Source organism: Schistocerca americana, chromosome 7, assembly GCF_021461395.2.
Source record: "Schistocerca americana isolate TAMUIC-IGC-003095 chromosome 7, iqSchAmer2.1, whole genome shotgun sequence".
NCBI lineage: Eukaryota > Metazoa > Arthropoda > Insecta > Orthoptera > Acrididae > Schistocerca > Schistocerca americana.
In genome coordinates this window covers 53,852,262-53,924,350 of record NC_060125.1, presented here as the reverse complement: position 1 = coordinate 53,924,350, position 72,089 = coordinate 53,852,262, and the positions used below count along the sequence as shown (strand labels likewise).

Below are 72,089 nucleotides of genomic sequence, written 5' to 3'. Positions count from 1 at the left end.
AAAGTTCGACAAAACGGGAGCGGTATACCGAACCGGGGGTAACCTCCTTTGGGAGCGAGCTGAGGTCAAGGTGAACGCGAACCTGAGCCTGGAGCCAAGGTGGCGTTTGGCTCTCGCCCACTCGAAACGTTGCAGGGAGCGAAAAATCAAGGTGCTGAAGGAGGCGACGAAAGCGAACTCCAGGGGGTAGCAGGGCAGAGACATACAACTCGTATTGACGGTCGAGAGAGTCGTCAAAAAAGGAATGATAAGACGGGTGGTCGGGCATTGACAACAGCCGACAGGCATACCGACAAAGCAGTATATCGCGCCGGTAGGTTAGTGGCAATTCGCCGGCTTCGGCATGAAGACTCTCGACGGGACTAGTACAAAACGCTCCGATCGCAAGACGTAAACCCCGATGTCGAATGGAGTTAAGGAGGCGTAAGATGGACGGCCGTGCAGAGGAGTATACGAAGCTCCCATAATCCAGCTTGGAGCGGACGATTGATCGATATAGGCGAAGTAGGACGGTTCGATCCGCTCCCCACGACATACCACTGAGAACACGGAGGACATTTAGAGAACGGGTACAATGTGTGGTGTCACCGCCAGACACCACACTTGCTAGGTGGTAGCCTTTAAATCGGTCGCGGTCCGGTAGTATACGTCGGACCCGCGTGTCGCCACTATCAGTGATTGCAGACCGAGCGCCGCCACACGGCAGGTCTAGAGAGACTTCCTAGCACTCGCCCCAGTTGTACAGCCGACTTTGCTAGCGATGGTTCACTGACAAATTACGCTCTCATTTGCCGAGACGATAGTTAGCATAGCCTTCAGCTACGTCATTTGCTACGACCTAGCAAGGCGCCATTATCATTTGCTATTTATCTTGTGATGCATGTACCGTCAGACCGATGTTCACCAATTATGGATTCACCAATTGCTAGTCTGTATTCCTTTAACTGTTCCAGACCTCACGCTAGCCTGCGTGAGCTTATACGCGTGCCTTTCGGCTTCCTCTCATAGTGGCTTGGCTGTCTTGCCAAGTCACAACACAACAGGCAGCCAAATATGACACATGTGGAGACCAGCTAAGTTTCCTGTCAAATGTAAGACCTAAAAATTTCGTTGTCTCCACGAATGGGAGAGCAACGGGACCGAGTCGTAAGGATGGTGGGAGAAACTCTTTGTAGCGCCAGAAGTTAATACAGACCATCTTCTCGGCAGAAAAACGGAAGCCATTGGCGACACTCCAGGAGTAAAGACGGTCAAGAGAACGCTGAAGACAGCGCTCCAGGAAACATGTACGCTGCGCGCTGCAATAGATGGTAAAATCGTCCACGAAAAGGGAGCCTGATACATCAGCTAGCAGGCAATCCATTACTGGATTGATCGCTATGCCGAAGAGAGCGACGCTCAAAACTGAGCCCTGTGGCACCCCATTCTCCTGGCGAAAGGCGTCGGACAGGACAGAACCCACATGTACCCTGAACTGTCGATCCATTAAAAAGGCACGAATAAAAAGAGGGAGGCGACCGCGAAAGCCCCATGTATGCATGGTGCGGAGAATGCCCGCCCTCCAACAGGTGTCGTCAGCATTCTCCAAGTCAAAGAACACAGCCGCGGTCGAGCGCTTCCGCAAGAAGTTATTCATAATGAAGGTCGACAATGTAACCAGATGGTCAACAGCAGAGCGGCGCCTACGAAATTCACATTGTACATTGGTAAGTAGGCGTCGAGACTCGAGCAGCCAAACCAAACGAGAGTTAACCATTCGCTCCATCACTTTACAGACACAGCTGGAAAGCGAGATGGGTCGATAACTGGAAGGCAAGTGCTTGTCCTTCCCCGGCTTAGGAATCGGGACAACAATAGACTCGCGCCAGCATGTGGGAACATGACCCTCAATCCAGATGCGATTGTAAGTACGAAGAAGAAAACCTTTACCCGCGGGAGAAAGGTTCTTCAGCATCTGAATATGAATAGAATCAGGCCCTGGAGCGGAGGACCGTGACCGGGCAAGTGCATTTTCGAGTTCCCGCATGGTGAATGGGGCATTATAACTTTCACGAGCCGAGGAGCGGAAGTTAGGTGGCCTAGCCTCCTCTGCCTGTTTTCTTTGGAGGAAGGCAGGGTGGTAATGAGCGGAGCTCGAAACCTCTGCGAAAAAGCGACCGAAGGCATTGGAGACATCCTCAAGGGCCACAAGAACGTCATTCGCAACCCGAAAACCAGAAACTGGTGAGTGGACCTTAGTGCCCGATAGCCGGCGCAGGCTACCCCAGACAACAGAAGAAGAAGTAAAACTGTTGAAGGTGCTTGTGAAAGCAACCCAGCTGGCTTTCTTGCTTTCTTTAATAATACGACGACACTGTGCACGTAATCGTTTATAATTGATACAATTCGCCACTGTAGGGTGGCGTTTAAAGGTGCGTAAAGCACGTCGACGAGCACGTAAAGTGTCTCTACATGTTGCGGTCCACCAGGGGACTGGTACGCGACGTGGAGAAGAAGTAGGGTGAGGGATGCAATATTCAGCAGCAGTGAGAATGACTTCCGTGAGGTGTGCGACCTGACGATCGCAGCTTGTGAAGGTTTGATCCTGAAAGGTCGCCCTGGAAGAGAAGAGCCCCCAGTCTGCTCTGGAGACGTTCCAACTAGTTGAGCAGGGAGAGGGGGTATGATGGAGGAGATGGATAACACAAGGGAAATGGTCGCTCGAATATGTATCAGAAAGTGCATACCACTCAAACCGGCGTGCAAGTTGGGTAGTACATATAGAGAAGTCTAAATGGGAATAAGTGTGAGATGTGTCCGAAAGAAAAGTGGGGGCGCCAGTATTTAGACAGACAAGATGGAGTTGGTTGAAAAGGTCTGCTAACAGGGAGCCCCTCGGGCAGGATGCTGGAGAGCCCCAAAGGGGATGGTGGGCATTGAAGTCTCCAGTTAACAAAAATGGTGCAGGTAGTTGAGCAATAAGTTGCATCATGTCTGCCCTGGTAACGGCAGACGACGATGGAGTGTAAACGGTACAAATGGAAAATGTAAAAGTGGGGAGAGGAATTCGGAAGGCAATTGCCTGCAGGCCGGTGTGAAATGTGATGGGATCGTAGTAAATATCATCCCAGACCAGCAACATAACCCCTCCATGAGCCGGAATACCCGCCACAGGGGGTAGGTCAAAACGCACAGAGGCATAGTGTGCCAAGTCAATTTGATCGCATGGGCGTAGCTTCGTTTCCTGGAGGGCTACGACGAGTGGACAGTGCAAGCGTAGCAGCAACTTTAAGTCCTCTCGGTTGGAGCGAATGCCGCGAATATTCCAATGAAGAAGTGCCATCGGGAGAAGAAAAAGAAAAAGGAGAAGCAAGAAGGGGTCACCTCGAAGGCCACTGATGGCCTGGCTTCGAGCGAGCACTGCCGCCGCTATCAGTAGGCGGACAGTCATCGTCCATTGGTTCTATAGGTTCATCGGCCATCTTGTTAAGATGGCCGGGAGGGGGAGCTTTCTCCGCCGGTGAACGGCCAGATGTTCGGCTACCAGCGGTGCGGCCAGGCGAAACGGATGACGGCCTGGGGCGGGAACCGCTGGGTGACGCAGGAGAAGAAACGTGCCGTGGCGGAGAAGGAGAACTTTGCTTCCTATGAGCCTTCTTTGAAGGTCGTTTAGTGGAAGTACTGGTCGATGGCTGGGAGTTCGAGGTACGTAGGAAGTCTGCACGGGACGGTTCCTTCTTGAAGGCCCATGCATCTGACTTCTGGGTCTTCGTCTTGGCAGAAGCTGATGAAGGTGCCTGTGTCGTAGGGGTGGCGGGAGGAAGAGGAGACGTTGACCGGGCGATCTTAGCACTGGCCGAACGGACGACCGTAGTACTGAAGGTCAGATCGCATGTCTGCGTCGCCACCTCCCGGGTAGTCCGAGGAGAGGCGAGGACAGTACTGTATTTCCCCGCTGGGAGCAGCGTGGGCTTCCTACTAGCAAATAGCTTGCGAGCAGCCGAGGTGGACACTTTCTCTTTGACCCGAATTTCCTATATACAGCGTTCTTTCTTGTAGATGGGACAGTCGCGGGAGGACGCTGCATGGTCACCCTGACAGTTCACACAACGAGGAGACGGAGTTGGACAGTCACCCTCATGGGCGTCCCTGCCACAAGTGACGCATTTAGCTGCATTAGAACAAGACTGGCGAGTGTGATTAAAACGCTGACACTGGTAGCAGCGCGTAGGTGTCGGGACATAGGGGCGAACAGAAATAACCTCGCAGCCCGCTTTGATGCGCGACGGCAGCTGAACACTATTAAAGGTCAAGAAAAGTGTCCGGGTCGGTACAAGGTCATTGTTGACCTTTTTCATGACCCTATGGACAGCCGTCACGCCCTGCTCAGCGAGGAAAGACTGAATCTCCTCGTCAGTCAATCCGTCGAGTGTTCTAGTATATACCACACCACGCGACGAATTCAAAGTGCGGTGCGCCTCCACCTGGACAGGGAAAGTGTACAGGAGTGTGGCCCGAAGCAGTTTTTGTGCCTGAAAGGCGCTCTCAGTTTTTAGTAACAAGGTACCGTTACGCATCCTGGTACAAGACTTGACAGATCCGGCTATGGCATCTACGCCCTTCTGGATAACGAAAGGGATGACACATGAAAAATCCTTTCTGTCCTCAGATCGAGAAACTACGAGGAACTTTGGGCCAGGCGGTAGTACTTTTGTCACTGGTGTCTGGTCAAGTTTCCGTTTTTGGGCAGAAGTCGAGAGAGAAGAAGAAGAGAAATCCATTGCGGAGGAATCCCCCATGATTGCCAGCATCTCCGATGGCGCGCTCCTTCCCTGTGGGGGCCCTGTCAGAGGGCACTCCCGCCTTAGGTGAATGTTTACACCTCAGGTCACACCTCCCGAGAAACGGACGGAGGGACCAATCGGCATGGTCGGAAGGTGTCAGCTCAGGCAATCACCCCTCCCCAGGCCTGGCCTTTACCAGGAGGTACGTGCGTGCCTTACTTGTCTACCCAGGGCGGGGAATTACGCGTTACCCCGTCACCGGCTACGCGTGGGAACGCGTGGGTCGGCCTTCAGGCACGCACAGGGAGGAAAGAAGAAGAGGAAAAAAGAAGGGAGATAGGGAGAGAGACTGTCTCAAACGCCGAGGCGGAGACCAGAGGGTGGACAAGAAGGCAAGGACAAGAAGGCAAGGAAAAAAGTAAGGAATACAGTGCGAGGGAGAAGGACAAAGAAAGGAATCAAACAAAGAAAGGAAGAAACAAGAATAAGTGAAAAACCAAAATGACCACAAATAGAAGTCGTGGAACCGTCCGTCTCCGGACGCAGGCGCAAACTACCCCCTTGAGGGGGAGGGATTCCTTTTAGTCGCCTCTTACGACAGGCAGGAGTACCTCGGGCCTATTCTAACCCCCGGACCCGCAGGGGGAGTTTACGTTGGGAAATGACATAGCAGAAGTCATGGTAAACAGAAATACAGTCGCCAGTAAACTTACTTACATTAGAAAATTTCATTTTGTTTGATGAACCGATAGCCAATTAAAGGAACAGGGCTCTTACTTTACTTGTACTTGAATGAAATAGAGACGTTGAAAAATTTGGTGCTGGACTGTGATTCGAATTCGTATCTCCTCTTTCGAGGATCTGAATCTCTCGGAACAGTATAGTTCAATCATTATGTTCCTTTTCTGAAGACTGCAATCTTCTCTAGGTCTCCTCCAAAGGCAAGTATGTGAGTTCGAATCCTGATACAGTACAAAAATATTCATAATTTCATTTCAAGCCCTATCACCTGCACACCGGCCTGTTAGTGAAAATTGCCGTGCATTTTAAATCTCTGTTCATGTGCTGCCAACATACACAATAGGTGCCGTTATTTCTGGTCAAACACGCACACATCTTACTATTGGTCAGTAAACAACTGATACTTAAGCTATATTCGTAGATGCACGATAGGTGTGCAGTTCGATTGTCACTTAGGCACAAAAGTTTGTATCCTTATTTTAGATTCAAACACCTAGCAACTGGTACGAAAAACCGATACGTAACATTTGATTTTACTTAGTTAACAATCCGATTACGTGTTGGGTTCCTATCTCCGTCACAATTTGACAATTTTGACTCCCAGTGAGACACAGAACTATTTGCGAGATCACTGTAAGTTCAAGATGATATTCCGAGCTGCTGGTGGAGAAAAATTCGGTAGCTGACGTCTCTTTGTGCGTAGTCAACAACGATATGTGTGGAGCTCTATTCCCAGTCAGCACTGAACTCTTCGTCATATTATTTCTAGTTCAAACATGCTCACATGTCGCTGCTGGTGCAACAAACCCATATTTAACGTTCGTTTTCTCTAGAATATAACAGCGGTAGGTACCGGGTTGGAGTCCTGGGAAGGAAAAAAAATAATGTTACGTCTCGTCATTTCAGTTAAAACATCTAGCTACAGCCGAGAAAATCCGATATGTCACAGTTGATTGTGCTTCGATAGCTATTCGATTAGGTTCTGGGTTCGAATCCCTGTCCAACACAAAGCTTTACTTCACGACATTTCAAGTAAGTTACTTGTTAAGAAGCAATATTTAACATCTCTCGTAGTTCGTTAACAGGGACAATAGGTACTGCGTAGGAATTTGCGTCCGTTAAAAATGTTTGCGTTATGTAATTTAAAGTTGGTATTTGCTAACTAATACCGTCTAAAATCGAGGTATATCACTCTCTGTATGCCTAATCAGGAATGACTGTTAGTTTCCGTCAGTCACGAAATCTTTGCTTAGTCTGCATGACCTGGGTTTGAATCCATATGCGGAACGAGATGGTTCGTCGTGTCATTTGAAGTTCATACATATTCTCAACTAGCTGCTCGTGAATAACTTAAATTTTTAATGTCATTTTGTGTTAAATAATAAGTCAGGTATGTTACTTTGAAGAGGAAATCATGAATACGACGAACTTACTACGTGCATTACCTATCTGACCTAATAATGAGAGTGGTAACATTTCAGGTATGTCTTTTACTGTAATAAATGTGAGCTTACAAGCGTTAAGAACAGTCTTACCTGTGATAAGGTATTCCCTGATATTTGTAGTATCGTAGTATTGCTATATATCTTGAGTTATTGCGATACAGAGCAGTGTTTTCTAGTGGTGACTTGTTGGAACCATTTTCAATAGTCAAACGACTGTACCAAGGAACGATTAGAGGACCTGCTAGACAGCTGCGTTATGTGGGTTGCATGCGAATCAGGCGAAATGCAATTCAGGTCGTTCGGATACTTTTGAGCATGACTGTACATCTCATTTCCCAGTTTCCGTCCCATTTGGGCAACTCCTCCGTGACACGTGGTTTTTTTTTGTCTTGGAGTATATACATAACGTAAAATATGTACAACGCCTAGTTAAATGGAAGAAACGTCCTGATGGCCATAATTTGTCCATATTAAGTAAATAAATCCATACATATTATGAAACTGGATGTATCATTTATGATCCACAACTCCTCCTAAACCACTGAACAGATGTCTAGCACACTTCATACACATACCACTTGCTGTCTGGGAGGAGTCATTGTAGTGTTAAGAACCACATACCTCTCAAAGCGGTGGGTGTGGGAACGAAAAAGGATCATAGTTCATGATGTGCAAATAGCTAGAATGAGAGCACATGGTTAGTTTCAGCCAACTTTACACACAGTTTCAAACCTTTATGAGACATGTTCTCGGTCGCAGCCACCACAAAATAATAAAATAAGTTCATCATTTTCGGAGTTCACACACTAAAACTACCACATCAGGCATGTTTATTTCTTACTAATAAGTCTATTCACAACATATTTTGCAGACAGCATTCACATAAATCACCACAGTCTAACATAACAGCGCCGACACTTCGCCTCGAATTTGTTGCCTACTGCGCGCCAAGCGGTCAGCAAGTGAATCTGTTGGGTTCGGCGCGATCGTGAAAGCGAAAGCGAGTAGTAGTTATTTATTTTGGTTTTTTGCAAATGGTTTTTTACAAATAGGAGCGTCTGTAACGCAATAAATTGCAGCAACAACAACAAGAAGGTACCACATCTGCCTTTTTTTAGGTTTCCTAAGGACCGTGAGAGGTATACACCGTCATTTTACTAAAGTGTATCGTCAGGATTCGCTTTCAAACTACATGTGTAGTTACGATTAACGTTTCCCTTTAGGAGTAGAAAATGACTAGTGAATATCAGACAAGAAGGTCTTATGAAAAAAAGACCCTGTTTACCTTTATAATAATGTCATGTTTTGTTCACTACACTTCGACCAAAACCACTTCACGAATGCAGACAGTAATAAAAGCTCGTATGGGATGCAGTAGTCACACTCTTTGACATCATCACTAATAAGCCACCTCAACTGACGATGAAGAGGAAACTGCCACAAAGGTTCAGCAATCCATTTAAAGCTGTAAAACACTTCTGTGGCACAGAAGCAGCCTGTTCAACTCTCCATATATTAGTTCTAGGTTTATCTGAATCGTCAACAGAGACCTGCTTTGACAATGAAGTGGTTGGATTAAGTGCAATTATTTATGTCTTGGAAAGCGTATTATGTGTCAGAATGAGCAGGTTGCTAGACTGCATGCAAAACTATAACGGGACAAGAAAACTGCCTATGATTTTAAGTAGCGAAAACAACAGAAACTGTATCAGAAGGATCAAGTGAAGAACGACAACAAATTTTGAAGACTATAGGATCCCGATGTTTTTTTAAAAAAAAATGTCCTTGCCACAGAAGGAGAACCGTGCTGCAAGATGGAAAGACGAAAATAAGCTGTTTGCTCCTAATTTATTATATTACACCACTCAGACATACAGGTTTTGTCAAAATGTTTTGTGTTTCCATCAGTGTGTGCATTACACAGGTATGTGGTAGGCATATAAATAAAATATGGGATAAGTGACAACATATTTCACCTTTTAAAGCAGACTGATAAGCTACAGAATATGTCAATGGATAAAAAACACTAATAGCACATTTAACATATGACAGCACTTCTAACATTGCTATTGGCTTTGAAGACTTGCACAGCATATTTCTCCCACTATCTGGTAGTTGATTGTTCCACTCAGAATAATATAAAGATGAGGGTCGTACTTGAGGAAACAGGCGACAATGAGCTACGGAACGACAAATGAGGCATTGATCCCTTTTGCGCGTAGAGGTACATATCTGTGCTTCTTATACGCGAATCTGTGTGTTTGTATTCCTTTGATACCAACGTGGTAAGCTGCAGTTCCATCCAACGTCACAAGTGTTTCTTCACGAATGTGTTGTAGTTTGCCATTGGATTCGTGATTTTTATATCTACTTGTGCTTATTGTAGAATCAATTTTAGAAACATTTATGTCTTCTGATATTACAAAAAACTTGGAGGCAAAAAGAGTAATTCAAATATTTCGTAAATCACGTAGAGAAGGGGTGCGAAACAAACATTATGCTTAAGACTCATCTGACGTTCTTTTTTCTCGCCGCTTGGAGCGCTAGTGTCGACCCAGCTGTCAAGCAGTAACAAATTTTGTATCAGTGAGTGTCTCGACTGTTGTGTTAGACTGAGTAGATCACTGAATGTACCTGCAAAATATATTTTACGACATGTAGCTCAGCAAATGTGACGTCATAAACACTGAGATACGTGAGAAGCTGCCGCATTAGGCACGAAGTTTTAATTCACTACTACACTACTTGCAACTCTATTCACAACACGTTTCGCAGGCAGTATCCACATATACCACCTGACAGACCTGCAAAATTATATCCTTAGATGACATATTGTAAAGGACATATGTTATAAACATTAAGCTGCGTGAAAACGAAACTGGAGGGCGAAATTCACTAGAAATACAGGCGAAATGTGTTTTCAGATATGTGTGAAATGCGTTAACTATATGTGAATTACATGTAACATGTACGTATGTAGGCAAAGCTGCAGGCAGAAAGCTTCTCCTAAACCCCTGGCTCGATTTTATCCAAATTTGGTCACATATTACTTACTACATGGACAGAAAATCTGTTGGAGTAAGAAGCCGCAACGTCCTGTTGGGGTCGCCGGGATAACGTGAAGAGAGATGCGGTGAGTGAGAAAGATTTACCATTTATTAGAAAATTGACGTGAAGACAACATCGTGGTTCATAGTATCATTTCCCAGTACACATACACCGACGCAACTCAGCCCTTTTGCAGCATGCAGAATCACCAATATATAGATGTTAAGTCCCATAGTGCTTTGTGCCATCTGAACCAATATATATGAACAACCAATCAAGGATTTCTGCTTCAATGAGCACAAAGTTAATTACTCAACACTGACGTCAACTTGCTCGTAACTTTGTAATTATGCAGATGGACGCATCTGCATAAGGCATACATGCCTAATTTTACTAATTTTGTTGGTTCTTCGATCATTGAGGCCAAAAGAGCAAGGAAATGAGGTTAAATACACCTTACAATGGTACTGTTGATAGTAAAAATTACTGTGGCAACGAGTGAAACTATTTCGGAAATTCAAGAAATACTGCATCTAATTGATTGCCTTGATCCATCGCCTTCTTCTGTTATCTGCAAAAAAACCATGGTCTAGGTTTCACATGAACGAAGTTTTCAAAATCAGTGCTGGCTGGCATGAAGAAAATTATTTAATATTCGAGATACTATAATTATATCAAAGCATGTGAAATTCATATTTTCTGCCCTGGTTTGCCTGTGTGGGCTTTAGTACTCACACTGCCAGAGGTACTGCTGAAAGAAAAACTGTGAGGTTGGTTAGTGAGTTGTGCTTGGATAGCTCAGTCAGTAGAGCATTTGTCTACGAACTTCAAAGGTCCTAGGTTTGAGTCAAGGCCTGGTACGAAGCTTTAATCTGTCAGGGAGGAGGCATTTGTTCCGAGAATTCTGAATTTGTTGATTTCTTGTGAATTTCTTGCATTTAACCTAAGTCCCAGGTTCTGTGCCCGTATTACCACTGAAGACAGATATTCATTTGGACGATGCAGTACTGATATCTTCAGGTCAGACACTTAACTTAATGCTGAAGTTCGTCACCATAGAATTAGTGTTTACAGAAGTACGGAACAAACAATATATCATTGACGTAACGCCCAGAGCTGTCCTAGAGATTTCCACTGCATATACAAAATATTGGTAATCTGCACCAAAAAAGTTATAAATTAGTTTGCAATGAAAACATGTCATCAAGTTTTGAAAATGGCTGATGAGATACAAGAACATTTTTAACTCTGAAAGGCTCACTTCTGCAGCTTCTCCTTGTAACGTCGATGCGAAATAGCTTACATTTTACAAAAAATTAAAAACGAAACTTATTTAACTTTGAACACTCAATAAAAATAAGAGAAAACGTATAGTTTTCACTGATAAAGATATCTACACGGGATAGGCAAAATAATGTGAACACTTGTACTTACTTGGGAATGGTTTATTAATAAGCAGTTGGACCCCATTCGCCCGTAATACAGCTGTGATTCTTCTTGGAATACTGGCATATAATGAGTGTATAGTTTCCAGTGGAACGTTATGCCACTCTTCGATCAGAACTTCTGGCTCCTGTAGTGACGAGGGAGGTGGAAATCTGCTCCGGCGTTTGCACTCCAATACCGCCCACAAGGGTTCGATAATGTTCAAGTCCGGGGACTGTGCTAGCCAGGGTAGACGCTGCAGTTCAGTTGCATGCTTCTCATGCCACGATTGTACTGTCCTGGCTGTGTGAATGGGTGCATTATCGTCCGGAATTATGGCATCGTTGTTGGGGAACAACATTTGAATCAAGGGATGCTGATCAGCTAAAGTGTTCACATAATCGTTGGCTGCAACACGGATTTTGAGAGTAATGACAGGACCTGCAGAATACCATGATACGGCTGCCCACACAATCACACTTCCACCTCCTTGCTTCACCGTTGGAATAAAGGAAATCAGGATTGTAGCCTTCTTTTCGCGTTCTCTAGATGTAAACCCTGTCCGATGTTGGAAATAACGAAAACATTGACTTGTCGGACCATTTGACGTGTTCCCAGTAATCGGCCATCCAGGATGTATGCTCCTGACACCATGATTTACGCTTCTTTGCGTTGGTTGTTGTCACTAAGGGTTTCGGTATAGCAACTCATCCATGAATATTCGCTTTATGAAGTTCTTGGCGGACAGTGTCGATGCATATGGGGTCTTGAAGATGACTATTGAGCTCTGCAGTCACTTTAGCCGCAGTAGTTTTGTGCTGTTTTTATACAAAGCGTGTTCACGTACAATGATCTCTGTTACTTAATTCTGACTTGGGCCCACTATTATGTTTACCCCATGATGTTTTCCGTGATTTGTGTAGGCTGTCATGACTTGAAACAGTTGTTTTTGAAACATTCAATTAGTCGGCTGTCTTGGTTACTGATGCTGCAGCTAATCAGGCCCCCACGATCTGCCGTCTTTGGAACTCTGGTAGGTCTTTCATTGCACGTCGACTTCTGCTTCTGAATGCAAATGCAAATGGAAATGAGCGTACGGCATTGTGGGCCGGGAGTCCCCCATTTGGGGAAGTTCGGCCACCGAGGGATGCAAATACAAAGTGTGCACTACTCTTAAACAACCTGCACTGTTACCTAGTCCATACTGAACACACAGAGTCCAGCATGATGCATGCCTTACCTGCATTGTTGGCTGTCAAACACAACTATCCCATTACTACCACTGTTCACATTATTTTGCCTGTCCCCTGTAAATTTCTATTAATTAATCTACCATAAATCAATTATTAGACTTACAATGTTAACTAGAATTAGTTGATATATGGGGCAAAGTAGAGATTCTAGTTCTTGCACTCTCGCGATTTCAATCACCACCCTACCATTTTGTGTGCAATGTTGGGAAATGTGTGTTTTTCTCTCGCTGCATTCACAGTTAACGATATCTGTCCTACCTGAAGTACAACTTATAATCTTTGGAAGGTTGTAGACGGTGACAACAAGTTTACACAGGAATATTATGAACACAGGAATTTTATTTTTTCCATGTGCTACGTTTCATTTCTGACATTTACTGCTTCTGGTCACTTCAACTAGTTTCGGTGAAAGAAATTGATTATTGGAACAAATTCCACTGAAGACAACTTGAATACTCCAAAATTCTGCAGGTAGGTTTTCAAAGTTCTGAGAAGGGTTATGTCACATTGTCATTATGTCACAGCTTGCAATATCACAGGTGCTACTGTTTATATTATATATGGTTGTAGTACAGCAGCGCTAGCAAACAATTAGACCCCACACAGGCAACATCTGCCTTAAGCAGTGGCACTGTCTGGTACACTAACTCACAAATGTAAACTAATTGGATACATTTAACTAATCCATACAGTCTACTAATAACATTCTGAAATAAAGACCTACAAAATTGTTCATACTAACACACAATGACTAAAACTCATCTCCAGAATTGTAAACATTAGTGACTCTTTGGCCACTTAACTTTCACCCAAACTGAGGACGACACAATTTCTTCAAGTGTCTACTGCTTTCTTCCTCCACAATTTTTGTCATCTGACCGCTATTTTAGTCAAGCAAAGTAGACCATGATTATAAATTTACGATTTTTAAAGTATTTCGTATTAAAGAAATAGGATACATCTGTATGATGCATTTTCATCACATTATTATACAGATTAATTTTATACATAGTGGAACCATGTCTTTTGTACTTCATTTCTATGTTACAAGTCATGAATGCTGGTAGCTAGTAAATTTCACAACTTCATTCTTCATGCATGTGCATTACTGATTTAGTCAAATGACACTCTTTACAACATTAACAGAATTTTTTACCACCACATGTAAACAATGAAATAACAATATAAACTGCATATGTAGAGACTAATCTTTTCAAGTAATTGTGGTGGGCTCTCTTGCCATAGCACCACTGTACTACAATGTTTTTGTTTATAACAAATTTCCACTTTGTTTAACATTATGTCTTGAGCGAAACATGTAGGTAACTTTGTGTGTCAGATGGCATATCATTTGTTTATAAATGGTGCCTGTAACTGTGAATATATATATATATATATATATATATATATATATATATATATATACTAAATCTTACAGGTGTGGTGATAACTTTACTTTGATCATCATTCTATTGCTATTTTTTGTGAATACATAATCTAGTTTTACATACACTCAGAACCTCACCATGTCAGTGTGCTGCCATTGAGTGCTTGCCTGTGTGCCATACTTGATGATGTGCTGTTTCCTGGAAGTGGTCACGTAACCAGCTCTGGCACAGCAGTCCCAATCCTCCTCATGGCATGCATCTCACCTGTCTTATACAGTCATCTCACGGCAGCTTGCCAGCTATATGTCGCTGAACCTTCACTTTCCATGATTATACACAAATAAAAACCACAGCTTGTAGCGTTACAACATTGTAAGAGATGCAACAGTTATTACATAGTAGTCATTAATTTTAGCCATTTGCAAAGTTCTTTCTATCTGCACAGTAATTCTGTAAAATGTTACATCCAACAATGGTTTTTATTCTTTAGAATTGGAGTATCATTCATGTCTCATGTGATGTATTTAGTTTTGTATGCAATATTTGTAACCTTACCCCATGGACTGATTGTCTGAGAAGTTTTTGTTTGTTTGTTTTGGTTTTAGGGCGCAAAACTGCTATGGTCACTTGCGCCCGGTCTGTGGCTTAGGAAACAGTAAAAAACAGAAATTGAAAACCAGCAGCAATGGGAACGAAAGTCATAAAATTGGAGAAACTAAAAGCAGAAGGAAGGCTTAAAAATCCACTACAGAAAGGGGTTATTGTCTGAGAAGTAGCTGACAGCTGGGGCAGTGAGGGTGCTTTCAGTAGTGGTGCCTGATTGGCCAGAGTTGCTGCACAATGACCCACACAGACTCTGTGCTGACCTGACTTCAGGCTGAGGGAAATGGTGGGAAATTTGGAAAGAGGGAAAACTTGTTGCAGTCCCTTGTAATGTGAGATCAAAAGTCCCTTGTTACTTGATAGAAGTTAGTATGTTTTATAATAGCAATATTACAGGTATATGGATGAGGAATGATTCTTTCATTCCCTTTAATTAAACGTAAACAAACAATATTATTGCGGATGATTGGCCCATAATGTGGCGTAAATACGTGAACTATTGCAACAGCTGCATTGCAGACACAGAAGTGAATTTGGCCTGATATCAGAATTGAAGATGCATTCTCATCACACAGCATATATAGTATTTACCTGGGTATGGTGTAGTTTACACTAGTTTAACATACATGGCTCTAACCAAATACTTTTCAGAAATCAAATGAGGTTGACGACTGATTTAAACAACTTACAGAAATGCAGCTCGATGTCACCTTTTACAACCCTTCATATTTCGCCATTTATGCCTTGAAAATGACTGGGTGATGACCTGTTGAAATATTGGTGGTTCTCGAAGACATCACATGGCTGTACTCCTCTACATTGTTTAAACACTTTTTATGCAGTAGAAACTCTCGTTTGAAACAGAAAACTGGTGTTTATTAGTAGTGAAAGAGTATTTTTCTATTGTTGAGTTTCCTAATGGTGTTCTAAGGATTTTTTCAGTCTGTTTTATCAAAACAAAAGTTAATAATATTAAATTATGTGCATATCCCACTGTTACAATTGTTTAGGTGTCATTATAGCGGTTCCATGTACTGTGTAATGATGGGTACAAATGAATAACAATAGGAGTAATTTTTTGTCTTTACTTAAGAAACAATGTCATGTAGAAAACTTCGTATTATCCACCTATGTTCATGTGTCTAGCAGCTTCATGTTAGCATCTCTACAAGTTTCTGGTGGTTTTTACGCTCAGCAAAGTATTTGGGAGTGTTCCCATCCTTATCACTCGCCAACCTGTCGGCTCCCGCTTCCAGCAGTGCAGCTGTGGTCTCCGTGTGGCCATGATCTGCTGCAAAGTGCAGTGGCATACATCCACAACAATTGCTGGCATTGGGGTCAGCACTGGACGCCACGAGCAACTGCACCACAGCTGTATGGCCGTTGTATGCAGCCTTGTGCAGAGGTGTCTCCTGCCAGGTGTCTCTGGAATCCACCTCTGCTCCACCCTCCAACAGGCACTTCACCACCTCCACGTTTCCTTTGGCAGCTGCATAGTGCAGAGCGGTCTGCCTCAACACATTCTCGTCCCTCGCCCCCACATTTGCCCCCACAGCCAGCAGTTCCTGCAGCTCCTCCACTGTCCCCTCCTGAGCTGCTCGAATCAACCTCTTGGCTTTCTCTTCTGCAGACAAGTTCCTGCACAAAACATCATGGCTCTTACCCTTTATAATCTCTCAGTCTCTCTCACTCACTCTCTCACTCACCCACCACAGTTTATTTCCATGTGTATGTGTAGGTACATGCAAATTAGTACACATGCATCCACCGGAAGATACATCCACTGTAACATCTATGCACACCTGCATACAGTCTCACTCTCAAACACCAAAACCCTCCCTAGCGTACACACAGACAATCACACGTGCTCGTGCACTGTTTGACTACATTCTTGAGGCTGCTATGTTTGAGAAGACAGCAGAAAAACCTGTAGGCTCCGAGTGTAAATCAATATTTCATGCACTTGTGGACTTTACCATTACACATTCCTGTAAGCAATCCTTGGCTTCCTGGACACACTGCATGCCTCACGCCATAGACATAAGTACTGAGCGGGAGAGAACCTTGCCACTGATACATGATATCACTGCAGTGAGCCAAAGGGACAACACCTACCCTCTTATACCTCTAATTGTATGTTGATGTGGTGAGGAATAAAGTGCAACAAATTCTTTGTAACCCAAAGACATCTGAGAACGCAATCCTTTTCTTATACTGCCAAGGGAGGTGGTATGTCAAGTTTTTTCTATAAATATTATATGCACGTGTAGATGGTTATGTCATAGTTCCAATTAAAAATGAGCCTGTACAAGCAAATAAAATGAACATTAGCTCATACAGTTCAAATCAAATATTAGACACTGATCATAAATCTTATTATTCTCACAATTATGTCAAATGCTCCTTGATCTTTCCTATCAAAGGGCAAGCTAAATAAATTCTGAACGACTCTACAGTAGCCAACCACTGAAATGGTTTTGACCACCCCTCTCACTTTCCTAGGTGTGGCGCTGATTTAGATGACATGCATTTGGTTGTTCTGCAGTGTGCACCAGTTTGTATGCACCCACACTATGACATGGAATACTAAAAATGACAACACTTTGTTTTAAAAGGCATGGAATACTGACACTGGTAGAAGTGATGGGCACAATGCTAGAAATGTGAATCAAATGCGAATTGTCAAATGAGCCACTTTGATTTGGAGCAACCAAGATGGTTCACATACAGGCATCTATATCTATGTCTACTGCCAGAGCTTGTGATAATATTCATGAGAGATTATCGCACACCTTAGTTGGCTGCTCTTTCTTCCCTCAGTGCCATGGTTTGATGTATGGTTTATAATAAGTACGCTGTGCATCTATATTTTACAGAAAATACAGTTAATATGTATTGGTCATGACATAAAAATAAATATATTTGTAATGTGTGTGATTTATTTTAAAATTTGTGTGATAAGTGCATTGTTGTCTATTTTGTTGCATGGGTTCAAGGATGCTGGAGCAATGGCGGCGGATTTGCTATGGCAAGGCGTAGTGTCAATGGAAGCAGATTACCATATGCGCCACACCACGCCGAGCTAGAACAAATCGTCATAAGGACAGCAGCCTTTAATCATTAATAAAAAGATGCTGATTTATATTGTAAAAGAAAAAATGAAAACGTTTTATATGATTTCAGATCTTTATCAGTTAGTTGCCAGATTGTCTTCGCTGGATTAAGTTTAAACTGATATGCTGAAGTATCAGAGTTAGTGTTATTACGTTAATCTGTGAAAATGCATTATGAAGACAAAAACTACATAGAAGATGTTATTTATGAAGATTTCAAAACTGTGTCTAGAAATTACTTGTTTCAAGAGTGTTTCTGCTTAATGCCTATCATGATTAACGCAATATAGATCATTTTACCGAGAAGAATAATTGTTAGATGCGTCAATAAGGGCTGTACTAAAAATCTTAAGAGACGTGAGTCATTAACTGGCTTGAATTTGTGTGTGATTTTGGAACCAGTACTGGTATTCAATATAGATTTAAAAGGCAGTTACAGTCTTTCAAGTGATCTCGTGTTTTCAGACGTGGGAAGAAGGCATATTTTTGGCATTCACATGACGCTAGTTCTGAGATATGAAGTACGTGATTGTGCTCATGACTGATTAGTTGTATGCATTAAAGTCACTGGTTGTCTTACAAGGAGAGGCTACGACGCTGGCATCGCAGATTTACTTCAAACTTTATACACATTTAGCAAGCCATTAAAACAACATAATGTGGAAGTAGTAAGGTGCACTACTCTGAAAATTCCGAGAAAATCGTTAAGAGAATTTTTACGTGTGTACCCGTAGGTGCTGCACGTTAGAGATCATCGTAATCAAGTGGTTAGCGTTCGAGCTTCGTAAGACGAACGTGCATGAGGCGACGGTTCGGTTTTTTCATATAGTGATACATATGAAAATTTTCTGCTCGTGTGCCCAAATGTAGTATGTTTCGTAGACCCTTTAGCAGTCATATGTATAATTCACCTCGTATATCCTTGCTCTCAGCAATATGTATGTAAAATTGATTCGTCCACCAAAATGTAGGATACTACTATCCTCCACATTATTATTCCCATGTACGTTTTCCCCTTGCGAAATATTGCGAACTTGACGATGTGGATAGGTTCTGTAACCCTGCAACATAGATGTGAAAACCTAAAAACACTAAATACAAACAAACAAATCAAAGCAATGAAATTCTGACAGCATGCGTAAATAAATTATGTAAAAACCAACTTCAGAACACTCAACGAACACTAGCCTACGAATTAGAGAAAAAAGACAGTACAAGAAACAAACAAAATACAAGGAGATAATGTCTGTCTCACCATCTACATATCTGTATACGTTAAAACCTGTAAATAAAAGTTCATATACGTTACAGAAAAAGAATCACCGGATCAAACTTAATTTTTAATCTATATTCTTTTCATAACTGGTCATATTATTTAATTTAAATGACATTTCCGGCCGGAGTGGCCGAGCGGTTCTAGGCGCTACAGTCTGGTACCGCAGGACCACTACGGTCGCAGGTTCGAATCCTGCCTCGGGCTTGGATGTGTGTGATATTCTTAGGTTAGTTAGGTTTAAGTAGTTCTAAGTTCTAGGGGACTGATGACCTCAGAAGTTAATTCCCATTGTGTTATTGAGACGTAATATAACTAAAAAAAACGTGTATTTGCATGAAGTTTTAGTGAATTTCCTGTTATTTGAGTAGTTACTATTTTTAATTAAATTTAGTTATTAGAACAAACATATTTATAACTACCGACACGTAAATTAAGAAACGCGTAGAGTTTTCCTGACAATGTATGCCTGTCATGATTTGCGAAATCCCCTATACATACAATCTGGTAAGGTAATCGAAACTACTTTTCACCTCGACGCTTCGAGGAGGTCTCATTTTTTAAAAAAGATATTTGTTTATTTATAGACTCAATCACATTCTTATGACAGAGTCATAACCGGTTTTACAACGCATGAACCTGTGTTCAGTGTATGCCGCCTTTAGAATCATTGTATGGCGGAAACCAGTTGTGACTGTGTCATAAGAATGTGATTGCATCTATAAATAAACAAAAAATGTTTACAAAATAATCAGTCACTCACTTCATGGACAAAATGTCTTTTTTTCCAAAGAGGTCCCATTTGGCAGTTAACCTACGTGGCGGTGAGACGTTGCTAATGTAGCATGAACAAACAGTGAAAGTGCAAGTTTTTTGAGTATCACGGAATTTACACAAGTACTACAAAAATGAAGATTTGAGTGAAAGTCGAACCATTGCCTCAGACACGTTCATCTTGCGATGCTCGGGCGCTAACCACTTGACCACCATGAACTCAACATCTTGCACCTGGGCAAAAATACACTCCTGGAAATTGAAATAAGAACACCGTGAATTCATTGTCCCAGGAAGGGGAAACTTTATTGACACATTCCTGGGGTCAGACACATCACATGATCACACTGACAGAACCACAGGCACAGACACACAGGCAACAGAGCATGCACAATGTCGGCACTAGTACAGTGTATATCCACCTTTCGCAGCAATGCAGGCTCCTATTCTCCCATGGAGACGATCGTAGAGATGCTGGATGTAGTCCTGTGGAACGGCTTGCCATGCCATTTCCACCTGGCGCCTCAGTTGGACCAGCGTTCGTGCTGGACGTGCAGACCGCGTGAGACGACGCTTCATCCAGTCCCAAACATGCTCAATGGGGGGACAGATCCGGAGATCTTGCTGGCCAGGGTAGTTGACTTACACCTTCTAGAGCACGTTGGGTGGGACGGGATACATGCGGACGTGCATTGTCCTGTTGGAACAGCAAGTTCCCTTGCCGGTCTAGGAATGGTAGAACGATGGGTTCGATGACGGTTTGGATATACCGTGCACTATTCAGTGTCCCCTCGACGATCACCAGTGGTGTACGGCCAGTGTAGGAGATCGCTCCCCACACCATGATGCCGGGTGTTGGCCCTGTGTACCTCGGTCGTATGCAGTCCTGATTGTGGCGCTCACCTGCACGGCGCCAAACACGCATACGACCATCATTGGCACCAAGGCAGAAGCGACTCTCACCGCTGAAGACGACACGTCTCCATTCGTCCCTCCATTCACGCCTGTCGCGACACCACTGGAGGCGGGCTGCACGGAAGACGGCCTAACGGTGTGCGGGACCGTAGCCCAGCTTCATGGAGACGGTTGCGAATGGTCCTCGCCGATACCCCAGGAGCAACAGTGTCCCTAATTTGCTGGGAAGTGGCGGTGCGGTCCCCTACGGCACTGCGTAGGATCCTACAGTCTTGGCGTGCATCCGTGCGTCGCTGCGGTCCGGTCCCAGGTCGACGGGCACGTGCACCTTCCGCCGACCACTGGCGACAACATCGATGTACTGTGGAGACCTCACGCCCCACGTGTTGAGCAATTCGGCGGTACGTCCACCCGGCCTCCCGCATGCCCACTATACGCCCTCGCTCAAAGTCCGTCAACTGCACATACGGTTCACGTCCACGCTGTCGCGGCATGCTACCAGTGTTAAAGACTGCGATGGAGCTCCGTATGCCACGGCAAACTGGCTGACACTGACGGCGGCGGTGCACAAATGCTGCGCAGCTAGCGCCATTCGACGGCCAACACCGCGGTTCCTGGTGTGTCCGCTGTGCCGTGCGTGTGATCATTGCTTGTACAGCCCTCTCGCAGTGTCCGGAGCAAGTATGGTGGGTCTGACACACCGGTGTCAATGTGTTCTTTTTTCCATTTCCAGGAGTGTACATCAGTTACATAACAGACACACAAAATTTCTCTTGCGATTTTCTCGGAATTGCCGGAATAGGGCACCTTAGTAATTGCACATTATCGTGCTTTAATGACCTATTAAAGGTGTACAAAGTTTAAAGTAAATCCGTGATCCCAAAGTCGTGGTTTCCCCTTGTTAGCCATGGACGATATCTGCATTTACGAAAAATCTATTAATCCTTGAAATGATATTTATTTGTGGCAATTACCTAATTAGTGGCCGTTAGTCTTATTAAACAGGAGCCGGCCATGATAAACGATTACCTGGGAAACTCACTGAGTATTGGCGGAAGAGTCTGCAACGTTTTCCTGAAGTTACGGCCTCAGCAGAGCGATTTTATGATTAAGCTTAAGGATTAACTAGCTGCCAACGGCATTCGAAGACCAAATCGGTCAACATACAGTATCAGAGCTGCGAACGTCGTTGTCGATCTACTGCTATTAATTAATTAGACGGTCGGACACAGTGAACTAAGTAGCACGTGGTCGCCACCCGTTACATGTTGTTGTAATCAGAGCTGCAAACTCGTTTGGATCGGTGACACTGTAAGACGTTTAACCTGCCATATGCACTCATTATTAATGTGCATTTCCTTGGAGCAGGATTTTAATTAGCAGACGACTGTTTCGTCATCGCTTGTAATGTGATAACAAGGGATTCTTTCATTAAAATGGGGTGAACGGGGTAATACTGAAAGCGATTTACTCAAAGTTCACGTCCTGTATGCGCAGACTTTCATATGGGTAATTCTGTACCTCTGTGTAACTGGCTATTAAGAGAGGAGTTCCACATTTCAGATCTGTTGTTGAAACAGCTACATAAGCCATTTACAATGAGAGGCGGTTTTGCTTTGCACGTGTCGAATTACTGAGACTGACGGTGGCATCAACCCATGGGAATGTGTCCGAGGTGCAAACTGACGTCAGCTTCTCTCTGTCCGCTGAGGAGCTGCGGCAGGACACTGTGTACCAAACAGTTTGGTGAGTGGCATTCCTGTCAGAGGGTGTGGTGGACCACTTATGCACTGGGTGATGAATAATCATGCACGGATATGGAGAACGTCTGTCCTACAAAGTGGTGTTGCAAAACGTTTGAAATTCACTTTCCCTTATTCTATCTGCATTTTTGAGCAAAAAAATACACAGGACAGTAACTCAACACAAAATTCTGCAGTGCCACCAAAACTCAGCTTCTACATATTCAAGGGTTGCTCTGCCGTATGTGAATTATTGTATTTACGAATTCTGAGAAAGTACGAAGGGACGGATGAAACTTATCATTTAGTCACAATACTACCGAACGCAATAGCTAAACAAAATAGTTTTACTTCAGAGTTTTTAAGCCTATTTATACACTACTGGCCAATAAAATTGCTACACCAAGAAATGCAGATGATAAACGGGTATTCATTGGACAAATATACTAGAACTGACATGTGATTAAATTTTCTCGTAATTTGGGTCCATAGATCCTGAGAAATCAGTACCCAGAACAACCACCTCTGGCCGTAATAACGGCCTTGATACGACTGGGCATTGATTCAAACAGAGCTTGAATGGCGTGTACAGGTACAGCTGCCCACGCAGCTTCAACACGATACCACAGTTCATCAAGAGTAGTGAGTGGCGTATTGTGACGAGCCAGTTGCTCGGCCACCATTGACCAGACGTTTTCAGTTGGTGAGAGATCTGGAGAATGTGTTGGCCAGGGCAGCAGTCGAACATTTTCTGTATCCAGAAAGTCCCGTGCAGGACCTGTAACATGCGGTCGTGCATTATCCTACTGAAATGTGGGGTTTCGCAGGGATCGAATGAAGGGTAGAGCCACGGGTCGTAACACATCTGAAATGTAACGCCCACTGTTCAAAGTGCCGTCGATGCGAACAAGAGGTGAGCGAGACGTGTAACCAATCCACCCCATACCATCACACCGGGTGATACGCCAGTATGGCGATGACGAATACACGCTTCCAATGTGCGTTCACCGCGATGTCGCCAAACACGGATGCGATCATCATGATGCTGTAAACAGAACTTGGATTCATCTGAAAAAATGACGTTTTGCCATTCATGCACTCAGGTTCGTCGTTGAGTACACCATCGCAGGCGCTCCTGTCTGTGATGCAGCGTGAAGAGTAACCGCAACAATGTTCTCCGAGCTGATAGTCCATGCCGCTGCAAACTTGCTGTTCGTGCAGATGGTTGTGGTCTTGCAAACGTTCCCATCTGTTGACTCAGGGATCGAGACGTGGCTGCACGGTCCGTTACAGCCATGCGGATAAGATGCCTGTCATCTCGACTGCTAGTGATACGAGGCCGTTGGGATCCAGCACGGCGTTCCGTATTACCCTCCTGAACCCACCGATTCCATATTCTGCTAACAGTCATTGGATCTCGACCAACGCGAGCAGCAATGTCGCGATACGATAAACCGCAATCGCGATAGGCTGCAATCCGACCTTTATGAAAGTCGGAAACGTGATGGTACGCATTTCTCCTCCTTACACGAGGCATCACAACAACGTTTCATCAGGCAACGCCGGTCAACTGCTGTTTATGTATGAGAAATCGGTTGGAAATTTTCCTTATGTCAGCACGTTGTAGGTGCCGCCACGGCGCCAACCTTGTGTGAATGCTCTGTAAAGCTAATCATTTGCATATCACAGCATCTTCTTCCTGTCAGTTAAATTTGGCGTCTGTAGCACGTCATCTTAGTGGTGTAGCAATTTTAATGGCCAGTAGTGTAACTATCCTTTCCTCTCTCTACTGGAGAAATTTTTTTACAGAAATCAGTTTGGTGATAACGACAGAAACAAGAAGATAAAGTGATTGTGTCAATTACGATTATGGTTTCAGAAAATATACTTACATAAACAACAATGTAAACGACATGAATGAAACACATTGAAAACAAATGAATGAATGAATCTCAAATCAATGACGAAGCACTGAAATGAAATATCAGTGTAGACCAGTCAGATACACTTGACCTGCAATGTGGTGACAATTGAAAATGCCAGACCAGCACTAGAATTGGAATTTCTTGTTTCGCATTGCAGTTCTCATAACCATTATTTCACATCTTTCACTGTGAGACGGAATTAAAAGGAGTTCCTTATTCCCAACCTTTTTCGTTAGTTCTTCAACCTTTTTCCTTGATTCTTGCTTAGTATAGGGGTGATCCCTCCAGTTTGATTGAAGAAGGTACTTCAGTTCACCGAGCGAGGTAGCGCTGTGGTTAGCATACTGGACTCGCATTCCGGAGGACGACGGGTCAAACCCGCGTCCGGCCATCCTGATTAAAGTTTTCACTGATTTCTCGAAATCGCTTCAGGCAAATGCGGGGGTTTTTCCTCTGATAGGGCACTGTCAACTTCTTTACCCAATCCGATGGGACCGATGACCTTGCTGTCTGGTCCCCTACCCCGAGTAATCCTACCACCTGTACAGGGTTATTACAAATGATTGAAGCGATTTCACAGCTCTACGATAACTTTATTATTTGAGATATTTTCACAATGCTTTGCACACACATACAAAAACTCAAACAGTTTTTTTAGGCATTCACAAATGTTCGATATGTGCCCCTTTAGTGATTCGTCAGACATCAAGCCGATAATCAAGTTCCTCTCACACTCGGCGCAGCATGTCCCCATCAATGAGTTCGAAAGCATCGTTGATGCGAGCTCGCAGTTCTGGCACGTTTCTTGGTAGAGGAGGTTTAAACATTGAATCTTTCACATAACCCCACAGAAAGAAATCGCATGGGGTTAAGTCGGGAGAGCGTGGAGGCCATGACATGAATTGCTAATCATGATCTCCACCACGACCGATGCATCTGTTTTCCAATCTCCTGTTTAAGAAATGCCGAACATCATGATGGAAGTGCGGTGGAGCACCATCCTGTTGAAAGATGAAGTCGGCGCTGTCGGTCTCCAGTTGTGGCATGAGCCAATTTTCCAGCATGTCCAGATACACGTGTCCTGTAACGTTTTTTTCGCAGAAGAAAAAGGGGTCGTAAACTTTAAACCGTGAGATTGCACAAAACACGTTAACTTTTGGTGAATTGCGAATTTGCTGCACAAATGCGTGAGGATTCTCTACCGCCCAGATTCGCACATCGTGTCTGTTCACTTCACCATTAAGAAAAAATGTTGCTTCATCACTGAAAACAAGTTTCGCACTGAACGCATCCTCTTCCATGAGCTGTTGCAACCGCGCCGAAAATTCAAAGTGTTTGACTTTGTCATCGGGTGTCAGGGCTTGTAGCAATTGTAAACGGTAAGGCTTCTGCCTTAGCCTTTTCCGTAAGATTTTCCAAACCGTCGGCTGTGGTACGTTTAGTTCCCTGCTTGCTTTATTCGTCGACTTCCGCGGGCTACGCGTAAAACTTGCCCGCACGCGTTCAACCGTTTCTTCGCTCACTGCAGGCCGACCCGTTGATTTCCCCTTACAGAGGCATTCAGAAGCTTTAAACTGCGCATACCACCGCCGAATGGGGTTAGCAGTTGGTGGATCTTTGTTGAACTTCGTCCTGAAGTGTCGTTGCACTGTTATGACTGACTGATGGAGTGCATTTCAAGCACGACATAAGCTTTCTCGGCTCCTGTCGCCATTTTGTCTCACTGCGCTCTCGAGCGCTCTGGCGGCAGAAACCTGAAGTCCGGCTTCAGCCGAACAAAACTTTATGAGTTTTTCTACGTATCTGTAGTGTGTCGTGACCATATGTCAATGAATGGAGCTACAGCGAATTTATGAAATCGCTTCAATCATTTGTAATAGCCCTGTACTTCAGTTCGACGTGCGTGAGTAAGCGCGCGGTGTACGCTCTTAATAGTCATTATTAATAATATTATCATCGTTGTAGTTTTTGGAAGGTGATCGTGGATGAGGGCAAAGGCGGCTTGCAAAGTGTGTGTGCGCGGGGCACGGGCTGTGGACAAGATGGCGGACCAAAGCTATGCTTCCGCCTTATCTAGTTCCTTACATTCACTGTACTAAATTACAGGCGTTGCTGACTTGGGCGTAATAGAAATCTGTACACCTTTTGTCTGATAGTAATTTTCTCCCACCAGCCAAGTTTCAATTGTGTGGTCAACACTGTGTAGTCAGCATGGAATTATTTATATTACTCCTTGTTAATAACTGGTGCCCACGTAATACCGTCAAATAAAATCTAGTTGGTGATTTATCCAGCCTGCGTTGATTGCTATGTGTCTGCTAGGGAACTCCAGTGCCACGAGACACATTTGTACACAGAATTGTGGTTGTTATGCAGCACTTCGTCTTCCATCACGTTCAGCACCATTGCTTGAACTCTAATGTCTGACTCTTTCCATGCTACTGTGCACTGTAGCGTTGTGATAGCAAGGGCAGTCGTATTGCTGCCTGCGGTTGTCAGCAAATGTGGTGGGCAGCTGAAGAAATGCTGATAAAAATATTGCCATTTTGAGCTGATCAAACTTCTCGTGTCGAGAATCTTCATCACTACAAGAATTTTATGCCCCCGTCAACCGAAACCATGCTTCCTGATTATATTAAACTAAGAGGATCTCTTACATCCATAAGCTGGGATGTTTTAATAGTTAATTTTCGCTCCTGGTACTTTGGTTTATGTTGTTGAAATTTATCTAGTGTCTGACACATATTCCTCGTTGAAAATCATACTTATTTCATTTGGATATTCCTAACATATCGTCTTCATGAAGGAAACGTCGATAACTTATGTTTCTATACGGGTTCCTTGTAACTTGACAGACAGCGCCATTCCCATCGGATCACAGTTTCTACTGATAATTGTGTTTGTTAACCTTGATGCTGGGAGGCTTATATCACATTGATTAGCTTATCACACACGGTGTCGAAGGCCACGAACGCTTTGCTATGTGTAATTTTATGTAAGATAGAAAATATATCTGTATGTTCTAGAAATAGGTCTGACATACTCGTAACTGTACTGTACTACGTTAGTATGGGCGTAGTCTCTCTTTCAATAGCAGTTTTTAGTCTGCTATTTACTAGACATGCTAAAATTTGTAATCCGTTGTGAGTAACGTCATCAGTCTACAGTCTTACAGCGACAATCTTAGTTCTTCAAAATCTCTCGGAAATATTGCTTCAGCTGAAAATTTATTATGCAGGGTGATTCAAAAAGAATACCACAACTTTAGGAATTTAAAACTCTGGAACGACAAAAGGCAGAGCTAAACACTACCTGTCGGCGAATTAAGGGAGCTATAAAGTTTCATTTAGTTGTACATTTGTTCGCTTGAGGCGCTGTTGACTAGGCGTCAGCGTCAGTTGATGCTAAGATGGCGACCGCTCAACAGAAAGCTTTTTGTGTTATTGAGTACGGCAGAAGTGAATCGACGACAGTTGTTCAGCGTCCATTTCGAACGAAGTATGGTGTTAAACCTCCTGATAGGTGGTGTATTAAACGTTGGTATAAACAGTTTACAGAGAATGGGTGTTTGTGCAAAGGGAAAAGTTCTGGACGGCCGAGAACGAGTGATGAAAATGTAGCACGCATCCAGCAAGCATTTGTTCGCAGCCCAGGAAAATCGACTCGCAGAGCTAGCAGAGAGCTGCAAATTCCACAATCAACTGTATGGAGAGTCCTACGAAAAAGGTTAGTTATGAAACCTTATCGTCTGAAATTGGTTCAAGCACTGTCTGCAGCTGATAAGATTAAAAGAATCGATTTCTGTGATTTTATCCTTGCTCAAATGGAAACAGATGAATCTTTCGTTTCAAAGATTGTGTTTAGTGATGAAGCAACTTTCCACACTAACGGGAAAGTCAACCGTCACAATGTCTGTATATGGGGCACTGAGAATCCGCGGGAAACAACTCAGTATGAACGTGACTCGCCTAAGGTGAACGTTTTCTGTGCCATTTCAGCCAATAAAGTTTTTGGTCCCATTTTCTTCGAAGGTGCTACTGTAACTGGACTACAGTATCTGGAGACGTTAGAGAATTGGCTGTTCCCTCAGCTCGAACAACGTTAACTACCCGAGGCGATGGATCGGCCGCCAGGCAGCCTGTGACAGAGCACTTCATCACTGGCTTCCAAGAAGCCCTGATCTTACCCCCTGCGATTTTTTCTTATGGGGGTACGTTAAGGATATGGTGTTTCGGCCACCTCTCCCAGCCACCATTGATGATTTGAAACGAGAAATAACAGCAGCTATCCAAACTGTTACGCCTGATATGCCACAGAGAGTGTGGAACGAGTTGGAGTATCGGGTTGATATTGCTCGAGTGTCTGGAGGGGGCCATATTGAACATCTCCGAACTTGTTTTTGAGTGAAAAAAAAAACCTTTTTAAATACTCTTTGTAATGATGTATAACAGAAGGTTATATTATGTTTCTTTCATTAAATACACATTTTTAAAGTTGTGGTATTCTTTTTGAATCGCCCTGTATGTGCAAGAGACATTTCTGACAATCATCGCTAACAGCTACTCAGAAGGTTTCGACGATATTCCATCAATGCGTGATTTTTTAAGACGATTTGATCATTCGAAATTTCTTGTTTGGTGAAAGGAAGCGAATTCTCTGCCAGTACCTTATGGAGTAATTCTGGGAGTAGCGACAGCCTCCGACTGCTCTTCTAGTCGCTGGATTCAGTTACGCTGAGGTGAAAAAAAGTCATGAGATAGATACGCACATATGCAGATGGCGGCAGTATCGCCTACATAAAGTATAAAAGAGCAGTGCATTGGTAGGTCTGTCATTTGTTTTCATCTATTTCATGTGAAAAGGTTTGCGACTTCATTACGAGCGCACGGCGGGAACTAGACTTTGAACACGGAATGGTAGTTTGAGCTAGACATATAGGACACTCCATTTCGAGAATCGTCAGGCAATTCAATATTCCGAGATCCAAACTGTCAAGAGCGCGCTGAGAATACTGAACTTCAGCCATTTCCCCTCATCTTGGACAACGCAGTGGCAGACGGATTTCTCTTAAAGACCGAGAAGGGTGGCGTTTTCTTTAAACTGTCAGTGCTAACAGACAAGAAAACGTCGAGAAATAACTGCATAAATCGACGTGGGACGAACAACGAACGTATCCGCCAGGACAATGCGGCGAAATGTGGCGTTCATAGGCTCTGGCAGCAGACGACCGATGCGAGTGCCTTTGCTAACAGCACGACATTGCATGCAGTGCCTCTCCTGGACTCGTCAGTGTATTGGTTCGACCCTTGCCTACTGGTCAGGTGAGTCCCGATTTCAATTAGTAAGAGCTGATGGCACGATTGGTGTGTGGCGCCGACGCCACTAAGCCATGGACCTATGTACACTACTGGCCATTAAAATTGCTACACCACGAAGATGACGTGCTACAGACGCCAAATTTAACCGACAGAAAGAAGATGCTGTGATATGCAAATGATTAGCTTTTCAGAGCATTCACACAAGGTTGGCGCCGATGGCGACACCTACAACGTTCTGACATGAGGAAAGTTTCTAATCGATTTCTCATAAACAAACAGCAGTTGACCGGCGTTGCCTGGTGAAAAGTAGTTGTGATGCCTCGTGGAACGAGGAGAAATGCGTACCATCACGTTTCCGACTTTGATAAAGGTCGGGTTGTAGTCCATCGCGATTGCGGTTTATCGCATCGCGACATTATGGCTCGCGTTGGTCGAGATCCAATGACTGTTAGCAGAATATGGAATCGGTGGGTTCAGGAGGGTAATACGGAACGCCGTGCTGGATTCTAACGGTCTCGTATCACTAGCAGTCGAGATGACAGGCATCTTATCGGCATGGCTGTAACAGATCGTGCAGTCACGTCTCGATCCCTGAGTCAACAGATGGGGACGTTTGCAAGACAACAACCATTTGCACGTTTGCAGCAGCATGGACTATCAGTTCGGAGACCACGGCTGCGGTTACCCTTGACGGTGCATCACAGTCAGGAGCGCCTGTGATGGTGTACTCAACGACGAACCTGGGTGTACGAATGGCAAAACGTCATTTTTTAGGATGAATCCAGTTTCTGTTTACAGAATCATGATGGTCGCATCCGTGTTTGGCGACATCGCGGTGAATGCACATTGAAAGCGTGTATTCTTCATTGCCATACTGGCGTATCACCCGGCGTGATAGTATGGGGTGCCACTGGTTACACGTCTCGGTCACATCTTGTTCGCATTGACGGCACTCTGGACGTTACATTTCAGATGTGTTACGACCCGTGGCTCTACGTCTCATTATATCCCTGCGAAACCCTACATTTCAGCAGGATAATGCACGACCGCATGCTGCAGGTCCTGTACGGCTCTTTCTGGATACAGAAAATGTTCGACTGCTGCCCTGGACAGCACATTCTCCAGATCTGTCACCAATTGAAAACGTCTGGTCAATGGTGGCGGAGCAACTGGCTCGTCACAATACACCAGTCTCTACTCCTGATGAATCGTGGTATCGTGTTGAAGCTGCATGGGCAGCTGTACCTGTACACGCCATCCAAGCTCTGTTTGACTCAATGCCCAGGCGTATCAAGGCCGTTATTACGGCCAGAGGTGGTTGTGCTGGGTACTGATTTCTCAGGATCTATGCACCCAAATTGCGTGCAAATGTAATCACATGTCAGTTATAGTATAATATATTTGTCCGATGAATACCCGTTTATCATCTGCATTTCTTCTTGGTGTAGCAATTTTAAAGGCCAGTGGTGTAGTTTTTGAGGCTCTGAGGAACTATGTGGGCTGTGTTTACATGGAATCGATTGGGTCCTCTGGTCCAACTGAACCGATCGCTGACTGGAAATGATATTCGTGTACTTTGAGACCATGTGCACCCATTCATGGACTTCGTGTTCCCAAGCAACAATTATTTTTATGGATGACAAAGCGCCGTGACAGCGTGCCACAGTTTTTCGCGATTTATTTAAAGAACATTCTTGGCAGTTCGAGCGAATCGTTTGATCACTCAGATCGCCCGACATTAATCTCAGCGAACATTGAGGAACATAATCGAGGGTCAGTATGTGCACAACATCCTGCACCGGTAACACATTCGCAGTTATGGACAGCAGAGGCATCACTGCTCAATATTTCTGAAGGGGACTGCCAACGTCTTGATGAGTCCATGCCACGTCGAGCTGCTACACTTCGCCGGGCAAAAGGAGGTCCGAAGCGATATTAGGAGGTATGTCATGGCTTTTGTCACCTTAGTGTATTGTGTGGTAAAAGGTACAGAAACGTGTTTTGAAATTTCTTCCTGTGTCTGACGTTGTGTTTCGTTCTTTCCCGTTAACTGTTCTACTGGTGCTTCGTTTGCGCTTTTACTTTACTGATAACGTGTAAAGCCGATGTTTGTAATTACTTCCACTTACACTTGCCCCACTTGTGAAAACTATTATGCGTTCGTCTGCTTAATCCTCAAGAACTTGCGTTGTTTGTTATCCATATGTTGATACTGGCCGTGGATACAAGTGGAATGAATTGCATCAGGATTCCTCCGATTCTGTTTTCAGAAATCCAGGCACCAGCGCATCCCTGTTTGGAAATGTGGAAAAACATGCCTCAAATAGCGCTTGTAATGTGCAGTGATCTGGTAAGCTGCCTGGATACATTTCAGACTTGTCGTTCTACGATCCATCTTCCACGTCTTTTGGTTTGTTTTGTGCGAGTATTTTAATTTATTGTGCGTACATGTTTCCTAAAAGGGCGCTGTCCTATCGTTGGCAGACAAAAGTCCTCGAACAATTAGACAAAGGCATAGCTAGTAAGCGGTTAGAAGAGATGTTTTGAGTGGTAACATCGACAATTTCAGACATAAGAGTCCTCAGTTTCAAGCTTTGTATCTCTTTCAGAATGAAGGTAGGAGTTCGTCGTCAAAAGGGATGACAACAGCAGAAAACAAAATGCGTGAAGAGGCCATATCCAAGTTGTTTTACAGCTCTTTGCCAGAAATCAAAACTTTTAGCCGAGAAAATGCACAATTCGTCTTCATTTGAAGCTAACCACTGGCTGACTATGGAATTTCAAAGGTAGGCACGATATTCATAAACCAGGTTTAAGTGGTAAAGTAGATCCAAAAGCAAGTAAAAATTTTATTGAAAAATTCAAAATTGATGCAGAATCTTACGACAATTTTTATACAATACAGATGAGAAAAGCCTCACTTGGAAGGCTTTGCCTGACACGCCTGTACTTCTAAAATGTAAACTAATGCCCCCGGCCAGAAGGTTAGTAAAGACCGTGTGACCATGTTGAACGTTAAAGCCTACCATCTGTTTTGAGAATCGATCAGAGGACCAGAGAACCAGATTATGCTGCTTTGTTTTGGAGGGGTACTACTCAGTTTTCGTATCTTCAGTAGAAAATAATACCAAAAGGACACAGCGAAGAAGGCAGTAAGGTGATTTAAAATCTTTACAATGCACCCACCCATCAAACCGAAAGCTTCTTGATAGAAAGATGGTCGTTTCAGAACACTCTTCCTGCCACCGAACGTAACACGCTTGCTGCAGCCAATGGACGAATCTGTTATCAAAAGTATGAAGCAGGATTACAGGAGACGACTGCTGAGGAAGCTTTTGACGGAAGATGTAAATGAAGAATGCGTTCTGGCCCATCACCAAAAATTGAATTTAAAAGTGTGATCTTACACGGTGGCGGAAGCTTGGAATTTGGTAAAAAAACAACAACGTGAAAAAGAGCGTGGAGTAATCTGAAAGGCGTGTCATCCAAAGTGGTTCAGAAGACGAAGATGAACAGAAGCAGTGTAAAAAGGGAAGGGGATTAATGAACTAGCAAATTACGAAATATCACTTGAGGACAGAAGAAAGAACCTTCTGAAAATCCATGGAGGTTCCGATTGCAGTGCAGAGGATGTAAGGGTGGCTTGTTTGTGATTCTTTTGACCCTGGATTACAAATTCTCAGTGACGGTGAAATCGTAAGAAACGAGAGAGACGACCCTGACTGTCAGGAGGATGAAATAGTCGCTGAATCAGATGGGGGAACTGTCAGCGGATGATGCGCTGGCATGTCTTGACACTACGCTAGCACGGATGGAGCGGCGGCCGGTGTGAGACCATATAACAGACGTTCACCGTCAAGTGAATGCGAGACTTAGCTGCACGAAAACGTCTGAAGACAGTAAAACAACTGATTCTGACCGATATGTCCAAGAACCGACGCTGTATGTGTCATAAAATTGATGTCACAGTAGAATATATATCCAAATTTCGCTTTTTTTAAAACCAGATCACCAGTTTTCATGATTCATCCAATTATTTGGATTAGCCAGATCAGATCCAGAGTTCTGTTGTATTTTATTGTAGTGCATATTTAATGGAAGTGCATATGCACTACATAGGCAATGTATCACAGAAGATTGCAAATGTTTTCAAAAGTCACAGAGTAAAAATTGGGTTTTCTACATCTAATAAACTAAAACAAAAACTAATACATAATATAAAGTGTAATCATGATCCATATTCAGATTCTGGAATATACAAGGTAACATGCCAGGAGTGCTCCAAGTTCTGCATAGGACCAACAGGCCGAAATTTCAACACCAGGTACACAGAGCACATTAGAGCATACACACACAACACACACACTACATCAGCAATAGCAACACACATATATAACACAGGCCACCCATGTGGAAAAATAGAGCAAAATGTACGGTACTCCGCTGACTAAATAAAGGATTTACTTGAACTGGAGATATATTCACATTACAGAAAATGTGAAGATAAAATATTAAATGAAAAACTTGAAAGTGAATCAGTGAATTTCTTCAGATGTTTCGATAATACACTTAAATAAAATAGTAAAACATAGAAGTGGGCACAATTGTAAAATAAATATAAGTAATTTATGAGCCAAATTAAGATAAATAACCTCTGTAGAAAAACATATAATCTGTGGAAGACCTATAATGTTATATCTGTGGACTACCTGTAAGAAGATCTTTGTAACTGTTTTTGTTTACATAAGGTATTTTCTATGCGTAAAGTGTACAACGAGTTGTGTGTGATGTTTAGTATGTGTGAGACTATGCACAAATGGACCATTAGAAAACTGTAAGTACAAATTCTTCTAAATTTCGCCACTAACTTCACAAAAAGAATTGATACCCAACTAAAAATACGCGTGTTTCGTATATATTGCAGTAAAAGTGAAGCAGACACACACACACACACACACACACACACACACACACACACACACACACACACAACACCAAAAGAAATGGCTTAATACACACAAAAAAAGCACTTGTAAATGGGAATTATTTCTCGAAACGCATCGTGCGAAAAGTAAAATACAGAAAAATCGTGACTGGTAGCAGAAGATTTATTTATTAATAAACAAACCTATTGTTTCTGCAGTCGCAGGCTTTCAAAAACCATTTATAATGGATCAAATCAGATTTAAAGGAATTTGTTGCTATAGTGGACATTAAGTTAGAACAGAGGACAATAGGAAGAAAATTGCGGTAGTCGCCGGCAATTTGTGTGCTGCTTACACATGTATTTCTCGAAAGCAAAAACGCACAAAATGGCTCAAAAATATTGTACCTGTGAGTGTGTAAAAAAGGATATTTGCATCCAAACATCTCATGAATTCTGAGGTTTTGAGAGATCAGTTAGTGACTACAATATACGGTACAGGGAAGTTCATCATCTGTGCCCTAGCACCAGGGAATGAGGTCGCATTTGCTGGATGGTTGTTAGTAGAGCCATAGAGAAATTCTAGAGGGCAAAAATTTGAGCCTTGTTATTCCAGTATTCAAGTAAAGTGCATTACAGTTACACCCCATCCAGTGTGAGTGTGTGAGGGAGAGAGAGGAGAGGGTGGGAGAGATCGCAGGGTGGGGGAGAGAGAGGGGGTGGGGGAGAGAGAGGGGTGGGGGGAGAGAGGGGGGTGGGGAGAGAGAGAGGAGTGGGGAGAGAGGGTGGGGGAGAGAGAGGGTGGAGGAGAGAGAGGGTGGGGGAGAGAGAGGGGTGGGGGAGAGAGAGGGGTGGGTGAGAGAGAGAGGGGTGGGGGAGAGAGAGCGGGGACAGAGGGGTGAGATACGAGGGTGGGGGGATGAGACCCGAGGGTGGGGGGTTGAGACACGAGGGTGGGGGGGTTGAGAGACGGGGGGATGGGGGGGAGATGGGGGAGGCGGCGGGAGGAGAGAGGGGGAGACGTGGGGAGGGGAGGGGGAGGATAGGAGGGAAGGAGGGGAGGAGAGGGGGAGGAGATGGAGAGGAGAGGGGGGAGGAGAGGGGAGAGGAGAGGGGAGAGGAGAGGGGGGAGGAGAGGGGGGAGGAGAGGGGGGGAGGAGAGAGATGGGGAGGAGAGAGGGGGAGGAGAGTGGTGATACTGGGAGAGTGGGGATAGTGGGAGAGGGGGGATAGGGGGAGAGGGGGGATAGTGGGAGAGGGGGGGATAGGGGGAGGGGGGAGGGTGGAGAGGGAGGATAGGGGGATAGGGGGGAGAGGGGGGATAGGGGGAGAGGGGGGAGAGGGGGGATAGGTGGAGAGGGGGGGATAGGGGGAGAGGGAGGAGAGGGGGTGAAGGGGGGAGAAGGGGGAGAGTGGGAGAGAGGGGGAGAGTGGGAGAGAGGGGGAGAGAGAGGGGCAGAGAGAGGGGGAGAAAGAGGGGCAGAGAGAGGGGGAGAAAGAGGGGCAGAGAGAGGGGGAGAAAGAGGTGGAGAGACAATGGGAGAGGGGGGAGGAATTAGTGCATGCCAACTGTGTGTCTAGTGTAATCCATGGAATAGTGCGAATGTGTTGATGTCTGCGAGTCGTGTAACTGAGGCGGGACGTGGGGACCAGTCCAGTATTCACCTAGCGCGATGTGAGAAACCGCCTAAAAACCACATCCAGGCTGGTCAGCACACTGGCCCTCGTCGTTAATCCGCCGGGCGGATTCTATCCGGGGACGGCGCGCCTGCCTGAGTCCAGGAAGCAGCGCGTTAGTGCTCTCGGCTACCCTGGTCGTTCCTGAACTAATGTCTTTTTCGATATCAATCTCCACCATGACACAGTAGACTAGTAATGTCCAGAACAGATTACACCACCAACAAAGCAAAACACAACTGGCCGGCACACGAAAGTTGTCGGGCAGATGTGTAGCGCTCTACTTTTCTGCATGCCCTGCAACCTGCGCCGACACAGTGGGGGCCGCCGGCGCGGCTGTCGGCTGCCGTTTAGCGCTCTGTCGGTCTGGTGTGGAACGTCCCGTAAGCGCTTCATCCTCACAGCCGGCTAGTCGCCGCCGGGTGCCGGGTAGATGTGGCAGAAGTCTTACGTAAATCTCTGCCATACAGCTTACATTTACTAACATGATGGAAGAAAATAACCCAACAGAGAAACCTTGAAACGTCTCCTGCACTGAGACTCACTGCGGCACAATGTAATGAAGCAACAGTTGTTCACACTGACTGACAGATTGTTGTCCTAAGTATAGGTTCCCTGTATGTTAGATATTACGTTTAATATCCTCCAGCTCCATGAATACTAATGTAAGGTTTCCCACCATCTGTACAGGCATCTGGTAGTATCTGTCTGATATATGGGGCTGCCAGGTGATAGGGCCCTGACGTGTGCAGAGGTCTGTCTGTCTGTCAGCTCTAAGAGGACGCTGGACGCTTCCTGAGAGACACAGATGTGGGACTGAAGTGGGTATAGTTGGTTGGTTTGTGGGATTAAAGGGACCAGACTGCTACGGTCATATCGGTTCCTTTTTCCGAAACTGCAAACACCAACACAGAATAAGAATGAAGAATGGACATGACAACAGACGACATAGGACAAGAGAGATGCAGACTGAGACGAGACAAAAGGAATTTAAAATCACACAGAGTGTGACAGTGGTTGGCCGACCATAGAGACAAAAAAGGAAAAGCCCGCCACCTAGAAAAGCACTAAAAAATAACCCAGTCTAAAATCGTAGGTCAAAGGCCAGACTCATAACGAAAAAATGACACTCATTAAGCAATAAAACCCCCCTGCCCGAACAAAACGCAAAACTAAGCCTGCCATGGCAGTGTCATAGGTTAAAAGGGCAGGGAGCGTATCAGGCAGCGCAAATGTCTGCCTGAGCACAGCTAAGAGCGGACAGGACAAAAAAATGTGGACCACCGTCAAAGCCGCCCCGCAGCGACAGAGGCGGGTCCTCAGGGCTCAGTAAATATCTGTGCGTGAGCCGGGTGTGGCCAATGCGGAGCCGACAAAGGACAACCGAGTCCCTGTGAATGGCTCGCATGGATGACTGTCACATGGTCATCGTCTCCTTGACGGCATGGAGTTTATTAGGTGTGGGCAGATGGCGCCATTCAGCGTCCCAAAGCGTGAAAACTTTGAGGCGTAAGACTGCTCGCAAATCAGTCGCCGGGAGGCAAATGTCCAGAGTTGGTTCACTGGTGGCCTGTTTGGCCAGCCGGTCAACATGTTCATTGCCCGGGATGCCGACATGACCAGGGGTCCTCACAAAGACCACAGAGCGGCCGCAACGGGCAAGAGTATGGAGGGACTCCTGGACAGCCCTCACCAGACGAGAGCAAGGGAAACACTGGTCGATAGCTCGTAAACCGCTCAGGGAGTCGCTACAGATAACGAAGGACTCACCGGAGCAGGAGCGGATATACTCTAGGGCACGAAAGATGGCTAGATCTTAGGGCAAGATGGATATATAATGCACCAAGTAAGGCGTCATTCCCCAGATTGTACGCACTAACGGAAAATTTGGAAATGTAGTGTCACATTAAGGCCGAAACGTTGAAGACTCCTTTTAGTCGCCTCTTACGACAGGCAGGAATACCGCGGGCCTATTCTAACCCCTAAACCCGCAGGGGGTGACGTGGGTACAGCGAAATGCTTTACTACATATAGGAATTGCCACAGTTCCGCCATTTACAGCTTGGCAACATCGGAAATATGCAGAGCGATACCATTTATACGTAGCTCATTATGAACAGCAGTGTCACCAAACAGAAGGCTGTTTTATGTGAATAGGTTCACTGGATTGGGGGGAAGAAATGAAAGTGGAAGCCGCCTTGTAGAATTTTGCACAGAGCATAACTTAATCATAGCTAACACTTGGTTCAAGAATCATGAAAGAAGGTTGTATACCTGGAAGAATCCTGGAGATACTAAAAGGTATCAGATAGATTACATAATGGTAAGACAGAGATTTAGGAACCAGGTTTTAAATTGTAAGACATTTCCAGGGGCAGATGTGGATTCTGACCACAATCTATTGGTTATGAACTGCAGATTGAAACTGAAGAAACTGCAAACAGGCGAGAATTTAAGGAGATGGGACCTGGATAAATTGAAAGAACCAGAGGTTGTAGAGAGTTTCAGGGAGAGCATAAGGGAACAATTGACAGGAATGGGGGAAATAAATACAGTAGAAGAAGAATGGGTAGCTCTGAGGGATGAAATAGTGAAGGCAGCAGAGGATCAAGTAGGTAAAAAGACGAGGGCTAATAGAAATCCTTGGGTAACAGAAGAAATACTGAATTTAATTGATGAAAGGAGAAAATATAAAAATGCAGTAAATGAAGCAGGCAAAAAGGAATACAAACGTCTCAAAAATGAGATCGGGAGGAAGTGCAAAATGGCTAAGCAGGGATGGCTAGAGGACAAATGTAAGGATGTAGAGGCTTGTCTCACTAGGGGTAAGATAGATACTGCCTACAGGAAAATTAAAGAGACCTTTGGAGAGAAGAGAACCACTTGTATGAATATCAAGAGCTCAGATGGCAACCCAGTTCTAAGCAAAGAAGGGAGGCAGAAAGGTGGAAGGAGTATATAGAGGGTTTATACAAGGGCGATGTACTTGAGGACAATATTATGGAAATGGAAGAGGATGTAGATGAAGATGAAATGTGAGATAAGATACTGCATGAAGAGTTTGACAGAGCACTGAAAGACCTGAGTCGAAACAAGGCCCCGGGAGTAGACAACATTCCATTAGAACTACTGTTGGCCTTGGGAGAGCCAGTCACGACAAAACTCTACCATCTGGTGAGCAAGATGTATGAGATGGGCGAAATACCCACAGACTTCAAGAAGAATATAATAATTCCAATCCCAAAGAAAGCAGGTGTTAACAGATGTGAAAATTACCGAACTATCAGTTTAATAAGTCACAGCTGCAAAATACTAACGCGAATTCTTTACAGACGAATGGAAAAACTGGTAGAAGCGGACCTCGGGGAAGATCAGTTTGGATTCCGTAGATATGTTGGAACACGTGAGGCAATACTAACCTTACGACTTATCTTAGAAGAAAGATTAATAAAAGGCAAACCTACGTTTCTAGCATTTGTAGACTTAGAGAAAGCTTTTGACAACGTTAACTGGAATACTCTCTTTCAAATTATGAAGGTGGCAGGGGTAAAATACAGGGAGCGAAAGGCTATTTACAATTTGTACAGAAACCAGATGGCAGTTAGAAGAGTCGAGGGGCATGAAAGGGAAGCAGTGGTTGGGAAAGGAGTGAGACAGGGTTGTAGCCTCTCCCCGATGTTATTCAATCTGTATATTGAGCAAGCAGTAAAGGAAACAAAAGAAAAATTCGGAGTAGGTATTAAAATTCATGGAGAAGAAGTAAAAACTTTGAGGTTCGCCGATGACATTGTAATTCTGTCAGAGACAGCAAAGGACTTGGAAGAGCAGTTGAACGTTATAGACAGTGTCTTGAAAGGAGGATATAAGATGAACATCAACAAAAGCAAAACGAGGATAATGGAATGTAGTTAAATTAAATCGGGTGATGCTGAGGGGATTAGATTAGGAAATGAGACACGTAAAGTAGTAAAGGAGTTTTGCTATTGAGGGAGTAAAATAACTGATGATGGTCAAAGTAGAGAGGATATAAAATGCAGACTGGCAATGGCAAGGAAATCGTTTCTGAAGAAGAGAAATTTGTTAACATCGAGTATAGATTTAAGTGTCAGGAAGTCGTTTCTGAAAGTATTTGTATGGAGTGTAGCCATGTATGGAAGTGAAACATGGACGATAACCAGTTTGGACAAGAAGAGAATAGAAGCTTTCGAAATGTGGTGCTACAGAAGAATGCTGAAGATAAGGTGTGTCGATCACGTAACTAATGAGGAGCTATTGAATAGGATTGGGGAGAAGAGTAGTTTGTGGCACATCGTGACTAGAAGAAGGAATCGATTGGTAGGACATGTTTTGAGGCATCAAGGGATCACAAATTTAGCATTGGAGGGCAGCGTGGAGGATAAAAATCGTAGAGGGAGACCAAGAGATGAATACACTAAGGAGATTCAGAAGGATGTAGGTTGTAGTAGGTACTGGGAGATGAAGAAGCTTGCACAGGATAGAGTAGCATGGAGAGCTGCATCAAACCAGTCTCAGGACTGAAGACCACAACAACATGTTCACTGTGGTGACCTATGTAGTGCGGACAAAAAATTCCGAGCACTCGCCTACCTGGCTACAACCTACCCATGTCACTGTGTGTGTGTGTGTGTGTGTGTGTGTGTGTGTGTGTGTGTGTGTTTCCTTGCTGAGCAGAGGTTGTGCCCAAAGCGAGAATACTACTAGTAAAGACCACAGCCAATATAGCCTTTGTTCAGAGTCTTCATACCAAACAGAAACAGTGACTGAAAAAATGGATGATCTGCTTCAAGGTCAATTTTTGAAGCTTGGCTCTTCAGTGATTTTTGTTAGTTAACTTATCTGCTAATAAAGTTTAAATTAGAGCTCTATTGAACCTGTCAAGAAAAGGGAATGGACGCATAGTTTGCAACCAGAAAACGTGTTTTATAGCCAACAATGGAGAATTATTTCGTAACACAGACATTACACACACACACACACACAGACACGGGAAACACTGATGAATATCTTATCTTATGCTTGCCTGAATTGTGCCATCTCACCGAGCAGCCGACTCACTTCGACTGCGTCTTCGGGTTGGTGGAGCACTGCATCGAACCAACCCTGCGTGGCCAGCACCTCGTGGTTGGCCTTTATGAAGGCGAGGGCGGCCGCGGTGAGTCTGGGACAGGAGTGCCTGACGGCGAGCACAGCTGTGGCCGCTGCGGTCTCCACTGAGAGCTGAGCGGCCAGCTGCTGCTCGCACACTCCCTTCAACCCCGAAATGCCGTATTTGTCTGCGGCTACCAGAAGCTGTGGGACCACACTCGGCCGCTGTGGAGCCCGTAGGGTGTAGCAGTACGAGACCAGGTGGCGCAGCTCCGGGCCCTCGACGTCTGTGAGGTCGATGTGGCCGCCGCTGACCTCCAGCGAGTCCTGGTGGACCAGGGCGGCAAACACTGGACTCCTCGCAGCCAGAACGGCCCTGTGCGCCGCCAACCGCGTCTCCCCCGCCGCCAGGGTCACGACGGTGCACTCCCCGGCGTCCAGCAGGGGGCCCAGGTCCAAGCCCGCCGTCTCCTCAGCCTCCACAACGCGTTCCACTGAGGATGATTCTGAAAGACCGCATCTTCTGATGAGCCCCCTGCCATTACACAACACCATCAATATTCGTGTGAGCCTCAGGCAGATCTTCGCAAAAAAAAAAAAAAAAGGCTCTGAGCACTATGGGACTTAACTTATAAGGCCACCAGTCCTCTAGAACTTAGAACTACTTAAACCTAACGAACCTAAGGACATCACACACATCCGTGCCCGAGGCAGGATTCGAACCTGCGACCGTAGCGGTCATACGGTTCCAGAATGTAGCGTCTAGAACCGCATGGGCCCCCCTGCCGGCGGCAAGCAAAACCACTCAATTACAACAATGTGGTATTCTGTGTTTGTCAAACATATGTTACAAGTGAACAGTTACAAATTATCAAAGATACAATCAATAATACAATGAACACAAACAAAAGCAAAACACGGTTAATGGAACGTAGTCGAATTAAATCAAGTGATGCTGAGGGAATTAGATTAGGAAATGATACACTTAAAGTAGATGAGTTTTGCTATTTGGGTAGCAAAGTAACTGATGATGGTCGAAGTAGACAGGATATAAAATGCAGACTAACGTTGACAAGAAAAGCGTTTCTCAACAAGAGAAATTTCTTTACATACAGCATATATTTAAGTGTCTGGAAGCCTTTTCTGAAACTATTTGTATGATGTGTCGCTATGTATGGAAGTGCAACATGGACGATAAACAGTTTACACGAAAGGAGAATAGAAGCTTTTGAAATGCGGTGCTACAGAAGAGCGGTGAAGATTAGATAGGTCGATCACGTAACTAATGAAGAAGTACTGAGTAGAATTGGGGAGAATAGGACTTTGTGACACGATTAGAAGAAAGGATCGGTTGGTAGGACACGTTCTGAGGCATCAAGGGATTACCAATTTAGTATTGAAACGTCCCCTTTCGAAAATTTTAATTTACTGTGCTGGTAAACCTCTTACGTTATTTGATTTTCAAACAGCTGAGCAAAAGTGAACGTACTCAGACACTTCTCTCTTTACTTATTCTGATCATCACTAAACTGACACACAATATTTTCAGTGCAACGCAATCTGACTTTCAATAATCCCTGCAAAAGAATGGCCGTGACTAACAATAACCTATACCTTTCATGAATCACTTACCTCACAAAAATCTTCGTTATTCGAACTACTGAAATACAACGAGCGCCAATACTGTCAGCTAAATAAAACATTCTAACTACTGATACGCATAGTTAGCAAATGAAAGATTTTGATAGAGAACAAACAATGTATTTACCTTAATAGTGTTCAAAAGTCATTATATATATATATCAGCTCATGACATCCAGTCTTAGAAATTTCGTTTTTCTGACGGACACAATTCCAGATCATCCGCTCTCAAAATTCTGCCATCTCTCTCCCCACATCCACCATTGCTGGCGGCTCACCTCCAACTGCGCAACGCTACGCCAACACTACAATGCCAACCAGGCACAGACTGGACACAGCACAGCCAGTGATTTTCATACAGAACGCTACGTGGCGTTACCAATATAAAAACCTAAAAAGCCCACTTACAGTATTGGAGGGAAGCTTGGAGGGGAAAAATCGTAGAGGGAGGCCAACGGATGAATAGTGTGTTCATCGGTCAGTCAGATTCACAAGGATGTAGGTTGGAGTAGTTATTCGGAAATTAGGAGCTTTCACAGGATAGGGTAGCATGGAGAGATGCGTCAGTCCAGTTTTTGGAGAGAAGACCACAACACAATAGTAGTATTTCCCATATTGCTTTAACACTCCTATTTTAATACATGACTTACCCTCCTAAATTCTCCTTGTATTTACGTACACAAACTATAATTTACTTGAATATGTATTACTCTGCTGTTAACAACCAGTCCTGTATGTTTTCATGCACGAGTTGGTTCAAACAGCTCATCGACCATTTGATAGTAAAGCCTTGTTGAGAAATGCTACCTCTGGTCAGACTGTAACACCTGAAATCTCCGTACAGGGCAACATCCAACGATATGTAGCACTGAATCTTTAGTCAGTTTGTTTTGTTTTTGCTTTAGTGTGCAAGAAACAACTGGGGCCATTCGCGTCCAAGTCAAAACTACAGAACACGAAGACAGAGATGAGTTGAAAAACGACTATACGTCAGTCCCTATTGACATTATAGAAGACAGCTAAAAACAGACACGTGAAGACAGTCGAAAGCCCGTGCGTAATTTGCTAAAACGGCCGATAACTCAGATGACAAACCCAAGTGGGAACGTGAACGTAAACGTAAACGGTTAAAAAATGGACATTCCATCGGGAAGTGGCGGGCAGTTAAAACTTGGACGCAATGTGTACAAAATGGTGGGGTATGGCCACTTATCAAATGACGATGCCTAAAAAGGAATTGCCAGCACGCAGCCTACTTAAAATGACCACCTCCCGGCAGGAGGGCCGAGGGTAGGTCGTCCGAGCCGGTGGGAGAGGCTTAATAATCCTGAGCTTATTCCCGCGAACGGAGGACCATTGGCGATGCCAAAGGAACACCACCTCCTGACAGAAGGCAACACAGAGATGATCGGAGGGAACAGAGGTACTCGTGGGCTGAGGTACGAGGACTGCAGCCTTGGCAGCAGCGTCAGCAGCTTCGTTTCCTGGCAGACCGACGTGACCAGGAAACCACAGAAGCATCACACTGGCTCTACCAAGTGTGAGCAAGTGACAGTTTTCCTGGACCCACTGCACTAAGAGATGGGCAGTGTGCAGTGCACATAGAATTTGAAGGACGCTGAGTGAGTCTGAGCAGAGGGCAAAATTGAAAAGGCTGTGTCGCTGTATGTACTCCGTGAACTGATACAAGGCGAAGAGATCGGCTGTAAATACTGAGAAGTTTGCCAGAAGCCGGTATCGAAACAAACGTGTTGCGATGATCAAGGCACACATCCGACCCCACAGTCAGTCTGAGAGCCATCAGTGTATACGAAGGTATTATCGCGAAGTTCCATGTGGAGTTCGTGAAACTGAAGGCGATAGACCGAGGCTAGAGTAGTGTACTGAAGGCCAAAGTTAACATGGGCCACTTCACGAAGCCAAGGTAGTGAAGGATTCACACCCACTGGGAAAGTTGCAGGCAGCGTGAAGTTAAGCCTCCATAGCAAGTGGCGAAAGCGGACTCCAGGAGGTAACAGAGAAGAGGGGCGCGCCCCATATTGGCGATCAAAGGAATCACCGAAGGCGGCATAGGATGGGTGTCCACGCATGGCAGACAAACGGCAGGAATATCTTTTGAGGAAAAAGTCACGGCAGTAGGGCAGTGGTAGATTAGCAGCTTAAGCATACAGACTCTCAACTGGGCTAGTCTACAAGGTGCCCGTGGCCGAATGGATAACATGGTGGTGGATAGTGTTGAGATGACGTACAAGGGATGGATGCGTAGACGCATAAATAAAGCACACAGTCGAGTTTCGAACGGACAAGGGACTGGTACAAATGGAGGAGGGTGGTTCGATCAGCACCCCAGGAAGTAACAATTAGGACTTATAGGTCACTGAGGAACCGAGTACAGTGGGATTCCAGGTACGTCACATGATCAAGACAGCGCTGAAGACGACGCTCAGTGAGACAGGTCCGTGAAGAACTGCAATAGATGGCAAAACCGTCAACAAAAAGGGAGCCGGAGATGCCCGGCAGGATACATGCTGTTTTAGTGTTAACGGCGATAGCAAGGAGGACGACGCACAAAGCGGAACCCTGAGGCGCTCCATTTTCCTGGATAAAGGTGTCCGACATGGCAGAACCCACACACACCTTGAAAACACGGTCTTTTAAAAATGCCTGAAGGATATAGGGCAGATGGCCGCGGAAGCCCCACGTGTCAAGAGTGCGGAGGATTCCAGTTCTCCAGCAGGTGTCTTAGGCCTTCTCCAAACCGAAAAACAAGGCCATAGTCTGTGATTTCCACAGGAAACCATTCATGACATAGGTGGACAAAGTAACGAGATGGTCAACTGCAGATCCCCATGCTCGAAATCCACACTGTGCATTCGTCAGCAAACTGCTAGACTCGATCCAGCATACCAGCTGGGCATGAATCACACGTTGCATCACCTTGCAAACGCAGCTCGTAAGAGACATGGGGCGGTAGCTGGAAGGCAGGTTTTTGTCCTTGCCGGGCTTAGGTATGGGAATGACAGTGGCTTCACGACAGCGTCTGGGAATGTGCCCTCTGCCCAGATGCAGTTGTACTTGTTAAGCAGAAAGTGCTTGCTCGCAAGAGAAAGGTGCTGCAACATGTGGATGGCGCCTGGCCCTGGGGAAGAGGATCGGGATGAACTGAGAGCTTGATCTAGCTCCCTCATAATAAAGGCGGCATTGTAGCACTCACGATTCAGAGAAGGGTATCGTCCTCACACTCATGATGTGGAGAAGGGAATGGAATCACCTGAGCCTTCTCCGCTCGTTTCTGATGGAGAAAGGCAGGATGATAGTGTGAAGAGCTCGAAACGTCCTCAAACTGGTGGCTCAAGGTGTTAGAGATAGCAGTAGGGTCCACGATGACATCGTCAGGCCAGGAATTGGGAAATGGATCATGGTCCCAGAGAGCCATCTGAGGTTGTCCCACACGACACAGGAAGGTGTGGAACTGTTAAAAGAACTAGTGTATGAAATCCAGTTGGCTCTCTTGCTTTCCCAAAGAACGCGATGACACTTTGCATGCATCTGTTTATAATGAATGTAGTTTGCCATCGTAGGATGGCGGTCAAACACGAGGAGAGGACGTCACTGAGTGCGAATTGCGTCGCGGCATGCCTCAGGCCACCAAGCGACTGGGACACGATGTGGTAAAGAGGAAGTGCAGGAAATGGAATGTTCTGCAGCAGTAAGGATAACGTTTGTGCGATAGTCCACCTGATCATGACAACTGGGAAAAAAACTTTCTCTGTAGGTTGTCAGGGAGGAGTAAAATTGCCAGTCATCCTTAGGAAGCTGCCATTTGGGCGTGCATGTGGAAGGGGTAGGAGTCAGCAAATGGATAGCACACAGGAAATGGTCGCTCGAGCAGATGTCAGAGGGAATGGATCACTCAAGATGAGGGGCAAGCTGGGCAGTGCAAAAGTATAGGTTCAAATTGGAATAGGTGTGCCAGGAGTCGGAAAGGGGAAGTGGGTGCTCCTGTGTTAAGGTAGAAGAGGTTAAATTGATGAAGAAGGTCAGCCAAGAGGGCACCTCTCTGACGGGTCCTGGGAGAACCCAAAAGGGGATGATGCACATTAAAGTCACCAAGTAGCAAAAACGGTGGAGGTAGCTGCCCAATAAACTGAACTAAGTCTGCTCTGGTGACAGCGAATGATGGAGGGGCAGAAATGGTACAGAGGGAAAAAGTCGGGCGGGGAAAGAAAAGACGAACTGCAACAGCTTGAAGACTGGTAGTCAGGGAGATGGGTTGACTACGAATGTCATCCCGTATGAGCAGCATGAGATGGAATGCCGACCTCACGGGGATGTCAAAACGAACTGGTAAGAAATGTGAAAGCTCAAAGCTGTCGTGAGGGCTCAGTTTCGTTTCCTGAAGACAGATAACAAGAGGACGCACCGAAGCTAAAAGCAGCCATAAATGCTCTTTGTGGTACTGAAGGCAGCGGACGTTCTATTGGAGGAGAGTCACAATGAGGAAGAGACATAGGTGTGTCATCTTCGCGGTTGCTGAGTGACAGACGGGGAAGAGTCGCTCCATGGGGTCCGCAGAAGCATCAGCATGCTTGTGTGGTCGATCTGTGGTGTCCAACGCTGAAAAACGGTTGCTGGTGGGCACTGGCAACACAGAGGCCGGCCAGGCTAAGGTATCATGTGGCAACACCATCAAAGAGGATCTTCGAGTTGGTGAAGCAGAAGACCATTTGCCTTTGGTGGACTTCTTCAATCCTTTCCGGTTGGAGGAAGACTCGGGTTTTGTTTGTCTGGAGGGATGGAGGAACTCTTCACAGGAGTACTCTCTCTGTCCTTTCCAGCCTACCAGTTGTGTAGTCGGTGGCTTCGCCCCTTGAGGTGAGAGTCTGACAGCTTGTTTCACAGTTGGATGGAGGGGATGGCGATGCTACCTTGACATTGGGCGATTTCACAATTTCAGAGCTGAATTGGAGGCCACTTGTCTGCGTGGCCATGTTCTTCATGTAACGAGGGGTAACAACGACAGAACTGTAGGCATCAGACAGGAGAACACAGGGTTTGCGACTAGCCAGTAACTTGTGAGCGACTGGGTAAAGCATTTTTTCCTTTACCAGGATCTCTTGAACTGCCCGATCAAGATACATGGGACAATTCCAAGAGGAGGTGGCATGGCCATCATTGCAGTTGATACAGCACGGAGGAGGAGCTGGACATGCCTTCATGTGACAAAGGTCACGGAGCAGGCAGGTCCGGGGACGGAGCCAAGGCGGTGCTGTACCCCAAGTTGTCAAGAAAGTTTTAAGAAAGCGGAAGGAAAGAGAATGGAGCAGTTGACGGAAGCGGACTCCTGGTGGTAGTAGGGAGGAAGGGCGGCCTGCATACCCTAAATCCAAGGAGGCGTCGAAAAAAATGTCATGGGCTGGATTAGCAGGCATGGAAGACAAATGGCTAGCATAACGACTTAGAAGGACAGCTCGCCGATTGGACAGCGGAGGTTCAGCAGTCTCGGCATAAAGGCTTTCCACAGGGCTGGTGTAAAAGGTTCCAGACACTAAACGTAATCCACGGTGGTGGATAGAGTCGAGACGCCGAAGAATAAACGACCGAGCAGAGGAGTAAACTATGCTTCCATAATCCAATTTCGAGCGCACTAAGGCGCGATAGAGGTGGAGAAGGACCACTCGGTTCGCTCCCCTGGAGGTACCATTCAGGACACGGAGGGTTTTGAGGGATCGCAGACAGCGAGCCGAAAGATAGGAAACGTGGGAGGACCAGCACAGTTTTCTGTCAAACATAAGACCCAAGAATTTAACGATGTCCGAAAACGGAAAGTTGACAGGTCCTAGAAGTAAGGAAGGTGGAAGAAACTCCGTACGACGCCAAAAATTAACACAAACGGTCTTACTGGGAGAAAAGCGGAAGCCTGTTTCGATGCTCCAAGAGTGGAGGCGATCGAGACAGCATTGAAGACGTCGTTCAAGAAGGCTGGTCCGTTGAGAGCTGTAGTAGATCGCAAAAATCGTCCACAAAGAGGGAGACCGAGACATCAGGAAGGAGACAATACATAATTGGATTTATGGCAATGGCAAACAGTACAACACTTAGCACGGAGCCCTGAGGTACCCCGTTTTCTTGGGAGAAAGTACGGGAGAGAGTAGTGTTCACCCGCACTTTAAATGTGCGCTCTGCCATAAATTAGCGAAGAAAAAGGGGCAACCGACCGCGAAAGCCCCAAGAGAACAGTGTGCGGAGGATGCCTGTCCTCCAACAGGTATCGTATGCTCTCTCCAGATCAAAATATATTGCTACTGTTTGGAGTTTCCGGAGAGTGCAACAAGATGGTCAACTGCAGAACGATGCTTTCGGAAACCGCATTGGGCAGGTGTTAAAAGACTGCGGGACTCTAGCCATCAAGCTAAACGGCAATTCACCATACGCTCCAAAACCTTACATACACTACTCGTGAGAGAAATGGGGCGATAGCGAGAGGGGAGATGTTTGTCCTTTCCAGGTTTCGGAACAGGAACGACGATAGCTTTCCGCCATCTTCTGGGAATAGTACTGTCGGTCCAAATTCGATTACAAAGGCGAAGGAGATAACGCAGACTATGGTATGATAAATGCAGCAACATCTGGATGTGGATACCATCCGGTCCTGGGGCGGAGGAGCGGGAAGAAGAGAGTGCATGTTGGAGTTCCCGCATAGAGAAAACAGTGTTGTAGCTTTCGCGATTTTGAGAGGAGAAAGCAAGAGGCCGCACTTCCGCTGCACGTTTCTTTGGGAGAAACGCTGGCGGCTAATTTGAAGAGCTCGAAATCTCAGCAAAGTTTTGACCCAATGAGTTAGAAATTGCGACGGGGTCCACTAATGTATCATGCGCGAGAGTGAGCCCAGAGACCGGGGAGAAACTAGGCGCGCCTGATAACCGTCGAATCCAACTTCCGAGGAGGGAGTGAAGGTGTTAAATGAGCTAGTAAGGAAGTCCCAGCTTGCCTTCTTGCTATCGCGGATGACGCGACGGCACGGCGCACGGAACTGCTTACAGCGGATACAGTTGGCCAAAGTAGGATGGTGTCTGAAAACGCGAAGAGCACGTCGCCGCTCACGTATTGCGTCACGGCTCGCCTTGTTCCACCAAGGAACTGGAGGGGGCCGGAGCAATTCGGAGGTGCGAGGTATTGAACGTTCCGCAGCTGTAAGAATAACGTCTGTAATATGAGTGACCTCATCGTCGACGCCAGGAAAGTGACGGTCATCGAATGTCGCTAGAGACGAAAAAAGTGTCCAATCGGCTTGGGCAAACTTCCAGTGTCGCGGGCATATATGGCAGGTGTGGCTGCAATCGAAGGACACATGGAAAGTGGTCACTTGAGTGTGTATCAGCAAGGGCGAACCATTCGAAGCGCCGAGCTAGCGGAACAGTACCGACCGAAAGGTCCAAATGAGAGAAATTTGTCGTGGAGGCAGACAAAAATGTAGGGACACCAGTGTTGAGACAAACAAGATCCACTTGGTGGAAGACGTCTATCAATAGTGAGCCACATGGACAAGGATGTGGAGATCCCCAAAGCGGGTGGTGGGCATTGAAGTCCCCAACCAGCAAATAGGGGGGTGGAAGCTGACCAAGAAGATGAAGGAGATCAGCTCGTGCCATTGGTGTGGACGATGGAATGTATACAGTACAACGAGAGAAGGTGTATCTAGAAAGGGAAAGATGGACAGCGATGGCTTGGAAGGAAGTGTTCAAAGGGATTGGGTGATAATGGAGAATATCATGGAGAAGAATCATGAGTCCTTCATGTGCTGGAGTGCCTTCAATAGAGGGGAGATCAAATCGGACTGACCGAAAATGGGGGAAAACAAAGCGGTCGTGGGGATACAGCTTTGTTTCCTGAAGACAGAAGATGACTGGCGAGTAGGATCGTAAGAGGATCGACAATTCATCCCGATTGGCTCGAATGCCGCGTATATTCCAATGGATAATGGACATAGGGTGGCAGAAAATGGAAGAATGTGACCAAGGTTGCCCTCAACTCAACGACAGCTCAGAGCTTGCGACTGACAGCGTGGAACGGCAGTCAGCCGAAGGCAGAAGATCCTGATCCATAGGTTGTTCAGGAGCAGCTCCTGCCACCAGCGATCGGCCGGTTGATCGGCCGCCAGCACTGCGCCTCGGCGACGCAGAAGACGGCCGAGGGCGACTGCCGCCAGGTGGTGCTCTAGATGAGACATGCCGTGGCGGAGAAGGAGAGGAACTGGGTTTCTTATTAGCCTTCTTGGAAACAGAATGTTTAGATGAAGGAGCAACTGATGGTTGTGAATTTGGGGTACGTGAAAAATCTTCAAATGTAGGCTCTTTTTTGGAAGTCTGGGTGTCTGACTTTTGGGCTCGAGATTTAGCAGAACTCGACGAAGGGTGAGCCTTAGAGTGAGCAGGCGAAAGTGGAGAGGTTGAATGGGCGATCTTTGCGCTGGCCGATCTGCCGACTGTGGCACTAAAGGTGAGATCACAAGTCTGCGTGGCCACCTCCGTTGTTGGCCGAGGAGAGGCAAGGACAGTGCTGTATTTACCTGTCTGAGGCACAGTGGGCTTTCGACTGGCGAATAATTTTCGTGCACTAAAGGTCGGCACCTTTTCCTTCACTCTGATTTCCTGAATGAGCTTTTCGTCTTTAAAAATGGGGCAATCTCGAGAGGAAGCAGCGTGGTCACCCATACAGTTGATGCAACGAGGGGATGGAGGTGGACAAGCACCCTCAAGGGCATCCTTGCCACACGTAACACATTTGGCCAGATTGTAACAGGACTGGCTGGTATGATTGAACCGCTGACACCGATAGCAATGCGTAGGATTTGGGATGTAAGGGCGAACGGAAATTATCTCATATCCCGCTTTGATGTTCAATGGGAGTTGAACTCTGTCAAATGTCAAGAAAGTACAGGTTGGAATGATGTTCGTGTCAACCCTTTTCATGACTATGAACAACCGTTACGCCCTGGTCAGACAGGTAGTGTTGAATTTCCTCGTTGGACAATCCGTTGAGGGAGCGTGTATAAACGACCCCACGTGAGGAATTTAAAGTGCGGTGCGCTCACCCGGACAGGGAAGGTGTGGAGCAGTGAAGTATGCAGCAATTTTTGTGCCTGGACGGCACTGACTGTTTCCAACAACAAGGTGCCTTCTCTTAATCTGGAACAAGACTTTACAGGACCTGCAATTGCGTCGACACCTTTCTGAATAATGAGAGGGTTGACTGTGGAGAAGTCGTGACCTTCGTCAGACCGAGAAACAACAAGGAACTGTGGCAATGATGGAAGAACTGTCTGTGGCTGAGACTCATTGAACTTATGCTTGTGAGCAGACATAGTAGAAGATGAGGAAACCATTGCGGAAGTATCTCCCATGATTATCGGCGTCTCCGATGGCGCGCTCCTCCCTTGTGGGGGCCCTCTCTGAGGGCACTCCCACCTTAGGTGATTGTTCACACCTCAGGTCACACCTCCCGAAAAACGGACGGAGGGACCAATCGGCACTTTCGGAAGGTATCAGCTCGGGTAATCATCCCTCCCTGGGCCTGGCCGTTACCAGGGGTTACGTACGTGTCCTACCTGTCTACCCGGGGTGGGGAATTACGCGTTACCCCGTCACCGGCTGCGCATGGAAATGCGTGGGTCGGCCTTCACACATGCACAGGCAGGAAAAAAGAGAAAGGGAAAAAAAAGAAAGGGAAAGGAATGAAGAGAGGTGTCAAACGCCGCAGCGGAGGAAAGGGTAAAGAGAAGAGGTAAGGAAAAGAGAAGAACAAAGGAAGGACGAAGACTTGCAGGCAGCGAAGTATGTGTTACATTTTCGAGAGTCAGTCTCTGGACATAGGCACAAAACATACTCCCAGAGGGGAGTAAGGGAAGGAAAGCGGCGGAGGTGGGGGGGGGGGGGGGGGGGGGGAGGGCGAAGATGGGGGATGGGGAAGGCTGCGGAAAAGGAAGGTATGCAGCCCAGAAAGGAAGGAAGGCCACATTAGCTCGGGGTCCCGTGCTCGCTACGCACGTATCCACAAAAGAGTTGTGGACCCCCTGGGAGGAATCCTTAATCTGTAGTTGAGTATAGTCCGCACGATAAGTCAGTGCTGCACAAATTTGTTTTTGCATTTTTATGTAGAATGAAAGTAATGCTAATTGACTATGACATGGGGCAATCAGTCCTACCACACAGGACACGTCAGCAATAGCTTAATTAAAAACAACACTGAAGTTTAAGAAACTAGAAGTTGCGCGGATACAAAATAAACTACGAGTAAGAATGGCCAATGGCGAAATCAATCTACTGTGAAAGTATATCACAGATGGAAAACGCAAGGGCGTAACCAGGTCGTGTAAATCATTTAAACGCAGTAAGAGACGGAAAATAATAGTTGATAACGTTAAAGAAATTCCCACCAGAAAATACAGGATTTTGCTTTGATAAAGACTCTTCTGGAGCCGGCAACGGTGGTCGAGCGGTTCTGGGCGCTTCAGTCTGGAACCGCGCGATCACTACGGTCGCAGGTTCGAATCCTGCCTCGAGCATGGATGTGTGTGATACCAAATGGCTCTGAGCACCATGGGACTTAACATCTGAGATCATCAGTCACCTAGAACTTAGAACTACTTAAACCTAACCAACCTAAGGACATCACACACATCCATGCCCGAGGTAGGATTCGAACCTGCGAGCGTAGCGGTCGCGCGGTTCCATACTGAAGCGCCTAGAACCGCTTGGCCACACCGGCCGGCTGTGTGTGATGTCCTTAGTTAGGTTTAAGTAGTTCTAAGTTCTAGGGGACTGATGACCTCAGGTAAGTCGCATAGTGCTCAGAGCCATACGAACCATTCTTTAACTCTTCTGGACAGTGTACTGTTAAATCGCACGGACGACGGATTATTGTCACGTCCATTCGAAAGCACAATTTTCCAAATTTAATAAAGGGTCTGAAATGTCCATACAAGTTAATACTCAGGTTGTGGAAGCATAAAACAAAGTTACTTGCTCTATACCGTACACAACTGACAAAGCAGAGGAATGTTCACGTAACGAATTCCACGAGAAATAATTCTAAGTTATTAACGCACTTTTGTCGATAAGACGATGATCTGCATTTTTTATCGACTAGTCTATGTACAGAATAGTTTCGCAGGATTAACTGAATGACAGTTGTACCACTCGTTTGGATCCGACGTGAGTTTAAGGAGTGAACTTAAACTCTGCAGTCCAGTAACTCAGCTGCCATACGAATAAAATTCAGGGAAGCGTAAACTGTAGGTTTCGAAAGTACTGCGCTGAAGGAAACATTCATAAGGGGCTTCGAAAAAAATAGCGGATGCACTTGGAACTTCATGTCCTGATCGAACTTTGCACGAAAACTTGATTTCACGAAGTGGTAAAGTAATCTAGAAAGTCTCGTCGGTAAAATTAACCACAGCTTCTGAGAGCGAACTTTCAATTCCCTGACCTTAACTGTTCGAAGTACCTTAACAATAAAATTGCATTGTATTATACACAGGTGTACTACTTCATTTTTAAAGATCTTTTTTGGTGACCTTCCTCGAGTGACAAAATGGTTTTCTCTGCACTGCACAAAAGCAGCACCAAAAGGAACTTAAAATGCCGCGTCCTTAATCGAGCTGCCCTTCTGCAATAGTTACATGTAAAGAGCAAACACGTCTGTGCCAGCCCTATTCTCTCACCTAGAGTTCGCTCACACTCCACTTTCAACCCAGGGACGCCGTATTTCTTTGCAGCTGCCAGAAGTTGTGGGGCCACGCTCGGCCGCTGTGGAGCCCGGAGGGTGTAGCAGTAAGAGACCAGGTGGCGCAACACCGGGCCCTCGACGTCTGTGAGGTCAATGTGACCGCCGCTGACTTCCAGCGAGTCCTGGTGGACCAGGGCGGCAAACACTGGACTCCTCGCAGCCAGAACGGCCCTGTGCGCCGCCAACCTCGTCTGCCCCGCAGCCAGGGTCACGACGGCGCACTCCCCGGCGTCCAGCAGGGGACCCAGGTCCAAGCCCGCCGTCTCCTCAGCCTCGGCAGCGCGTTCCATGGACGATGATTCTGAACACGGGGTCACTGATGATCACTCTGCTATTACAGAGCACCATCAATATTTGTATGTTTGTCACACGGCACACATCAAGTCTACAGCCAGGTGCTGGATAGGTAGCGAGGGGCCCAGTGACAGGGCTTGCTTTGAATGGCCTCCACGTTCACCCGACCCAACGCCATGCGATTTTTTTTCCTTTGGGGATTCATCAAGGACCGTGTGTACGTGCCCCCACTACCAGCAGACCTCCATGAATTAAGAAACTGGATTGAAGCAAATGTTGCTACAATCACTGAACACACACTTATCAGCGTTTGGGAAGAACTCGGCTATAGACTTGAGTGCCATGTGACAAATAGTGCTCACATTGAACATTTAGAAGGTTCTTGGTAAAACTGTAAGTTGCTCTTTGATTTGACATATCATTTATAACTGTAAGTTTAATATAATAAATATTATAAAGCGTTAAAACCCGATGTTCATTTATAAACACTCTGTATTTCACAATCAATCGTCAATTAGGACAGTTGCAATCTTAACTTTATCAACGAGTTCACTTACGCCTGTCGCGGCACTCGGACGCCCTCGCTAGTGCACTCTGCGTGGCCGTGACTTGTTTAAGTTTCGCCAACGGGTGTGGTCCTTCGTACTCTTCGCGTTCTTACTAGTATTTCCTTAGCCACATCGTCGTTTTTCGAGGAGAATCGTTTACCTACAATGTACGCCGGAATGTGGTTTCTTCGTCATACGTTGTCGGCGGTAGTGCCACATAGTTCACCGTAAAATGACCGATTCCTGCCGACCGCTGTGGCCAAGCGGTTCTAGGCGCTTCAGTCCAGAACCGCGCTGCTGCTACGGTCGCAGGTTCGAATCCTGCCTCGGGCATGGGTGTGTCTGATGTCCTTAGTTAAGTTTAGGTAGTTCTAAGTCTAGGGGACTGATGACCTCAGATGTTAAGTCCCATAGCGCTTAGAGCCATTTGAACCATTTTGACCGATTCCTCTCATACAGCCCAGGTCATACAGTGGGCACTAGAAACTTGCCATCGAAACGCACCGACAGATGTTCCATTGCCATCAATGTCCGACAACCGTGGTGAGATCCCGGATACAGGGCTTCTCCAACACCAACAAGGACAGGAGCCACAACATCAACCCGAACAGTAGCTTCTGCACCACCATCATCAACAATTGTAGTTTCAGCAACAATTGGCTCGACAGCAGCCTTTTTTCAACTATTACAGCTAAAGCAACAGCAACTCCAGCAGTATCGCTACCAACAACAACAGTTGCATCAGGTTAGTCAGAAAGTTAGCCATCCAGCGACCCTTCCAGCTTCGCGCTTGAAGCCAGTGCACCTGCAAGTCAGCACAGGAAATTACTTTTCTTAGTTAAACGGCTGTGCGTCGACTCGCAGACTGTAATATGTGTGAGTTAACGGGTTGGGATCCCCCTTCTAGTAATGGTACAATGCAGACAAACTCAGAACGGTCTTAGAGTAAACCGTTGCTTCCACTATTGCAGACGTACGGGGAAGTATCAACAACCGGTACACTCGATCAGATGCAGGCCTCTATGTTGTCTCTATGGAGAACTTAGATAAGAACGATGACTAACACCACCTTACGTCGGTACAAAAGTTATTATTTTCCTCTAAATCTCATCTCAAGCATGGCATTGTTGACATTAGTTCGTCAGGCAGAAAGAGAGTTAAGATAGAAATGAAAACCTCTACACCTGCCAACTCTTTGATAGAAGTCCCTGTTTCCCAGGATCTTAAGTTTGATGTCTGTATTCCCAACTTCCTGCTCCAAACGTATGATATTTGTGGTGACATCAGCCTGACAGACAAGGATATCATTGACGCGATGGAGAACATATACCTGTCCCAAGTATCAAACGATACACATCATCCATATCCTAAACAAGCGCTGGGCGTTGTGGCCGTGCGGTTCTAGGTGCTACAGTCTGGAACGGCGCGACCGCTACGGTCGCAGGTTCGAATCCTGCCTCGGGCATGGATATGTGTGATGTCCTTAGGTTAGTTAGGTTTAAGTAGTTCTAGGGGACTGATGACCTCAAGTCCCATAATGCTCAGAGCCATTTTTTGAACCTAAACAAGCAGATTCCAGTCTGTTTGGTGTTATTTCACTCCCAAACTCTGCCCTCACATGCTGCTATTCTGGGGATGTCACTCCACCCATTCAATGTAGAAATTGCTGACGTTTTCATTATCCAGGAAGCCAATATAGAATTCATGCTCGTTGCAGCAAGTGTGGTGGTCCACATACCGCGGATTCACATACCGCTCCGTTTCCGACCTGGTTAAATTGCCATCGTCGGCCTTGCTCCATCAACAAGTGCTCCAACGTGCAAAATGCTGTGCTCCGCCAGGAAGGGTAACTGGTAAGTCGCAGCTCTCGTACTCCCCTGCTCACTGACAGCCTCCTAGTCCCCAAAATCACCTGAATTTCCAGCCTATAACTCCAATGCACTTCCCGCAACCAATATCGCTTTACGAGACTCTTCTACGCGGCCAACGCCACCGCGTCACCCCAGTAGGATTCCCACCCGCCCCCCCCCCCCCCCCCCGACCCCCTCAGGGCGCCTTGCATCATCTACATGACTTTCAGTCAGCAGACAGATCGGGTGCCATCCCTGGCACAAGAGTTCCATCAAAATGACGTGCTCCTAGGCCAGTCTGGCGACAGGGATTCTCTCATTCGTTACGAATACCCTGTCTCGTATCTACCCCAGGTCCCGCTACCATCCAACCCGTATCCTCCTCAGTACAGTAACAACCGCCTCCACTTCGTAATAAAGAATATGTCGTCGAAATTATTATCTCGTTTACCATGCACCTCTTAGAAGATGCAAAGACATCAGGAACTTTACAAATATGGTTCAAATGGCTCTACGCACTATGAGACTTAACATCTGAGGTCATCAGTCCCCTAGACTTAGAAGTACGTAAACCTAACTTATCTATGGGTATCACACACAGCCATGCCCGAGGAAGGATTCGGACCTGCGACCGTAGCAGCCGCGTGGTTCTGGACTGAAGCGCCTAGAACCGCTCGGCCACCGCGGCCGGCAGGAACTTTACAGTTGCAGCCTCTACGACAACTATTAACGACCTTCCTTACACCTAGCAGCTGTGGCGAGTTTTAGGAAAGCACCATCTGCGGTTGCCAATAAAGGAGTCCAACATGAACTTTGAATGCGGAAGATGGTAGTGGCTGCCTTATCAGAGACGTTGTTTCCATCAAATTCTATTGTTTGCTTTCGAGGATTCCAGATTTATCGCCAAGACAGAAATGCTCGGGAAAGTGTCGCCCTCTTCGTTAATAATGGACTGTATCACACACCAGCAAAGGCGTCCCATGAGGCTATCAACAGCTTCCAAGTGATAGCGGCCAGGCTCTCTACTCCAGTCGGTCACCTAATCATCGTGGCTAGTTACAGCTGTATAAGTCGTATGTTTCCCTTGAGGAGTCATACAAACTGGTTCAACAACTGAAACCTCCACTCCTATTTTATGGGGATTTACAGACTATGGGCCTATGCCTGTAATGGTAGGTGACGGGTCCTCGAGATTCTCGACGAGTTCAATCTCATTCTCCTCAATGATTGAGCCCCTACGTTAGTTCCATTACCTGGACAGAAACCTTCAGCCATCGATTTGGCTGTGCTCAGCGTCACTTTCTTCGTTTTTTACATGAACTACTCTTCCCTACTCCATGAGGTCTAACCACTACGTGCTTCTATTGACTTTCAACGCAACGCCTATCGTGGCCTACTGGGACGTTCTGCAGGTAGATTGGTTAGGGTATGGCGCACTAATGTATGACCAAACAGCGTCATTCCTGCAAGCAAGATACATTATGTTTAGGAATTGTATCAATCTACCGGTATCGCATTGTATTCCACAGAAGGGCACCAGCCTATCTCCGGTTCCCTGGTGGCACCCAGAATGTTCTCGTGAGGTGGCGCAACATAGACTGGCTTGTAGTCGTCTTAAACGGCATACCATGTGGGAGAACTACGTTGCCTACAAACGAATGGATGCGTCCACTAAGTGCTTTCTCAAGGCCCACAAGAAAGAACACTGGAGGAAGTTTTGCAGGAAGTTCTGCAAACAACTATCTGTGTGCACTCCCGTTGGATGTGTTTGGTCAATGCCGGCCGCGGTGGCTGAGCGGTTCTAGGCGCTTCAGTCCGGAACTACGCAACTGCTACGGTCGCAGGTTCGAATCCTGCCTCGGGCATGGATGTGTGTGATCTTCTTAGGTTAGTTAGGTTTAAGTAGTTCTAAGTTCTAGGGGACTGATGACCACAGAAGTTAAGTCCCATAGTGCTCAGAGCCATTTGAACCATTTTTTTTTTTTTGCAATGGACATTGAAACCACGTCCTTCACTAACATTGAAACATGTATGTATTCAATACCAGCGCTGGCGAGGCATGACAGAATCTCTGACCAGAGAGTTATTTATCGTTGCTAGTCTGCGCTTGACCGCGCGAGTGTTCAGTTGTACTCTGTCGGCAGTAGTAGTCAGTCGGATACAGTAGTAGCGAGTGGACAGTTGTACGAGCAGAAGTCGGCATGCGTCGGCGGCGTGCTCTTCTCGCGACTCTGGTCACGATTCGGGACGATATGTATTGTTGTAGAAGGTAAAGACGCAGCATTGCGCACATCTAATAATGTATGTTAATTGTAATTAATTTGTTCAAAAAATGCCCCAATAATAATTTTTTATAAAGTAACTCTTTTAAAGAAAAACATTCATTACAATTTAAAGAATTTTTCCTATGCATTCCTTCCAAGAAGAAAAAAAAAAAAAAAATATACGCCAGCACTGCACGAAGCTGTGTCGATACATAAGAGCAGATATATATAATTGCAGTTTTATTGAGGTAAAAATTTTTGCTTGTTTTATTCAGAATACAGGGCCGAAGGTCAGCGCTGCTGTCCTTATAAAATTTATCAGGTTTAATTATTTCACAGGGCCGAAGGTCAGCGCTGCTGTCCTTATAGAATTTACCAGATATTAAACATTATTTCTGTTAGGTGGTTACATTTGATTCATGGTTCATTATGTAATCAATATTGTGTGGTTTAATGGTCAATTATCATTTGTAAATTTTGTGGGGAGTTTACATTTGGCTCCAATTTGCATTCATATTTAACAATATTATTTGCGGAGAGGTTACAACATTTATTTGATGGACTTATTTCTTGACATTTCGAGGGCGTAGGACAATGTCCTGGTACCTGAAGTTATCAACAAATAGCAAATGTTGCGTCTGCCTGGGATAATTTTACGCAATACTTACAGTTTACTTGATTGCAGTATAGTATATATCCGCGATCAGGTTGACGTGTTGTGTGTCTTGTGGCCTCCCGCAGGGCGCGATTCTGAGTCCCTTACTATATGCCCAGTATGTTGTCGATCTAGAGACATTGAAGTTCATCAGTATGCGGACGACGTCTTTATATACGGTCACTCGCCGTGCTTTTGGGTGAATCTATGGCTTACAGAGGCATGTGAAATGTTGGTCGCATGGGAATTCGAAAATGGACTCACTTTGTGACCTGACAAATAAGTTTGATATTGACGAGGAAACGGCGCAATAAATTCACATTCGAACTTGTAGGCGATCATGGAAAATGTTATTAATAACGTAATCAGAGAAGGTTATTCCCTGAGAAAGGCTTCCATAGAGTTCAATGTTTCTAGGAAAACTCTCGAGAGAAAATTAAATGCCGGCAGTGTTCCAAAATTCCAATGGGTCCTAGTTATTGTTCAGCTAATGAGTTACGACTTGTCCACCTCATAAAACTTGCAGGCCCATGGTTTTCCGTTAACGAGGGATCTGTATGAGGTGCGGCTTATGATTTTACTTTGCAGCTTGGCGTAAAACAAATTTAATAACGAAAAAGGAAATGCGGGTGACGATTGGTTACAACTGTTGTTATGCCGACATGTAGATCTAAGTCTGCATAAAAATGAAAGCATGTCTTTGTCCACAGTCCAGGGGATAAGTTGTGATGATCAAGGAATATTTCAACTTACTTTCAACCATAATGGAAGAAAATGGTTTGCCCAATAAACTGAAAGTGTATTTAACATGGATGAGACGGGCCTTCAGTTAAATAGCCGATCAGGTGCCGTTGTAGCTGAAAACGGGTCAAAAACAGTTCCTATGATTACTTCGTCAGAAAGTGGAGGCACTACTACATACTCGCTGGCTGCAATGGTGAAGGGAGTTTCTTCCTCCTTATGTTTTCATGAAAGGAATTACTTAAAAAAGGAGTGGTAGGAGAACATGTCACCTGGAAGTAAAGTTGTCTCTCTTCCTGAATGCTGAGGTTTTTTTTTTGAATGGCTAAAGAATCATTTTGTGCCCCGCAAACCCCTTGGAACAGTTATGCTGGTTTTGGATGGCCACACATCATATTCTAGATCGGCACAGATGTTGGAGTTTGCCTAGAGGAATGTTACCAGTTTGATGTGCCTCACCAGCCATACTACCCATTATCTGCAGCCGCAGGACCGATCTGTCTTCAAATCGTTAGTGTTTCATTTTTGTAGCGCTGCTGAAAAATGGCAAAATAATCACCTACATCCGAAGCTAGGCGAGCTTCTACAAGATAGTTGGGGAAAAGCTGTAACACCAGGGAATCCTGTGTCACGATTCTAAGCAAAGGCAAACTACCTACTCAATCCCGATGCAGTTCCACAGATAGGCTTATGGGAAATGAAAACATCAACGAATCTGGCCGAACATTCCATGAAAGAACCTCGACATGTTTGTCATGTTCCCCTAGAGAGCAGATACGATCCAGACATCTAGTCAGAAATCCACTGAAAGAGTTCTGTTACTCAAGCTGCAGTCCACTACTAGATCACCGACTACTTCAGCTGACAATAGAGAGAAAAAAGAGAAAATCTCCTGAAAGAAGGGCAACGTTACCTCTACCAGGATCTTCTACAAGACCAGACGACATGCGCCTATTTGGCTTGTGATTTCAAATGAAACTATCCAAGTCACTAAAAAAAATTAAAAAAATTTCTGAACAATGTTTCACCTTTCCCAGCTAGACCTGAGCCTCAAACAAGCGTAGGCCCGGAAAGATTAAAGCTACAAACTTGACGCCAAAAGAAAAGATTAAAACGTTAAAATGGAAACTTGATGGAAAACGGAAAATAAGCTAGGCCTATTGGGAAAATCCTGGTGAAAAAAGCTCGGATCAGGAAGGTTAAAATTGCTTCAGACGGTTGAGACTCGTCAGGTGACTTTCACTACAAGGAAGAATCAAGTGACGAAGTTGTCGAAAAAGAGGACGAGTGCGTTGGATGCGGGGAAGACTACTCAAACACAGATAAAACCTGTGATTGGATTCAGTGTGCCTGGTGCAAGCGTTCGTTACACGAACACTGCACATCGTATTTTGATGTTTGCCATTGACATGGTAACGCAGTATTTAAAATAATAAATCGAAGTCTATAAAGTAAACATTTCTTTTCATAAATCAGGCTTAGTTCCAGATTAAATTACCCGAATAATTGAGATGATATATCATCTTCTATACAGAAGTAGAATTTTCCAACGAGTTAATAAAACGTTAAAAAATTCTGGAGCTGTAAAATGCTTTTTACAAATGAGGTTCTGTTTAAGATATAATTTACCTTCAACTAACATTACACAATTTTTTTTGTACCAAGGGATTCCATAACATGTTTAAAGTGTTCAAAGTTTTTTTTATAATTTTCTGATTTTAAAGTATTTTTCCGACGGTCATCTACTCGTTACGTATCTGGCTATCGAGTCCTGATGCCCCAGTACGATGGCCAAGTATCACATATTTTTTACGGATTTTTAGCTAGTTTGAAATTTCCTGTACCTTTGTAACCAAAATCGACTTGCTTTTTATGAATTGAAAAGTCAGTTTATGGAAAGTTTCAGGTTGGTCTTGTGGATCAGGTTGTGAAACTGGCTTTTGAAAAAAAAAATAATGACCCTCTATCCCGGATTTAATCTATGTAAGCTAAATGTGGCCATATGGGAGGCATTTCGGGCGAAGGAACAGGGGATCTCTGGAGCTGGAAAATATAATTAAGAAAACGCAACATCTTCGAGATCTCAAAAGCCTCTCATGATGACTCAGAACATAGGAGTAGACAGTACAGTTCTACTGGATTAGTCAAAAAATTACGGAAATTGTAAATATTTGAGAGAAGAAATCAGAATTGGGGGACTGCATCAGAGGAAATGGTAGCTGAACTCTGAATGGACCCATAAAGGGACCCCTAGAATGAATTAGCACTCAAGATGGTCAAACAGCGAACTCTCGAGAAGCAACGCAAATCTGCAGCAGAAATTTCTGCGTCTGTATTGAAATAACAATTTAGATGCACTACGAAAGACATATGAGAAAGGGAAAGTCTCAAACTCTAAGATGCGTACACAACAGATTTTTTCAGACTATTTTCACAGTCTTCCCACAACGTTATCAATGTCGTCTAATCTTAGAGCTATCCGCCCCGATATCTGAGTGGTCAGCGTGACGGGTCCGATTCCCGGCTGGGTCGGGGAGTTTCCCCGCTCAGGGACTGGGTGTTGAGTTGTCTTCATCATTTCATCCCCATCCGGCGAGCAGGTCGCCCAATGTGGCGTCGAACGTAATAAGACCTGCACCAAGTTTGCCGGACCTGCCCCGTAAGGGGCCTCCCGGCCAATGACGCCAAACACTCACTTCCAATCTTACAGCTATGTTTACAGGGCAGGGAAGATTCAAGTTTGCCTCATATCTGTTTCGACTGGCCGCCAGAGCTGCTGGCATATGTGCAGAAGGTGTTCAAGTCTTATTGGCTTCTCTAACGTTATAAAGAAAGAAAGACGCTATGGAAGTGTAAGACAGGAAAAGAAGGAAACTCAGCAGTCGACAAACTTTTACTAAAACTGTGGTGGAACGGAAATTCATACAATTTGCAATGACAAACCTCCTAACAAACAGTTATCCCATTTGCCTAAGATAAAAGGAGCATTCTGCTACCTGAAACCTTATGTGGCGCATACACTTTATTTTGTATGCCGGAATATTTTCCGTATTAGTGTGAAACATCGCTTGCAAGAAATATGAAGCGTATGAAATGTACTATTGTGAAAATTGTTGTATACTCTCATTAACAGAAACATAATACTTCATATTTAGTCTTGTCCATCACATACCTCGTACAAAAATCAAACCTAAACAAGAAGTATCACAAAATTAATATGATGGAGCATGTTACAAAACTAACCATCTCCATCTTTCACTTCTCAGACAATAATATGGTGTGTGGTGTGTCAGCTCCATGAGCTGCCTGCTCCTGACAAGTTTCGCAACGACGATTCATCAGCAAACGCTAACCCTATCAGAACTTAACGCGAGATCAGCCGTATGCTCACTGAAGGAGGCTTCAACTGGACCTCTTGCGTCTTATCGGCTAAGCTATCCACCCACGCCTTACGGCACAGCCTGGAACACATCTAGACCTTCACTGTTGATGTTAAGCAACGTACCCTGCAAAGTTCATGATTCGTTTTAGTTTGCAATGGAGAGGTATGGGCTAATTTACACGTTCAAGTCTCACAGTAATGGCAAACTTGCAATCCCTGTTTAAATTTTTTCCAGTGAAAAAGACGGGAGGTGTGTGGTAAGTTTAGAAACATACCCGTTGTGAAAACGTTACCTTGACGCTGCAGAATCACAGTTCATTCGCTTTCAATTTCTGCAGTTCCACGTAACACACTTACCATGCACTCACAAACATAATTTGCATTCAACTACAAATTAAATGTGCATGAGTAGGTAGCACAAAAGAACAAGCAGTCGAAGTTTTAGGAAGTAAAAGTCTGGACCAGGCAGACTGCGGACCGTGATTCATACTGGCTGACTGCGCATGCTATACAGCAGTCAGCGCCCTGCCCCACTGCGTAACTCCACAGCCTCCTTGGGCAAGGTCGGCGGCACTGCCTTACTGGTCACCCACAGCATCGATCGAAGTTCGTCCTGTTGCGCTGCTACTGTTACGGATTGTCGGAGTGTAAACAAGCATCCAGCGCTATGACTCAGTGCTATTTTTACTTTGATAAATGCTTGCCTTTGCTGGGAAATTTTATTCCGCCAAGGCGTACTCCTAAGTATGCGATATCCTGTATAACTGTTTTTAATTTTAAACTATTACTCGAAATCGTTTTACTGTATGGTTAAATGATGATGGCGTCCTCTTGCGTAAATATTCCGCAGGTAAAATAGTCTCCCATTCGGCTCTACAGGCAGGGACTACTCAGGAGGAAAGGAAACTGGCGTTCTACAGATCGGAGCATGGAATGCCAGATCCCTTAATCGGGCTGGTAGGTTAGAAAATTTAAAAAGGGAAACGGGTAGGTTAAAGTTAGATACAGTGGGAATTAGTGAAGTATGGTGGCAGGAGGAACTAGAATTCTTCTCAGGAGAATACAGGGTTAGAAATACAAAATCAAATAAGGGTAACGCATGAGTAGTTTTAATAATGAAAGGAAAATAGGAATGCGGGTAAGCTACTACAAACAGCATAGTGAACGCATTATTGTAGCCCAGATAGAAACGAAGCCCACGCCTACCACAGTAGTACAAGTTTATAAGCCAAGTAGCTCTGCGGATGAAGAAACTCAAAAAACGTATGATGCGATAAAAGAAATTAGATAGTTAAGGGAGACGAAAATTTAATAGTCGTGAGGGACTGCAATTCGATACTAGGAAAAGGAAGGAAAATTAGTAGGTGAATATGGACTGGGGATAAGGCATGAACGAGGAAGCCGTGTGGTAGAATTCTGCACAGAGCGTAACTGATAATAGCTAACACTTAGTTTAAGATTGATGAAAGACGGTTGTATCCGTGGAAGAGGCTTGGAGACACTGGAAGGTTTCAGATTATATAATGGTAAGACAGACAGAGGAACCAGGTTTTAAATTGTAAGACATTTCCAAGGACAGATGTGGACTCTGACCACTATTTATTGCTAATGAACTGTAGACTAAAACTGAAGAAACTAGAAAAAGGTAGGAATTTAAGAAGATGGGACCTGGATAAACTGAAAGAACCAGAGGCCATACACTGTTTTAGAGAGAGCATAAGGGAACGATTGACAAGAACAGGGGAAAGTGATACAGTAGAAGAAGAATGGGTAGCTTTGAGAGATAAAATAGTGAAGGCAGCAAAGGATTAAGTAGATAAAAAGACGAGGGATAGTAGAAATCCATCTGTAACAGTAGTGATATTGAATTTAACTGATGAAAAGAGAAAATATAAAAATGCCGTAAATGAAGCAGGCAGAAAGGAATACAAACGTCTCAAAAATGAGGTCAACAGGAAGTGCAAAATGGCTCAGCAGGGATGGCTAGAGGACCAATGTAAGGATGTAGAGGCGCATATCACTAGGGGTAAGATAGGATACTGCCTACAGGAAAATTGAAGACACCTTTGGAGAAAAGAGAACCACTTGCATGAATATCAAGAGCTCAGATGGAAAACCAGCCATAAGCAAAGAAGGGCAAGCAGAAAGGTGGAAGGAGTATATGGAGGGTCCATACAAGGGTGATGTACTTAAGGACAATATTATGGAAATGGAAGAGACTGTAGATGAAATGGGAAGAAACTGGCAGAGCACTGAAAGACCTAAATAGAAACAAGGCCCCAGGAGTGGAAAACATTCCATTAAAACTACTGATAGCCTTGGGAGAGCTAGCCATGACAAAACTCTTCCATCTGGTGAGCAAGATGTATGAGACATGCAAAATACACTCAGACTTCAAGAATAATGTAATTCCAATCCCAAAAATGCAGGTGTTGACAGGTGTGAAAGTTACCGAACTATCAGTTTAATAAGTCACGACTGCAAAACACTAACACGAATTCTTTACAAGAGAATGGAAGAAATGGTAGAAGCCGACCTCAGGGAAGATCAGTTTGGATTCTGGAGAAATGTGGGAACACGTGAGGCAATATTGACTCTGAGACTTATCTTAGAAGGCAAACCTACGTTTCAAGCATTTGTAGACTTATAGAAAGCTTTTGACAATGTTGACTGGAATACTCTTTCAATTTCTGAATGAGACTGGTATTTACAATGTGTACAGAAACCAGATGGCAGATATACGAGTCGATGGGCATGAAAGGGAAGCAGTGCTTGAGAAGGGAGTGAGACAGGGTTGTAGCCTATCCCTGATGTTGTTCAATCTGTAAACTGAACAAGCTGTAAAGGAAACAAAAGAAAAATTTGGAGAAGAAATGAAAACTTTGAGATTTGCTGACGACATTGTAATTCTGTCAGACAGCAAAGGAACTAGAAGAGCAGTTGAAAGGATTGCACAGTGTATTGAAAGGAGGATATAAGACATAATCAAAAGCAAAATGAGTATCATGGAATTAAATCAGGTGATGCTGTCGGAATTAGATTAGGAAATGAGACACTTAGAGTAGTGAATGAGTTTTGCTATTTGGGAGGCAAAATAACTTGATTGTCGATGTAGGGAGGATATAAAATGTAGAATGCCTATGGCAAGGAAAGTGTTTCTGAAGAACAGAAAGTTGTTAACGTCGAGTATAGATTTAAGCGTCAGGAAGACTTTTCTGGAAGTATTTGTATGGAGCATAGCCATATATGGAAGTGAAACATGGACGACAAACAGTGTAGACAAGAAGAGAACAGAAGCATTCGAAATATGGTGCTACAGAAGAATGCTGAAGATTAGATGGGTAGATGACATAACTAATGAGGAGGTACTGAAAAGAATTGGGGAGAAGAGGCATTTGGGCTACAACTTGACTAGAAGAAGGGATTGGTTGGTAGGACACGTTCTAAGGCAACAAGGGATGGAATTACGGAAGCGTCCGATCCCACCCGTCTGCTTTGACCCATGACGTCACAAATATGGCGGAAACAAAAACAAACACACACACACTTTCCACAAGAAGCCTAATGACACTAACGGGACAAGCGCGGGAAATGGGGTGTTTTGGGTGGGGGGCAAACTAAATACAAACAAATTTAGACGCCTTGCGTAGCTACAACGTGTAAGTGAAGACAGCCATGCATGAATACCCACCCACCTCCCCAGGGGTCGTAACCCCTGCAACCCATAGAAGATAAAGATGCTTCAGTAGCTGATTAGTGTTTTTTGTCTTTTTAAAAAAAAAATCTCACGGGATAGAACGAACAGATCAGAAAGATAAATATAATAAACTAAAACAGAAATTCGAGGAAACAGATAATTAAAATAAGTAATAAGTGTTTTTAAATTTTAAAAAAATCTCACGAGATAGAACGAACAGATCAGAAAAGTAAATAAAATAAGATAAAACAGAACTGGAGACTGCCACACACAAACCAACCTCCTCGCCGTCATGACGTCACACACGACAACACCCTTACGTCACGGGTCAAAGCCGACGCGTGGGATCGGACGCTTCTGTCGACCCAAAGGGATCATCAATTTTGTATTGGAGGGAAGCGTGGAGGGTAAAAATCGTAGGGGGATATTTAGAGATGAATGCACTAAACAGATTCAGAAGTATGTAGGTTGCAGTAGTTATTCGGAGCTGAGGCCTGCACAGGATACAGTAGCATGGACAGTTGCATCAGAGCAGTCTGTGGAATGAAGACAACATCAACAACAACAACAACAACGACGACGACGCCGACGACAAATCAAAATCGCTTCAGAAATTATTTATAGACTAATTTTTTCGAAAGGCATTCATTAGTGAAATTTGCCAAGCACGCTTTCGGATAACAGAAACTGAAAATCCTTTAACACTGGAAAAGATGTCCTCGCATCTGTATCGATGCAAAATCGTCACCTCATGCCTACCTCTGACTTGTTCACACTTCAGTCCAACATCAAACACGGTCTGTTCTTCGAAATCTACCAGTGAAATTCACATTACAACTACAGTAGAATGACACGAGGAAGCAAGAGAGAAGGGTAACATACCCAAAGCCGTTAGCGAGCACCTGACCACACACACACGCAAAAGACACTGGAGGCGGGTAGAGAAACTTGGTAACTGTCACGGAACAAACCGGTGTGTCGTATCGGCAAGTACTCGCCGCTTCCTGCTACGCATCCTCTTTTAGTAGTATTTACTTAGATATTTCACTTAATATTTTCACATCTCATAAACCTGCACTCAAGACCAAGGACGGTGTTAGAGTCGTGCTGACTCAGGCTCCTACCTGCTATATACACGCACGCCTGCACTGCTGTAGGCACGAAACACAATGGCACCTGCTCTCTTGCTTGCTACCAACGCCACGTTTCGCGAGCGACTGTTGAAGAGAACAGGCGAGGCTGCAGTTTTGCCGTCACGTGACCCCCGCTCTCCGAACGCTGGCGGAGAATGCCGAACGCGCGAGGCGTGACCTTCGCTTCATGCAGCTCCGTTTCTAAGACGTGAGCCAACTCCGCACTTCCTGTGATGGAACGTAGCACCCCGAGTGAATTGTTCAATCCACCATTTGCCTAGACCTCCGCTCACCTTTGCTCAAAACGATGCCAGTGACTTATCTTTAGTACATATTTTGACAGTTAGCCCCACTTTGCGGTTAAAGACAACTGATGCTGTGCAAAATTCGCCTTCCCTATTTAATCAATATCGAAATTATCTGCACAACAACACATATTTAGACGGAATACGATTGTACCATCTTAAGTAATATCTAAGTTTTACAACGCATGCTTCAAGATTTTACATTTATTTCCGGCATTTTTTCCCGTATTTTATTGCGAATATTATATATCGTCAGTACTTACTCAATTTCCGAATTTCGGAATCTTGTGGCTCTTGCGCATCCTTTTACTCCTCTTAGAAACATTATCTATGTTACTTGTATGCAATTTTCTTGATGTTTATATACAGCCGACGATTCACTTCCGTAAACAAGCATTGTCTTATAAAATTATAATTTTATTCATTTTTATTCATTAGTTTATTGTTCCACACATGTTCCCAAACTTCGCTAACTAATCTACGTCTTCGCCCTACTCACACGCGACATCACAACTTAAATAGTCAAAATGTTTGTCCTGTTCTATTGTTACCACAGTTTTTGTCCTTACAGGATGCTTTCCTTTAAAATACATTAATTTGGCCTTTTTTCTGAATTCGTCAAACAGTGCTCTTCACACATCTTACCTAATAAAATCATTCCCCTCTGTAGGTCATCTTCATTCTCCGTCAGTAGTGTGACTTCGTCTGCATACAAAACGCCATTCTAGCGGAAACAGTTGTTAATCTTAGTTCCCCGTTTCGAAATTACTTTTATTAATATATTAGAGAGAAGCAAATAGGTTCTAAGTGGGTAACTTAATTAATTCATATGAACTGTCCATTCAGATCACTGGAATATTTCAAATCGATTGTTTGTTCGGCTGGGATCCGTCCACTGATTTGTAACTGCTCGCGGCAGTTAAATTTATGCGTCGGCAGCCGTGTGGTACGGTGAAATTAATGGTTCCAACCATGTTGAGATGAGCAAAACATTTTTTTGGTAGTATGTTATTTCTGGTATCGCTCTTTAATGATTTCTAGTAATTAGCTGTTGTGTCTGCTGCGACTGGTTAATGGAGGACAGATCTGGCAGACGATACATTTTGATTCACCATTCTGAAGGTCTCGTGCAGTATTTGGTGAGTTTTCTTACGAAAACGTGGGCATAATGGAAAAGTCCATCAAAAACTCCCATTTCTCTGTACGATTTTCTTAAATAGAATGGCGCAGAATGTATTTACCTCTGCAAGCGCCAGTTACCTTAACTAAAATTTCAGGTGTAACTTCCGCAGCTTCAAACTCAGTGCAGTGCATTATATGTGATGACTTGGGAAGACAGCCAAGTCACTAGGAGAGGAAGCCGAAAGGCACGCGTTTAAGCTCACGCAGGCTGGCGTGAGGTCTGGAACACGTAAGGGAATTTATAGTAGCAAAGAACGTAAGTAACTACTGGAATACTTAACTTTAATTCATAATTGGTGAACATCGGTCTGACGGTACATGTATCACAAGATAAATAGCAAATGATAATGGCGCCTTGCTAGGTCGTAGCAAATGACGTAGCTGAAGGCTATGCTAACTATCGTCTCGGCAAATGAGAGCGTAATTTGTCAGTGAACCCTCGCTAGCAAAGTCGGCTGTACAACTGGGCGAGTGCTAGGAAGTCTCTCTAGACCTGCCGTGTGGCGGCGCTCGGTCTGCAATCACTGATAGTGGCGACACGTGGGTCCGACGTATACTAACGGACCGCGGCCGATTTAAAGGCTACCACCTAGCAAGTGTGGTGTCTGGCGGTGACACCACATTATACACTGAGGTGACAATAGTCGTGGGATACTTCCTTCTGCCCGACGTAGTGCAGCAATTCGACGTGGCATGGACTCAACAAATGGTTGGAAGTCCCCTGCAGGAAATGGATGATGATGATGTTTGGTTTGTGAGGCGCTCAACTCCGCGGTTATCAGAGCCCGTACAAATTCCCAACCTTTGCTCAGCCCAATATCGCCACCTTCATGCATTATGATGAAATGATGAGGACAACACAAACACCCAATCATCTCGAAGCAGGTGAAAATCCCTGACCCCGCCGGGTATCGAACCCGGGACCCCGTTGCAGGAAATGGAGCCATGCTGCCTCTACAGCCACCCATAACTGCGAAAGTATTGCCAGAGCAGGGTTTTGAGCGCGAACTGACCTCTCGATTAAATCCGTAAGTGTTCGATGAGATCTGGGTGGCCAAATAATTCGCTCGAACTGTCCAGAATGTTTTTAAAAGTAATCGCGAACACTTGTGGTCCGGTTGTAAGTAGGCTGTTTAGGTTTTTATGTTGGTAACGTCACGTGGCGGTCTGTATGAAA

At 44.9% G+C, this 72,089-nt stretch overlaps 1 protein-coding gene across 1 annotated transcript; it reads right to left on the bottom strand.

Annotated features, from left to right (window-relative positions):
• Positions 1 to 14,126: 14,126 nt before the first annotated feature.
• On the bottom strand, positions 14,127 to 69,497 carry LOC124622164 (poly [ADP-ribose] polymerase tankyrase-2-like). Its single transcript, XM_047147807.1, has 4 exons — positions 69,417 to 69,497; positions 54,797 to 55,162; positions 41,369 to 41,939; positions 14,127 to 16,304 (listed from the first exon to the last, which is right to left on the bottom strand). Exons 2-4 carry the CDS (start codon positions 55,149 to 55,151, stop codon positions 15,818 to 15,820), a joined length of 1,413 nt encoding a protein of 470 aa, XP_047003763.1. The 5' UTR covers positions 55,152 to 55,162; positions 69,417 to 69,497; the 3' UTR covers positions 14,127 to 15,817.
• Positions 69,498 to 72,089: the final 2,592 nt, after the last annotated feature.

What these genes read in the sequence shown, in the direction of transcription:
- LOC124622164 (XM_047147807.1), bottom strand. Translation starts at nt 55,151, where the DNA reads ATGGAACGCGCTGCCGAGGCTGAGGAGACGGCGGGCTTGGACCTGGGT. An exon ending in GGAGTGTGAGCGAACTCTAG is followed by an intron (nt 41,940 to 54,796) that starts GTGAGAGAATAG and finishes GCGGTCTTTCAG; the next exon opens with AATCATCCTCAGTGGAACGC. An exon ending in GGTGAGATGGCACAATTCAG is followed by an intron (nt 16,305 to 41,368) that starts GCAAGCATAAGA and finishes TGTTTTGTGCAG; the next exon opens with GAACTTGTCTGCAGAAGAGA.